This window comes from Ochotona princeps, chromosome 30 (genome assembly GCF_030435755.1).
Source record: "Ochotona princeps isolate mOchPri1 chromosome 30, mOchPri1.hap1, whole genome shotgun sequence".
Taxonomy (NCBI): domain Eukaryota; kingdom Metazoa; phylum Chordata; class Mammalia; order Lagomorpha; family Ochotonidae; genus Ochotona; species Ochotona princeps.
The window spans coordinates 544,513-601,615 of NC_080861.1; the positions used below are offsets into that span (position 1 = coordinate 544,513).

The following is a 57,103-nucleotide window of genomic DNA, read 5'->3' on the forward strand; positions in this document are numbered from 1 at the left end:
CCTTGTGCATGTACAACTTAGGGATGTTTAGAACTTAGGACAGAATTATAAGATCTCTTTCTTCAGCTCTCTCTTCCTTAATATTTCTTGCTCGTGACCATGGTGTTGTGCCCATGCTGCTCCCTCTGACCCTGATCCTAAGTCAGGTGACCGTGGTACTGTGCTCAGTGCTTCTCCTTCTGACCCTGATCCTAAGTCAGGTGACCATGGTGCTGTGCCCATGCTGCTCCCTCTGACCCTGATCCTAAGTCAGGTGACCATGGTGCTCCGCCCATGCTGCTCCTCAGACCCTGTTCCTAAGTCAGGTGACCATGGTGCTGTGCTCAGTGCTTCTCCTTCTGACCCTGATCCTAAGTCAGGTGACCGTGGTGCTGTGCCCATGCTGCTCCTCAGACCCTGATCCTAAGTCAGGTGACCGTGGTACTGTGCTCAGTGCTTCTCCTTCTGACCCTGATCCTAAGTCAGGTGACCGTGGTGCTGTGCCCATGCTGATCCTCAGACCCTGTTCCTAAGTCAGGTGACCATGGTGCTGTGCCCATGCTGATCCTCAGACCCTGATCCTAAGTCAGGTGACCATGGTGCTGTGCCCATGCTGCTCCCTCTGACCCTGTTCCTAAGTCAGGTGACCATGGTGCTGTGCCCATGCTGCTCCTCAGACCCTGTTCCTAAGTCAGGTGACCATGGTGCTGTGCCCATGCTGATCCTCAGACCCTGTTCCTAAGTCAGGTGACCATGGTGCTGTGCCCATGCTGCTCCCTCTGACCCTGTTCCTAAGTCAGGTGACCGTGGTTCCTGAGCTTGGAAGTGCCACTTCACATGCATACTGAGAGAATATCATTCCCACTCTGCAGTTGGATTAGCTTTGTGTAGCAATTCTTTCTATTTCTTCTTTTGATATGCAAGTTGTTTATCACAAAGGGAATTTGTATTTGGCTTTTACTGCAGACTCAATCTTTTTCTTTAGTTGTGAATATTTATTGTCCTGGCCTTTAATGTAATTTGTGAATTTAGATAAACACAGACATTATTAAAAATGTAATCAACAATTAGCTTGCAAAACAGTCCTTAAAGGAACATGATCGGCTCTCCTGAGCCAGGAAAGCTCCTACCCGCCTTTGTCTATACACCACCTGCCGACCACAGTGTTGGAACATCCTTCTTATGACATGGGCCAATGAACTGGACACCTGTATTTGAGCCAAAGTGAAAATCAACACCAAGCTGGATGAAAAGGGGGCCTGCATGGAACAGCAGGACTCAGGCTGGACATGGAGGACCCAGGGCTGGTGCAGGCACTAGAGGGGTGGTCCTAGGGATGCCCAGTGTGGCTGCACCTGATGTTTACATAGGGCGGGGTGGGGCCAGATGCCAACAGGCCCCCTAGGTGGGCCTAAATCGCGTGGTGATCAATGACTTCTCTTTCTGCCTGTCACAGTTGTGGCTATAGCTCATGCCACTAAAAATATTTTACAGAACAGATGTTAAGGTGTAGTAGGTTCGGCTGCTATCCATGGAGTCAGCATCCCACCAGGGTACCGCTTTGAATCCCAGCTACTCCAGTTGGGATCCAGCTTCCTGCGAATGACCTGGAAAGCAGCAGATGATGGCACAAGTTTAGGTCCCCGTAATCCACATGGGATGGACTTTCTGGCTCCTGGTTTGGGGCTGGCTCATCGCCAGCGTTTGTGGATATTAGAAGAGTGACCCAGATAACAGATCTTTCTCTTTCTGGTTCTCCTTCTCTCTGTGTAATGCTGACTTTCAAACAAAAACAAATAAGACCATCTCTCCTTCCTCTTCTAGATTTGTTAGTTTGTCCTTTATATAACTACATCAGGAGAACATCATTTATAAGCATTATTTTAGTGTGCTGAATGGCATAAACAAAACAAACAAGAACTTGGAAAGGTGAAAAAAGAAATGGAGAAATCAAGAAGTGTAGAAGAAAACCAAGGGCTCCCATGCTCACTGTGGTGGCTCCTGCTGGCATTCTGGAGACTTTCCCTTCACTCCTTTCCAAACTATGTAGCACTCCATACTCTACCTCTTACCTAGATACTGTTTCAATTCCTTTTTAGTTCAGTTATTCTGGAAACAATGTAACGAGGCCACACGTTGTGGCAGACACTCTAAGTCCTGTGGGGCTTGGCAAGGACAAAGCAGGTACCACCTCCTTCTGTTGACACACTGGTGGGAGGTGGGGACACAGCTGGGCTCTTTTCCAGTAACCACAATGCCACCAACCACATGGCTTGAATGGGGATGTTCAAAGCAGAAAAAGGTATGCTCAGTGTTTTGTGTGGGAGCCTGGTGGCATTGTGGGGTATGGGTGGACTGTTACAATATGCTGACATGCTTTGAATTACCAATCTGACAGCTTCCTGTAGGTGTGCTGGCCAGGTGAGCCATGCTGGCCACCTGCTCAGAGAGTGTGCCCTGCAGGAGGCTTCACACATTGTTTCAGTGATGTGCCTGCCGGGCCCAGTGTTATTCTGTCAACAGCTGTGGCATGCTTCGGTGTGGAGCATCCGAGGCCATTTAGACAGAAGTGGGGGAGGAAAGCCCTAAAGAATCTAATTAAGGAGGAAGCTCTACTTCTCATGCACATCTAAGGAGACCCATTTTCCAGTCAATGTCATTACCATCGCTCAGTGGGAGAGCATCATTCTCCGAACTAAGACCTTCCAATGATGGTAGGGTAAGGAAATATCCAGCAGACGAGCACGCCAGAGGATAACGAGAGCCTTGCACCGTGACATGTCCAATGAACTGTTTAATTGGAAAGGATTTGAGCGGAGACAGCAACTGCCCAACTGCCTCCCCAGCTAGGATGGGAAGTTATGCAGTGTCGATCACCTTCTAATCTGCCCGCAACCCAATGGCAGGATGAGATCATATACATGCAAATTATGGCATAATTAAAGAAGAAAGGCAAGAAGCAAAAAGCAGCTGGCCTGGCCTTCAGAGTCTGAGCTGCCTTTGAAAGTCCAGTAGGCTGCTAGGATCTGCTTTGAGTCCGTTCTTGCACTGCTGATGGGAGCCGGCCTTGCAAGGGTGCTTTGGAGGAGGCAGCACTGTGCTGTTTCACAGACCCTGGGAGCAGGGAGGACAACCCTGCGATGGGAGGGCAGCTCGTGCTGTCTGCTGCTGCTCCCCAGCCCTGTCTGCTATCATTCTTCAGGCACACGGCACTGGCGGAGGGAGATGGAAAAGAAACAAAGAACAGAGGGTGTTTTCATTGGCTGTAATCACGTCTAGGCTTTCACGGGAAGTTATTAAAATTTTTGTTTTTAAAATATTATTTATTTGAAAATCAGAGCTACAGAGAGAGGGAGGGAAGGAGGCACCAAGTCAGAAAGAGCGAGAGACCAAATGGCCACAATGGCCAGAGCTGGGCCAGTCTGAAGCCAGGGCCAGGAGCTCCCTCCAGGTCTCACATACATATCCAGGACTCAGGCATGGGGGCCGTCTTCCTCCAGGTCTCACATACATATCCAGGACTCAGGCATGGGGGCCGTCTTCCTCCAGGTCTCACATACATATCCAGGACTCAGGCATGGGGGCCGTCTTCCTCCAGGTCTCACATACATATCCAGGACTCAGGATTTGGGCCGTCTTCCTCCAGGTCTCACACACGGATGCAGGGCTCAGGCACTTGGGTTGTCTTCCTCCAGGTCTCACATACATATCCAGGACTCAGGATTTGGGCCGTCTTCCTCCAGGTCTCACACACGGGTGCAGGGCTCAGGCATGGGGGCCGTCTTCCACTTACATCTCAAGTGCATCAGCAGGCAGCTGGGTTGAGTGTGGAGCAGTCAGAACTCAAACCTGGCATTGCTACACCACAGCATCAGCCCCTCAAGCTGAGTTTAAGTAGTTCTCAGATTCAGTTCCAATATAAAGTGAAATAAATCAAAAAGTGGAAACTCTTAACCCCTCCCTGCTCAGGGCCCCCCACCCTCCAACTCCAACAATAGGCACCACAGTTATAATCAAACTTGGGGTCTTTTCTGTGTGTCTTTGTGCTCACACAACCAGACACCACACATACTCAAACTTGCCCTGTTTGCACATAGAAGGTAACATTCTAGATGTACCATGCCTTGCTTTTTTCCTTCATATAACCAGGAGCCCTTTTTATACCAGTAGAGCGACATATCCTTACCCTACCCACTGCTGCCTGGCTTCCATAGATGTACCAAACTTAAGCAAACCAATATGAAGAGAGGATTAGTCTAGTTCTAATATTTCACTACTACAAACAAGTGCTGCTAATCAGCTTGTCAGCTTCCCCTGCTGGATTCTGAGCTCTGTGTCCCAGGCCTTACTCATTTTAGCAGTCATGACACAGAAAACAGACAGTAGCATAGAGCTGAGAAGATTGGACCTGGAAGAATCTCACATGGGTTGACATGATGAACATGGCTGTCCACCTGCCTGCAAGTTGAGTAGATGGCTACTCAGGTAGGGCAGTCTCCCTAGGCCTCGTCAGACCTGCCTTCCCTCCCTCACCCAACTCCAACTCTTCCTTTCTGCCTCTCATCTGAAATTCCTCTCCTCCTTTCAGTCCTGTAGCTGTTTGGTCTCTACTTAGATAACAAATGTTGCTCCCCGAGGAGGGGTCTCAGACTGGCCGCTCCCTATACCACACTCTGACCACATCCCTCATTCTGTTTTCATTTCTGTGAGGCTCAGTCTTAGGGACTCGAGGGACACACACCCGCATCTTGCATTGTCAAGTGAGTTCTGCAGCCAGATGACCACTTGCCAGGTTGACTAGGGTTCCAGAGTGAGGTCAGACCCAGACAGCCTGGGCTCAGTTCCCAGCTCTGCAAGTCACTTAATCCCCGAGCCTTTGCTTCTTTATGTGGGAAGCAGAGGTGCCTACACGGACTGTCTTAGTCCTATTCCAGCTGACAGGGTGGGGGCTGCACGGGAAGGTGACAAGTCCAGAGTGTTTGTGGGGAGCCCTCTTCCTGGCCATGTCCTCACGACGGAAGGAGCAAGCCCGTGTTGTGCACTTGTCTTACTCAGAGGTTCTGTCTCCAGAGCATGCAGTGCTGTGAGGAACGCTCAGATTCACCTGCAGGCTTCAAAGCCAGTTCTCAGGATCCAAGAGTACACTTGTATTCAATACTACAGAGTTATACACGAACCTCTGGGGGGGGTGGGGTGGGCATCACCAGTGTTTACCAAGGTGGGAGTGGGCAGGCATCTATTAGGAAGGGATGGTTATGTATTGCATCCTGACAGGTATGCACCTGTCAGCTGGTGCATTTAAGATGTGCATGCTTCATTGTATGTGACTTTACCTCACAAGAAAATATGTGAACTCACACAAACTGCCCTGATACACAGGACTAAGTGTGCTGATGCCCAAGTCCACCTGCATTAAAATAAAGTGAACTGATGGCAGGGCCAATAGATCATCAATCAGTTACGACTGAGAGTCATTTTGGAGATTCCAGGTTGTGCATACACAGTGTAGAAGTTTTCCAGCTTCCTGTACGTTTGAAAGTTTTTATAATGCAACATTGGCTTTAAAAGGGAAGTGAAATAAAATGTTTTCAAAAAAGCAAAAGCTGAGAGAACGTGTTTCCAGGGGACCTGAAAAACTACCAGCGAAGAAGAAATGCTATAGGAAACTTTTCAGGTGGAAAGGAAATGATAGCAGCTAGAAATTTATACTTTAGATAGGAAGACCAACAGAGATGATAAACAGGGAATAATACTTTTCTTGGTATACAATGCTCCTTAAAGTTAACTGGCTAGTTGAAGCAAACCTGGTAATGTAGTTGGTATTTTACGCGCAGGAAGGACCAGGCCTTTAGTCTACTGTTGAGACATTGGTTAAGACATTGAGTGCTTGAATTCACCGCTAAGCTTCAGCTCTGGATTCCAGCTTGCTGTTCGTGTAGACCCTGGTGACGGCTTGTGTAACTCAGTTCTTGCGACTTTGTTGTGAAACATAAGTTGAGTCCTGGATTCTGCCCTCCTTTCATCTCCAATTTCTCTCTTGCCTGTTTAATATCATTCACCCTGATTTAAGAGAGAGTAATAAAATCCATTTCAAAGAACCTGGAGTTCCATCCTCCCACAGATCCATGTCTAACAACTTAGGATCTTGTCTCTCTCATCTGGTCCACACGCATATTGTTTCAGACATGAAGTTACAGTACTGGTACAATGTTGGGTTCCTGTAGCTCACCTTTACCAGCCAAAAAACCTTCTTTATGTTGTGTTTGTTTATGGCAAGTGTTCTCAGCCTGGACTCTGTGGACACTGGCTGCGCAAAGCTGTCCTGTGAATTGTGGAATGCTTAGTGGCGTCCTCAGCGTCTGCTCACCAGATAGCATTAGGCCGAGGCGCACACCAGCGCCCTCAAGGGATGACGATCAAATATGCCTTTAGACATTGCCAAAATCCCCTGAGAAGCAAAATATTTGCTACTTTAGAACCACTGAATTCTGAGAATCCTAAGTATTGGCTGTCTCACATGACACATCTATGTGGTTGGTGATTCATACATGGCTGAATTGTTTCCTGTTCCTGGACATCGTATTGTTTCCAGTATTTCACCGCTCTAAATTCCAGTATAGGAAGCTTGCTCATAGTCATCTCGTCCCGATTCCTGGAAGTGGGATGGGTAGACTAAAGGGTGTTGGATGATCACTTGGAGACCTTGGAGAAGCGTGATTTCAGCCTTAACCAGAAAGCTGGGGTCCCCATGTTCTCATGTGCTGGGTTAGTCTGGAACTCATCGGGGACTCACCTGTGTCACTGAGCAAACTCCTTGCTGACTCATAGATTTTGATGCTGGGTTAGTTGAACTATAAATTACTACAATAACCCATAAATTAGATCTGTATTATATAAATAAAGACACCCAGGAATGATGGGAATTTGATAAAAGTAATTTATAAAAGACATTAGCCTAGTCCGAGCCTTGTAATCAAGGAGAACTGTGGCGCCTTCATCAGCACCTCCTCTGCTGAGTCCTCGGGTGTCCAGGCTGGCAGGGAGGGTGCTGACACCTGCTGTGCAGAAGGGAGGGTACTGAGGCCATTGTGGGGACATGCCTGTGGCTCCTGCAGAGCAAGGACTTTGCTGATGCGTGTCCCAGGTTAGTAGGGTAGCAGGAGAAGGGACTCTGCCAGTCTCATGCTGGAGTGGGCCCCAAGGCCATAGGAACATCCCACACCAGGAAAACAGGGGTTGTTAGGCTAGGGACCTCTTGGACTTGGAAGAACGCTCTGCCTTTTGGGGGCTGACTGTCCACCTGAGCAGGAAGCCCCATCCCAAGATAAACAGAAGCAAATGTGGTGGAGAGTGTGTGATGCAGCTGGCTCTCCAGAGCCTGGCTTCTGTGTGCAATTGTACTCCTCCAGGCTATCTGGTGGCCAGCACCCCTTTCCTTGCTCAAGAGCTTTCTGTCACCTGTGGGAGAAAGAAAAGCCGGACTTCTGTGTCTTGCACATGAGGATGGGGTCTTTGGGGTTTGACCTCTGTGAACCACTTCAGTCCCACTTTCTGGCCCTTGGGTGTTTCCTGGGTCTCTTCTCCCATATGGAGCTGCTGAGAATCTAAATGCACTTATCCTCTTGGCTTGGTCACATCTCCTCTGATGTGGTCAGCTGGCAGCCTGACCGGATGTTCTCTGCCATTCTGGCTGCCTGTTCCTAAGCGTGGTGATGCCCTTGTGGTCAGGACACTTCCTCCAGGAGCCACTGCCCACCTCCCCTTAGGTGTAAGAGGAGCGAGGAGCAGCCCGGCTGGTAACGCAGGGGGCAGAGGCACACAGAAGCAGACAAAGGCAGCCTGGACAACCCAGCCTGGGTCTCAGAGTGGACAGCCTACATGAAGACTCATTGAGTCATTGTAGAGACCAAACTTTACATCGAGCGACAAACCATTACATGCTCTGCTGAGGTAGAAAATGGCATTTTTCTCTAAGCTCTGTTATGTTTGAAAGTTATTTGAATAATACTGTAGTGTATTTGGATTCACATGAATTCCTCATTAGCATCTCTCTATACTTCTGTAATTCAGCTTATGGGGAGCAATGCATTTTGTCTTGATGACAGATTAATCTGTTTGCTAACGGCACTCAGCTTGGCATACAATTGGACTTGAGGTCCACCTGAAGGAGCTCTAAGCTGTGTGTTGTGAATCAAAGTAGAAAAAATAGTTAAAAATTGATCTCAGGAGGAAAATGTATTTGATAGTTTATGCCTTCTGGGTCCCCTGGATGCAATGAGATTTATTTCATCAGCTGAGCAGGCACAGTCTTCGGTGCCAGCGCTCAGCACTAGTGACGGATGATTTTCCTCTCTGAGGAAAGTGGGTGATAGAGTATGGTCACCCCAGTGCTTGCACAGGAACCTTCCACCCCATCTCCCAGTGTGAAATTCATCCACTGTGCATGGAGACAGTGGAAGCTCACCAAGCCAGGTAGAGAGGAACTGCTTATTGGCGTGTTGTGGTGTTAACTTCCCCCCAGCGTGCTTTCTCGGCCTCTGATGTCAGGCGCTGGTGCGGGAGGCTGTTCCCAGCGTTTGTTACAGGTGGTCTGTGAGGACACCACCCCTACCAGGGAGACGGGCCTGAAAAATCATGTGGAAAAAGGAAGACTTGACTGCAAGAAGACATTGCTTCATCCAGAAACTACTGTGCCTTTTTTGGTGGGCAGATTCAATTTTGTAATTGATTGCTTTCCTTTGGTTGCTGGAGATCAATTCAACTTTTTACCAGTGCGATCTCACGGACTCCATGTTTATGTATCTGGCTCTTGATTCACCTTTCCGCTGCATTGCCGCATCTTGCTGATTTTAGAGGATTATTTTTATGCCTCTGGCTTCAGTGTCTTCTACCAAGCACGCAGTGAGAGGACTCTGGAAGGTGTTTGCAGCAGTGAGAGGACTCTGGAAGGTGTTTGCAGCAGTGAGAGGACTCTGGAAGGTGTTTGCAGCAGTGAGAGGACTCTGGAAGGTGTTTGCAGCAGTGAGAGGACTCTGGAAGGTGTTTGCAGCAGTGAGAGGACTCTGGAAGGTGTTTGCAGGAGACAAGTGCTTGAGTTTTTTTTCATGATTGTCCTATCAGACGTGCTCTTTGAGTCATTTCTCCTGGCACCATGGAGGAAATTTCTGTGAAGTTCTATTACCTGTCACTTTCAAGAAAAACATACTTTGTTTTCTTTTAATCTCAAGAACAGTCTCATGTTAAATTACATCCTTCACTGTCAAGCGGCAACAAAATTCAGCAGCATTTTGAAGATGGGAGCCTGGTTGGGAGGTGACCAAGGGCCGAGTCAGCACCTGCAGGCAGGCTCTCCCTCTCCAGGAATTGCTCTTCTGACTTCTCTCCCTTCTCCCCACACCATCTCTTGGTGCTGCTACATGGGCGAGTCCTTCCTCACTTGTTTATGTTGCCTCATCCACAGGCAGAAGCCAGTCCTGTTCTTTGCAAACTGATGAAGCCCTGGGCTTGGACTGTAGCAGGCCCTGCCATGGTGTGGGTGAGGACGCTGCAGCCAGGCCCACACCCTCCTGCAGCCCTGGCACTGCAGCTGTCTCTGTACCTATATACAGGTGCAGGTGAACTCCACTAAAGGGGCTAGCAATGAGTGCTCTTTGGGGTTTCCCTGACCTTGCAGTTTGGCTGTGGTCAAGGAAAGAGGAGCATGAGGGAGAAGGGCTCCATGGAGTTGCCATGAACAGAGGCATGGGCAGGACAGGGACAAGAGGTGCTGAGGCTCTCAGCACCGTGCCCTGAAAGGGAGGCAGAGGGAACAGTGTTCTGGAATTAGGCGAGATAAGCTGCTTGGGAGGTATGGTGGCCCCCAGAGGAAGCAGCCAAAGCCAGATATGTGCACAGGTAGGAGTGTGCTGTGGGTCCAGTTGTGTCTCTGAAAGATCTCCCGAAGTCCTAAGCCCTGGTGTCTGTGAATGTGACCTTAGTGGGCTTTGCAGAGGTAACTGGGTCAGGATGAGGTCAGATGTGTGCTCCATTGTCTGATATCACAGGTGTCTTGCCAAGAAGAGGAACCTGAGGAGGTGGGCAGGCCTAGAGATGGGAGCAGAGACTGGAGTGATGCATGTAGGAGCTGGGGCACACCAACGGTCGCAGGTGACTTTGAGAAAGAAGCTGGGAGAGCAGGTTTTTTCTCAGTCTTCAGGAGGAAGCAACTCTCCCGGCACCAGGATTTTGGACTTCTGTCTTTCTGAGCATTGATGATAAATTTGGTTTGGTTCAAGATATCCAACTGTGTGACATCTTGTAACATCTCTAGGGAAATGCTACTAGTTGGAAAGAGAAATGCCCTCATATCTGCCCTTCTACCATCTTCTCTCAAAATGGTGTCTATCACTGGCCAGACCAATGGGAAGCCAGAAAGAGGGAGCTTTAGGGGGTACAGTCCCTGGAGGACCTGGAATACTGGGCAGAGAATGGAGGGGCGGTGGTCGTCAGCAGAGAAGGAACCAGGCTTCCATTTGCCTGGAATCCAGGATCACCCCAAAGCATGGGGAAACTGTTGGTGCCACTCCTCTGTTCCTGCTGTGCCTGTGGTTTTGTTGTGAGCCCAGGCAGGCTGAGTGCACAGCTGGCTCCTCCAAGCCCAGGCTGGGTACACGGCTGGCTCCCACAAGCCCAGGCTGGCTGGGTGCACGGCTGGCTCCCACAAGCCCAGGCTGGGTGCACGGCTGGCTCCCACAAGCCCAGGCTGTCTGGGTGCACGGCTGGCTCCCACAAGCCCAGGCAGGCTGGGTGCACAGCTGGCTCCCACAAGCCCAGGCAGGCTGGGTGCACAGCTGGCTCCCACAAGCCCAGGCAGGCTGGGTGCACAGCTGGCTCCTCCAAGCCCAGGCTGGGTGCACGGCTGGCTCCCCCAAACCCAGGCAGGCTGGGTACACAGCTGGCTCCCACAAGCCCAGGCTGGGTGCACGGCTGGCTCCCACAAGCCCAGGCAGGCTGGGTGCACAGCTGGCTCCCACAAGCCCAGGCTGGGTGCACGGCTGGCTCCCACAAGCCCAGGCAGGCTGGGTGCACAGCTGGCTCCCACAAGCCCAGGCTGGGTGCACGGCTGGCTCCCATAAGCCCAGGCAGGCTGGGTGCATGGCTGGCTCCCACAAGCCCAGGCTGGGTGCACGGCTGGCTCCCACAAGCCCAGGCAGGCTGGGTGCATGGCTGGCTCCTACAAGTCACATCTTGGATCAGAAGTCAGCTTTCCCAGGAGAACAATGTTCTAAACAGGCGAGGGCTGGGATGAGCATGCTGGGAAAGAAGCTGATGTACAAGAGGCTGGGGAGCAATAATCTTGAACGGCTGTTCAACTTCGTTTGTGGGCAGCCTGACGCAAGTCAAAGTAACATGGAGATGAACGAATTGCCACCCTTCAGATTGGCACAGAAGAAGCAATGGCCGGGGCAGGGGGATGGGAGGGGCTGGCAGTAGACTTGGCCAGACGCCAGCACCCAGCAGGTGCACAGTCAACATGATTCCCTCTTTGTTCCTGCTTGGTCCCTGTCTTATCTCCTGCCATTGGCAGGCGACCTAAGGTGCAGCATGGGTGGGCCTATCAGTGCTGTGGGGTTTTCTCTGCAGACACTCACCTCCACTGAAGGAAATCCCTGGTGCTTTCAAGCTGAGCTGTCTCAGCAGGGCATGTACCTGGGGCAAAGCAAGCATTATCACAGGGAAATGAGCTGAATTTAGTCACACAGCTCTGAAAGGATAGGCAAAGTGATGGGGGTTGACAGTTAGCAACACTAAGCACAACACTTGACAGTTGCCTCTTGGTGATAACCTCACTGAGGAAGTGAATAAAGGTGGACCAGTGTAACTACAGTGGGTGCTCTGCTCCCGCCCTGCCACATGCCTTTGCCGTTGGTGTCTCTGCCAGCCTGCTGTGCATGGACCACCAACTTCATCAGGGTTTGACCTCTCAGGTCTCTGGAGTCACCTCTGTCCCCATGCATGGGCCACCAGAGTGTCTGAGAATTAACCTCCTCTGGGGCCAGTCCTCATCCCCTGGCTGAGAGGACTGTGGGCAGTAATCACTCAGAGCTGCATTTGGCTGCCACTTTCCAGGTTACCCATGGGACTAAGCTGTATTTGGTGAAAAATGACTTAAAAATGTGCTGCCCATCGGCTGAATCTCTTTCCAATCTGCAGGATACGTCTCCTGCCTCTGCCCCTTGCACTAACCTAGGCATGGCTTTCTCTCAAATGGTTGGATCAGGATCTGCCTTTGACGCAATCCAAATGATAGAGCATGGCAAGTGTGGCTTCCTTAGCCCATGTGTTCCAGATGTTACATCTTTAGGGAGCCAGAGACTGAGCTCCTCTAGGCCACCTCCTCCCCACTTCTCTGTGCAGACTCATCAGCAACCATTACAGAGCTCGCTCTGACTTCATCATGAAGACATGGGGATGGCACTAACTAGGTGCCAGGCACTCTTCTAAGCACCCACAGAAGCCAACTCAGCAAATCTAGAGACCTGAGTGAGCAGGCCTCATCATTCCCAGAGACCTGAGAGAGCAGGCCTTCTCCTCCCAGGAACTCAAAGAACCAGGCCTCAGCACTCCTGGAGACCGAGGCCGCAGGCCTCCCCACTGCCCGAGGTTGAAGACCTCCTCCTGGGGACCTGAGGCTGCAGGCCTCCCCACTGCCCGAGGTTGAAGACCTCTTCCTGGGGACCTGAGGCTGCAGGCCTCCCCACTGCCCGAGGTTGAAGACTCCTCCTGGGGACCTGAGGCTGCAGGCCTCCCCACTGCCCGAGGTTGAAGACCTCCTCCTGGGGACCTGAGGCTGCAGGCCTCCCCACTGCCCGAGGTTGAAGACCTCCTCCTGGGGACCTGAGGCTGCAGGCCTCCCCACTGCCCGAGGTTGAAGACCTCCTCCTGGGGACCTGAGGCTGCAGGCCTCCCCACTGCCCGAGGTTGAAGACCTCCTCCTGGGGACCTGAGGCCGCAGGCCTCCCCACTCCTGTGTCACAGTGAGGAAAGGGCTACAGGTCGAAGCAGTTTTCTTGTGACTCTCATTTCCTTCTTGCAACTTCAGATTATACAATCCCTGTTGTATGTTTTCTCTTTATGAGATGCACCTCTTGGGTTCACATATACAAAACACTTTTAGAAATATTTGTTTTTATTTGAAAGGCAGAATTACAGAGGAAGTAAGGGAGGGGAGAGGGAGAGAAAGAGAGAGTATCTTCCATGCACTGATTCACTCCCCAAATGGCAGCAATGACTGAAGTTGAGTCCATCTTGAAATCAGGAGTTAGAAAATTTCCCCAGGACCTGGTGCAGTAGCCTAGTGGCTAAAGTACTTGCATTGCATGTGCCAGGATTCCATGTGGGTGCTGGTTTGTGTTCCAGCTGCTCCACTTCTAGTCCAGCTCCCTGCTTGTGTCCTGGAGGAGCAGTGGAGGACAATCAGGGCCTTGAGACCCTGCACCTGCATGGGAGACCTGGAAGGAGCTCTTCACTGCTGGTTTCAGATCAGCTTTGCTCCGGCCAGTGTGGCCACTTAGGGGTAACCCAACAGACAGAAGATCTTTCTCTCTGTATCCGTTTCTCTGTAAATATGACTTTCCAATAAAAATGGACGAATCTTTTAAAAAGAAAACCTTTCCCTAGATCTCCCATGTGGGTGTGGGGTCTCAAGGATTTGGTCCATCTTCTGCTGCTTTCCAAAGCCATACGCAGGGAGCAGGATTGAAGTTGAGTGGCTGGGACATGAACCAGTGCCCACATGGTCAGCATGGCCGCTGGGGTCCAAGCGCTCTGTCAAAGTGCTGCAATGGGAATGGGGGCCTATAACCCCATGGCCTGTGAGTCCTTGGGGGCCCTGCAGGGCAGCTGGGGTCCAGGTGCTGCAATGGGAATGGGGGCCTATGAGCCCATGGCCTGTGAGTCCTTGGGGGCACTGAGCCTGCACTGGTGTGAGGTGTGTTCAAGGCAGAAGACAGAGTCAGACAGCGATAGGCATATGGAGAGCAAAGGCCTGGGAGCTGGACTGGGGCTGTATCTAGGGAGGGCCTATAGGCCATGGAAAAGAGGTGGTAAAAGAAACATTATGGCATGAGTCATGATGTAAAAAGCGTCCCTCTGTGAGGTTGTCCATGCAAGAGAGCATGACGGTCTGAACCAGGACGGGGTGGACCAGGGCAGCATGTGGCACAGTTTGGAGGCAGAAGTGAGAGGACTTGATGATGGACATCAGGGGAATTAAAAGAAGAGATGGACTCAGGAAAGATGCCCCAGTCCCCAGGGAGGCAGTTACCTGTCTCAGGTCAGTGGTGGGTCCGGCACCAGCAAAGGCAAAGCTGGGACAGAGAGGGGACATTTCCAAATGTCTGTCAGCTGGAGCCTGACCAGGACAAAGTCAGGAACCTGGCACCGATCCTGGGTCTCTCCAGGGGTGGTGGGAGCCAAGCACTGGGCATGTCACCTGCTACCTTCCCAGGAAGCTGGAATGACAAGTGGGTCAGGATTCACATTCAGGAACTCTGCTGCAAAGGGCTGTAGGCATCCTGGGCTGTGACTGAGCTGCTGTGTACACGCCTACCCCAGAGCTGTGGCCTGTCCCCACCCCTGGGCAGTTTCCTGTTTGTCCCACCAGGTGGGGTGGAGCTGCAAGTGCTCCTGATGACCAGGGAAGCAGAGGCTGCTATCTGTGCGTGTCCTCAGGCCTGCCAGCCAGTCAGGGCACTCCTCGCTGTCCTGGGCAGGGCTGCTCCTCTGCTCTTGGGCTGAGGGCCCTGCAGGCCACAGGCAGGTGGACACGTTCTCCGCCCCTCACCCTGCCGTGTGCCGCCACGTGCCAGGTTCCTTCCACCTCTGCCCCAGCAGCGCCTTTCTCCTGCCTGGAGAGTGGCTTCTCCCTTGAGGAGAGTCTCCCGCAGCACAGAGGCCTGTCCGGATGGCTCCGCCACTCTCCTCTCGTCATTCCTGGGTGGCAGAGACCACTGCATCCGCGATGCTCCCCGCCACCAGGGGCTCGAGGTTGGCTGCCGCGGGGGGAGCAGCAGAGAGCAGCTGGAGGCTTCTCCAGGGCGGCCTGACTTCTCCACGATGGTGCGCGCTCTCCAGCCATATCCACCGGGAGCTCAGGCGGCAAACGCAGTAGCAGTGCCTGTTTCTCAGGTAAAGGATCAAAATTTGCTTGAAGTTGGGCAATAGGTATTTTACAAGTTTGGCATTCTGTTCAGAGCAGAATTATTAGATCTTGTTCTTAGAACACAGGCTCTGTGCTGGGCTGAAATTCAAACGTGTATCCCTAACGGGGCAAAGTCAGGGGGCTTTAATCATGCCTGTGAGCTGGCCCGGTTTTGACGTTCCGTTTTTGAAAGCCCCCGCCATTCAAGTAGAAGCCATGGCTCTCTTTTTCATCTTCCTCCCATCAGAGGAAAGGCTCTCCTCGTGGAAGGAGATCCCTACAGGCAGGCCATTAAGCAGTCATCATGGAACGTGTCAGCTCGCAGGAGGGACAGCCCTGGTGGCCGGGGCAGTGGAGAAATCCCTGCGCGTGGAGGGAACGTGTTCATCGCCACCACCGTCGTCGCGCACTTAACCGCATTGCCCTTCCTTGCCTGTGGATGAACCCTTGTGTTCCTGCTTAGTTGGACTACTCCTGGGTGTTGGAGATTTCGCTCCGTCCGTGGACTTAGCTTGTGGGAAGAAGACAGGCAAGTTGCTGAATCCAGCCTGGGTGGGCAGACAGCAGCAGGCTCCCGGAGGCTGGAGGGCCCTCAGCCAGGGCGCCCTCCCTTCCGTGCTGTGGAGGAATTAGCTTGTTTTATCCATGGCTGTATTTCCAGCCCCAGCACATACATACTTTCAACCAGAGAGCATCGTGGTCACGGGGTGGCGCCATTGCTCCAGTCATGAGTCACAGAGCCTGTTTGAGGGGCAGTAAAATCCAGACTTGTAACCTGTAAAGCTCTGGTCTAAACGCAGGGGTACATTCTCATCCTCCAACAACGGGATTAACAAAAGCACTGGAGCCACTTCAGTGGAAGAGTATCTGTTTCAGAAAACACAGTTCCAAGATTATTCCTTTCGTTAAGTCGGCTGCGAGGGGCCTGGTGTGTCGGCTGTGAGGGGCCTGGTGTGTCGGTCTGGGCAGGTTCTCACAGACCATGACTTAGACTGGTTATGAAACTTTGTCCAGTTGGCTGCTCATTGAGCAGAACCGTGGAGCTCACCGGGCGCCCCTGCCCCGATGCAGCATCCTGACTGCTGTTGCAATCAAGGGCAGCTGGCGACAGAAGCCAAGGGGTCCCACCCACATACCCCGCAGGCTACCCAGGAGGTCTGGCAGCAAGCTGAAGGTGCAGGCTGCCTCTCTGCCTTTCCACATGTTCACAATCTACCCTGGCTTCGAGGTCCAGGTCCCTAAGACACCTCAGGGGAGCCTCTCGCCCCTAGCACCAAGGCCTTGTTTGAACTTGGAAAGTCACCCAAGCCCAGGGACCTGAGAAGGGTGTGCTGTCCACCTCCTGGGCACTGGTGGCCAGCTCTGTGTGGAGATGGTACTTCCCTTGGGGGCCAACTCCATTTCTTGAGCTCCTTGTGTTTCCTGAACACGGCAAGCATTCCGTATATTTATGGATTTTGAAGAGCGCAGTAAACCATCTTGCTCCATATTCAAAGGGCTGGGGGATGTTTAATAGCAACACATAAAAAAGGGAGAATCCATGGGCCATTATTCTGCCCTCAGACAGCTGCAGAAGAGAACTTCAGATCATAATTATAAACTAGCAGTGTGACTTGGTATTATTACCAGAAATAACATCAATAACAGGTGCATTTATTGAGTACCTGATGAATAGTACTCACTGTAGTATTCATTGTACATGTGATGTCTAGGTGCAGGAGACCAGGGCCTCCAGGCTGCAGAAGAAGGGGAGCAAGCACGCCTCTCCTCTCCTCTGCTGCCCCCATTTGGTCCCCAGCTGGCTGTACCGTGCGCATCCACATCGAAAGCCCGCTCTACGCCAGTCTCCCTCAGAGGCGCCTTCTCAAGGGCAAAGGCACCTGCTCTGTACCTGGGGCAGGAGCAGGGTGAGCTCAGCGCTTGCTGACAAACCCAGGATAAATAACACTTTCCTGGATGCGTCACTTTGCTGTGGGAAGTGAGGTGACCTTGGCATCCAGACAGTGCTGTGTGTCATGGCCTCCATCCTTCACGGGCAGTGCTGGGCAGTCCTGGGAAGCAGGGAGGTACAGGCGCCGAGAAACCTGGTCCACCCCCAGGACTCCACAGAGCAGCTGGCCAACCTTGAGCATGTCATCTGAACTCTCGGATTTCCTGGCCTCCCTGTAAAATGCAGGGAAGACCGCAGCCTGCTGTGCACATTAAATAAAACAAGGGCTGCAATAAAGTCGCAGCCAGCTTTTTGTAAGATTTGTTTTTTTTAAATTTTTTTAATTTTATTTTTTACATTGTATTTTTTTATTCATTAATTACATTGTATTAGTTTCATAGGTACTGGGATTTCCCCCACCCCTCCCCACACCCGCCCCCCATGGTGGATTGCTCCACTCTGTTACATGACCACAGGTTAAGTTCAGTTGAGATTCCCTCACTGCAAGCATATACCAAACAGAGTCCAGCATCTTACTGTCCAGCCTAGTTCAACGGTTTCTTAGGGAGACCCTTCCAATATACCATCAGCAAAAATTTGTATCGTTATGGAATTAATTGACATAGCAATGAGCAACCAATATGTTAAAAATAAATGCGGGTTCTCAACCACATTCTGTGGCCACCTCATTGAGGATTGGATAAGAAAGCTATGGTTCATCTACTCCATGGAATACTACTCAGCTATAAAAAAAAAATGCAGGTCTTTGTGGCTAAATGGGCCAAACTGGAAACCATAATGCTAAGGGAAATGAGCCAATCCCAGAAGGCTAGATACCACATGTAAGATTTATTTGTATATCTACCTTTCCAATAGAAATCAGAGAGGAGGAGAGAGAGAGGAAGATCTTCTGTCTCATTATGTATTCCCCAAGCGGCCACAATGGCCAGAGCTGCACCAATCCAAAGCCAGGAATCCAGAGCCTCTTCTGGGTCTCCCAAGCGGGTGCAGGGTCCCAAGGCCTTGAGCTGTCCTTGACTGCTTTCCCAGGCCACAAGCAGGGAGCTGGATGGGAAGTTGGAGCTACCGAGATTGGAACAAGGTGAGGACTTTAGTTGCTAGGCTACCGCGTTGGGCCCATCAACAGCGCTCTCTTATCACACCTTATGGCCAAAGAATTTCTTCTCTAGAAATCTAACCTTCAGCAGCAAGCACAAGCGTATTTCATGATTAATTGCTGTATGTATCTATCAGAGCTAAATCATCAGCCTACATGTTCTTCAACAGGAAACGATCCAGCCTTGTTACGGCATGTGATGAAACAGAAGTGAGACTTTCCTGAATCTCTAGGTATTGATCGGGAGCATTTCCAGAAAAGAAGCTGTGGATATGATTCCAGTTTTGTGGCGCACATGCAACACATACAATCTTGAGAGTGAAGAAACAGGGAAGGCGTGCAGCTCCCCTGGGGCCCGGGCAAGGGGACACTGGGACTCGGTGTTTGTTTGCTCCAAGAATATTGTGCTTGTTAAAGTTAAAAAAAAAAAGATGTGAAGGAGTAATAGGTATTTTCTTTACAGGGACAGTTCCAATTCAGTTTTGAAATACAATTATTGCAAAATTTTGTTCTTAAGGGACACAACTGGCTTTACGGAGACAGCACAGCCATCAAGTAAAAGCCTAAACGGGGTTATTCATTTATGGTTTCCTTGACTTATGACTTACGTAAAATATAGTTTTTAGCCCTGATCATTGAATATTGATTTTTCCATTTTCTATACTTTTAGATTAATCTCCCTATTTGTGCAAAAAGAGAATCAATGTTTGGGTGACTTATTCAAGTTTTATGTTCTCTTTTATTCCTGAATCTTCCATGATTTTTTTCTTTCCACATAAATAATGCTTGAATGCACTCCTGTTCATGCTTTGCTTTACACCCAGTGGGCCCAGCTGGGCGAGGATGCGGGAGAGCTCCAGCCTTCCAGGAGAGATGCACTGTAGGCGGTTCTAGGGGGCTCGGCTGTGCCGCATCTCCCCGGCTGTGCTGGAACACGCCAGCCAGCTGACTTCTGACCCCGCCGTGTTGGGAAGACACGCTCAGCTCTCAGGGACCCGTGTGGGAAGGCTCCAGATGGAAGCATCCTTGTTCCCTGTTGCAAAGGGGCCGGTGAGGGCAGGGCATTCCCATAGGGATTTTTCTCACAACTCTTCCTGAAAGAGTAGAAGGCTCGCTTGCTCTGGGTAGCTAGGAAGCAGGGAGCTCCGCAGACATGATCTCACCTGCTCCTGCTGACAGCACTGTGAGTCAGCCAAGGTGGTCCCGTTTCCACAGGAGGAGCCACAGTCCCAGAGGTGCCCAAGGTGACAGTGTCTGGGCAAGGGCTGAGCCTTGGGAGATTACAGCAGCTCCTGGGACTGCAGGCAGCAGAGAAGGAAGCCGCAAGAAAAGTTACAGATCATGCTGGCTGGAGCCCACCTGCTGGGACTGTGGATTAGCTCAATCCTGCATTATGTAGGTCAGCAAAGTGAGCTAGAGTAGCTTAATAGCAGCACGCGGCAAAGATGCTATGAGATGGGAAGGCGCTGGAGGAGGACTGGGGGAGGCTTCGGCTCTCAGGGCAGGGGGCAAAGGCATCCAGGCTGTATCTTGGGGGAAAACAGTCATGACTCCTGGAGCCAAGGCTGTGGGTGCATGCAGGAGAGGAGGGAGACCTTCCTGTGCATAGATACCTCCCCGTGGGGCCTGAGCACAAGCCCAGGGAGTAGGGGTCACTGTCCCCAGGCATCCCACTCTCCGTGTTTCCTTCCGGGTGCCACCTCAACAGTGGCAGGTTTTCACTGGCTCTGTGCAGACAGGACAGTTTCAGATCTGACCTCGCATTTCCGTCTCTGCCCTGGGGAGAAGCAGAGTGGGAACTTGGAAACCCACTGTCCATCTGCTTTAACTTTCCCCAGGATGTGGTCAAGTCACACCCAGCCAGGGGCAGATGCGCACACCACAGTGTAGGCACGCTTCCTCGTCATGTCCCTGAGCAGAGGCAGGGGGTCCCTCCCTTTGGGCTTGCTTCCTCAGAGTCAGCCCACTGAGTTCTGCACTCCTGGTGGTTACGTGGGTAACTGGATTTAGAGCCACTTGGCAGGACTTTGTTCATTCTGAAGTCAGAGGCATAAAAATAGGAGCTCAAGTGGAGATGAATACAATTTGCCCTTCCCTCCCAAACTGCCTGCTAGGTCGGGGTCGCCTGTCCTGTGAGATGAGCTGCTGTGTGCTTCAAGGTTTGCCCACCAGTTGTTCTGCGTCTATCGGCAGCCAGGGCTCTGAAGGATGTCGGAGCTGGCCCCTTGCTCTCCAGGTCTGCAGGCCTGCAGCGTCGGGCTCCCTTAGTTTTCATCCAAGCCTCTCCACGTCCTCTGAGGCCAGGCCACAGGTTTGGAACCAGTGGACAGGAGTCTGTGTGCTGCACACATTGGATTGGGCTGTGAATCTCTGGAATTCCAGACGAGTCAGGCTTAATGGCCCAGCTCTGGCTCATGTCTATGTAAGTAGAGGACCCTAACTAAGCCAGTCAGCAGAGCTGATGGGGAGAGCCAGGGAGAATGTCTGAACAGTGTCGGTGTGGGAGGGCAGCCTCCAGGGTTAGCTGCCCCTGCCCTGGTCCACGTGGGGGGAATGAGTTGACCAGGCAGTCTGGGATTATGCTCAGGCCTCAGTGTCCCCAAGGGCAGAGGAGGGAGCCAGAGGTATTTCCTTTCCAGTGCAGGTGCAGCTTGTCCAAAAGGAGGGAAGATGGGCTTGCCAGTGTGTAATGTGTATAGTTTCAGGAGGTAAAGACACCAGGACGAGGAATGGCTGTGTGGGTGCTCCTATGGCCAGGCATGGTCTGAGGGGCACCTCAGCCCAGGGTGTAACTTCTGGTGTGGCACATTGTGGCCTGGAGCCCCAGTGGCCTTGTCTTTGAAACGGGAATATAGGCAACCTCTGGGATCGCTGTGAGGATGGTGTGCAGTTTTTCATTTGTTTGTTTGCAAAGACGAGTTGTTTATTTGGAAGGTGGAGTGATAGAGACAGAGAACGTCTTCCACCTGTTGGTTCCCTCATCAAGTGGCTATAGCGGCCCAGCCTGCGGACACGCCAAAGCCAGGAGCCACGAATGATGGGCAGCGGCCCAATGTGCCTCCCAGGGTGCTCATTTGCAGGGAGCTGGATTGGATGCAGATCAGCCAGAACTTAAGTGTTTCATTCAAAGTGGGATGGCAGCACTGCAAACAGCAGCTTAACACACCGTACCAAACGCTGAACACCACCGAGGTGATGGTTCAGGGCAAGGACTTGGTAGATGGAGGTTTTTCCCTTTCCTTCCCTACTTGGCAGCATTTCTCCCAAAGCTGTCTCCAAGCACAGCCCTCAGCAAGCCCGGCCTCCTGACAACACATTCCTGTGCCTGGGCTGGCCAATGGCCAACAGACAGCTATGGGGAGACCTGGGTGACTTCCAAGGTGAAGTGACAAGGAGCTAAAACTTCATGCCTTCTCCAGAATACCTCAGAAAGCTTGTTCTCAGGATGCCCCTCCCCAAACCCAGCTAATCACCATGCCAGCAGGTCGTGGGTGAGTGCCACCCCTCTTAGAACCCAGCAGGTCACCATAGCAGCAGGTTGTGAGGTTGTGGGTGAGTACCACCCCTCTTAGAACCCAGTAGGTCACTATGCCAGCGGGTCATGGGTGAGTGCCACCCCTCTTAGAACCCAGCGGATCACTATGCCAGCAGGTCATGTGAGTGCCACCCCTCTTAGAACCCAGCAGGTCACTATGCCAGTGGGTCGTGGGTGAGTGCCACCCCTCTTAGAACCCAGCTGATCACCATGGGGAGTCTCCTACACAGCACTGCCAGATGAAAGATGCAGCCCAGAGAGGCTGAGGGCCATGCTGGACATCACATGGTCGTCTGGGCTGCCGGCCACCAAAAGTCCCAGCCTGCTGGCTCCGGGGTGCAGGCCTCCACCCTGCAGGTTCTGGGAGAGGAAGAGCCATCTTGCTCAAATGATTGCGATGTGTTTTTATTGCTTTGTTTCTTGATAATATGCTTTAAAACCAAGTGATAATTCCCATAGGGATATAAAACAAAAGGCTATAAAAATATCCCATTGCCAGAGGCTGTGCCTTTGAAGGGCAATGTGCGGAGGAATGAGCCATGTTGTTGGAATCGAGGGGGCTGTGGAGAGCAGAAGGCGCAGGCGTGGTCTTCCTGTTGGGTGTCCCCAGCCACGGAGCCCTGCCTCTGACTGCCCAGCTTTCTTCCACCCTCCTGCTGGAGAAAGATCTTCATGGGAGTGCTCAATATTTAATAATTCAGAATGCACATGCACACACAAGAACACCCCAAAAAGGAAAACAGAAAGAAAAGCTAAGCTTGGGGTGGGCGTTTGGCCTAGTGGTTAAGGTGCGGGTTAGGACGTGTGGTTCTGGCTGCTTGGATCAGGTTCCTGTAAGATGTCTTCCACCCAGTCAGGCACGAAGCAAGCGAATGTCAAGGTCAGACTCAGGTATGAATGCATCTCAGACTGTGTGTGAACAACAGCTGTTTCTCCAGAGGGTGTTTGGCCTAGCAGTGAAGACCTGCACACCACACTGGAGCACTTGGGTTTAGCCTGGTGTTATGCATCTTTCTGCACCTGTTTTATTTCTGAGGAACATGCTCCTGCAAGTGGGGTTGCTGGATTAGTAATCAACTCTCAAAGTTGTGTATTTTACATGGAGTTCAAACCCATCACAACATTTTCACACAACATTTTTTATAGCTGCTGCAGGAGGTGCGATAGCTCTGCTAACTTTCATGCACTGGCAATTCTGATGTCAAAATGGAAAACTCCAATGGCAGGTGTGATTTTAAGCTAAGGAGATAAAATTAAACGCCCTCTCCTTGATTTTGTGGTGTGCCTCTTGACCAACAGGGAAAGCCAGCGGGACTCTGGAAGCCCCAGGAGAGCAGTGCCTCGTTCTAGGATTCCCGTTCTTTGCAGCGATCGCCGTTGGAACCTGGCTTCTGAGACGACAGATGGCTGCCAACTGCCACTTACTGAGTGTGCAGGCTGCACCTGAGAACTGCATCATGGTTCCCCAATTTCTCATGTACAGCAGGGAACAAACACCCTTGTACTTCAAGATAATGAAAAACAATGTCGAAACATCTCTGTGGCTTCGTTATTTGAGTAATATTTCTATTTCTTTTCTGGTTGTCAGATATGTTCTTATTTGAAGCCATGAGGAAGGATAACCCTATCACTTAGAAGCTGCTAGAACAGCTTTTTTCTGCAATGCTGCCAATGATGGCTGTTGCCCCTGGTCTACAGGAATGCCACCCCCTGGTGGAACTCTTCTGAATTGCAGATCATTAGTTATTTACAGGGAAATGAAGAAAGGACCAATATGAACTTATTCATCATTATTTCTGGAAGCTTAAGAGGGGGCAGGGAGGGCCCGGCGGCGTGGCCTAGCGGCTAAAGTCCTCGCCTTGAAAGCCCTGGGATCCCATATGGGCGCCGGTTCTAATCCCGGCAGCTCCACTTCCCATCCAGCTCCCTGCTTGTGTCCTGGGAAAGCAGTTGAGGACGGCCCAATCACTGCACCCGCGTGGGAGACCTGGAAGAGGTTCCAGGTTCCCGGCTTCGGATCGGCGTGCACCGGCCCGTTGCGGCTCACTTGGGGAGTGAATCATCGGACGGAAGATCTTCCTCTCTGTCTCTCCTCCTCTGTGTATATCTGGCTGTAATAAAAATGAATAAATCTTTAAAAAAAAAAGAGGGGGCAGAAAGGGAAGGTAAGAAAGAAAGGCTTGGAGACAGAGAGTCCATTCATGTAAATGCAGCAGAGGGCTTGAAAAAGCTTCATTTAGCTCTCTGGCCTGAAGGCATCTATACTTGTCCCTTTTGCAATATTTGTTCATATGTTCACTGGCTAAGCCAGACTGAAAGCAGTTTAGAGTTGACCTTTTGACTGAGTAGCGTAATGGAAGAAAATAGAAACATGGGCTTCTCATATTTGAAAACCAGGCAAACTTCTTATTTTTTAAATCTAACTTTTCTGTAACTCAGCCTTTCAAATAAATAGATATTTTTTAAAACAAGGGCAGGAAACATTGTGGCTGCCACGTGTAATGCTGACCTGTCTACTTCTGATCCAGCTAGCTGCTCAGCTGCCCAGGAAAGCAGCCGACGGTCCGAGTGCTGGGGCTCCTGCACCCGGGCCAGGCCGGATGGAGGGCCAGGCTCCTAGCTTTGGCCTGGTCCATCTCAGCCTGGTGGACAGTTGTGGAGTGGGCCAGTAGACACAAGGCCTGTCTGTGTTAATCTTGGTGTAGCTTCCTTTCAAATATAGAAATAGAGGTTTTTTGTTTTGTTTTGAATCTAGCTGTGGTTTCTGTGACTTTGAGAACAAGATAAAGGAGGAAAGAGAAAGGGAGAAAGAAAGAAGAAACGCAGAGAGAGAAGTAAGTGGATCCAGAGCCTCTTTGTGAAGGCAAGTCCAGGTCTGCAGAACTGGCCGAGGGGCTGCGGGCAGAGACCACAGCCCAGGAGCCTGCATGGGCTTCACTGGCAGACGTGAAGTTCAAGGATCCCTGTGTGTGGCAGGGTTTTCTTCTGTGTAAACCATACAGTGAAAATTTCCACTGCAGTCACATCTAAGCATGCTGGAGGCCCAGGTCCAGGCACTGCCCTGGATGGGGCCAGCGAGAGGACGGGGTTTCTGATCCTGTCCTGTGCCAGGGAGGGGCTCCTTCAAGGTCGGCCACAGACTAATGCTAGGGTCTCCATTGACTGTGCCTTCTGTGTGTGTTCCTGGACAGGACTGTGCCACGTGGCCCACATGTTTATGGTAGAGATGGCGACAGCCTCTCCCAGGATGGCATAGCAGAGCTAAGAGGTCACCTCACTGGGATCTCAGTGGAGCCCCCACTGCAGTTCATGAGTTAGGCCTCTCCCTGTGATGCCAGCATTCTTTGTGGGCACAGGTTCGAGTAGCAACTGCTGCATTTCCAATCCAACTTCTTGCTAATGGCCTGGGAAAGGCAATGGAGGATGACCCAAGTCCTTGGTCACCTGCCATCCACCTGGGCAACCTGAATGAAGCTTCTGGTTCTTGCAGCCTGACCTTGGCACCAGTCACAAGGGCAGGGGTGACCTTGGCATCTTCTCCATTCCATGGAGGTCCTGGGCAGCAATTCTGCATGTGGGTTTTCCAGGACCTGTGGTTTTCCCTGTGTTCATGTGGATCCAGCATCCTGGAAATAGCTCAGAGCTCACCTGCCTTGAAAGAGACAGGCCCAGGAAGCCTCCTCCGGCTGAGATGACCCATGGCCCCCTGTCCATGCACCTGTAGGTGCTGGGCATTGTGTTGAAATCCAGCACTGTCTTCGATTCTCTATGCGTGTTGGCCTCTCTGTGGGTGTCAGTATTCCTATTACAGAGCTAAGTCCCAAAGAGGGGGATTGTGAAGACAGGGCCGACAGGGGAGTGACACAGATGGGGAAGCAGTCCCAGGGCTGGGTGCCCGAGCGTTTGTGTTCCCTCTGGGTGGCACCCCAGGAAACTGACCGTGGTCCTAGAGGGGTGATCTGCTTCCCCCAGATGCTACTTTCTGTGTGGAAGTCCTCAGAAACACCTGTTAGTCCCAGATGTGTGCCAAGGAGAGGCCCTTCACCTAGCAGGACAGCTCCTCCTAGAAACCTCCACCAGCCCTGGCTCGTGCCCTGGGATACGTTTCCAGCCCTCCAAGCTGCTACTGTCACCTCTGCTGGCACAGCATTGTGGCCTCCCTTGCCTTGGACCGTTCTGGTTAGAGACACTGCCCACACTGGGTGCCTCCATCTCTGTTCCTGGTGGGGGAACAGACACCGGTGTTGCAGGGGGAAGGTGGGGTGACCATGGGGGCCAAGGCAGGCTTTTGGTACAAGAGATGGGCGGGAAACCTGGTTTCACACCAAGGTTGTGGAGGTCAGGAGGGGTGTGTCCCCACCACAGCACACCAGGCCAGCACTTGCCAGTGCTCAGTGCCGCTTGGGAGGGGGCAGACTGGAGCTGGAGGGAGGGCGCGTGTCCTGTGTGTGGCACACAGCCTTGCTCCAGCCGATTCATGCTGCTATGGCTGACTCAGAGGCAGAGTTGTGGGGGTGAGGCACCCAGGAGTGTGACAGGTTCTTCCTTCTCTACCCTCTGCCTCTCCTGCCATTCAGCTTCGTTCTTCCAGATCAGCTCTGGGAAACACGCCAGAGTAAGGGCAGCAAGGAGACCTCAGTCTACCCAGCCTCCTGGGCTGGACTCTCTCCCATCCTCTCTGACACTTTCCCTGTGTGACCTTGGCCAGGTTGCTTGGCCTCTCTGTGTCTGGCTTCTTCCACACAGTGGCTGTACCGACAGGGCTTTCCGCAGAGGGTTGAGAGAATTCAGCGTGCTGCTATATGTGAAACTCTAGCTGCAGTTCCCGAAGTATTAGTGGATGCTGCGTCTGTGTGCTCTTTACGCTTGATATTGTCATTCACTTCCAGCTCAGCCATCTGTGTACGCACAGGGAAACCTGCTTCTTCGGGCTTCTGGCTCATCCACCTGACATACAAGGCCAACTCCTGCACTTTACTCGTGTCGTCCCCTATCTGGTGCCTTTTTGTTTATTCTCGGCTTCTCTCATTTCCCTGCACTGGCATGACCCCAAGGACGCCCTGCTCCTCCCACAAAGCTCAACAGGGACGGCAAAGCCCTCTGAGGGCAAAGTAGGACTTGCCCACGGTCTCAAGCGACTAGGTCTACAGAGGACGGGTCCTGCTTTATTTGTTTCCTGTGCTCAGAGTCCAGCTAGAGCAGGTCGCAGTTCATTTTTTATTGGGTGAATTTGTTGTCTGCTCTAAAGCTCAGAAGGCAATGTCCTACCTCTGGCTCTATGGAGATGAAAGATTTCCTTTATTATGGTTTCCTCGGAAGAAAAAAGATTCAAAGAAATAAACCTTAAAGCAGTTACAGTTTTATACAGGAAGTGTTACTTCTGAGATAAGTGATATTATTCCAGCAGAAAGATCTAGAAATTCCCAGTCCTGGTGGAAATAGAGGAAACAGAGCAATGGTCAGGCTCGGGGGTCTGGGAGTCTCTCCTTTGCACCTGTTTTGCCAACGTTTGCAACTTGGAGTGTGAGATTTCAGCTTCCAGACCTGCTCCGGTTTGCAATGACACATATGCCTTCCGTTTGCCAGACGTGGTGGATTCTCTGCCGGATTCAGTCAGTTATCTGCCTTGGACTGCATTAGCTTTTCTGAGAACTTTGTTTTTTTAAGGTGTATTTATTTAAAAGGCAGACTTATAAAGAGAGATCTTGCACCTACTGGTCCACTTCCCCAAATGGCTACAATACCCAGAGCTGGGTTGGTCCACGCCAGGATTCAGGGGCTACTTCTGAGTTTCCCATGTGGAGGCAGGGGCTCAAATGCTTGAGCTGTACTTTGTTTCTTTCCCAGGTCATCAGCAGGCAGCTGGATGGGAACTGGAGCAGCCAAGTCTTGAACCGGCAGTGATCTATATGGAATGCTGTGCCACAGATGGAAGCTTAACTAGCTATGCCACAATGCCGGCTCCTTCTAAGGACTTCTTAACCAGTATTTAGCCAGTATTTATTTGAAAGGCAGACTAATAGAGCTCCCCCATCATTGGTTTACCTCTAAATGCCTGCAAATGGATGGAGCTGGGCCAATACAAAGGCAGGAGCCTGGAAATTCTTAGCTGCGTTAGCAGGGAGCTGGTCGGGAAGTGGAGCCGCACTGGCACTCCAACATGCTGCCCCCTCCCTGTGCTGGTCTCACCCTGACCTTTACTGTGTTCAATCCAAATGGACTCTCATCCAACAGCCAGGAAGTATGTTCCCACATCTCCGGCCACTGGCCAGTGGCTGCCAAAGTTCATGGTTTGGGGAGAGGCTGGCTCAGGAGCGGATGGCAAGCCCCTGCCCTGCAGAATGGGCTGCAGGTCTGACGTGGGGCCTGGGCAGCTGCACTTTGACAAGTTCTGTAGGCAATGGCGATGCCAGTCCAGATCTAGCAGAGCCAGAATCACACGCACAAGCAGCCAGCTGCCTTTCAGGGGTCCTCTGATGGTTAGAGAGCTGTCTGGAGTCACTTCATGGCTATCTGGTCTACTGTGCAGGGCTAGCTAAGTTTGGAGCCCTTGGTGGTCCCGGTGTCCATGCCCTGCTGATCCAAGTGGGGGGGCCTCTCCCAGGCCTGTTTGCAGCTCTGGTGGGCTGATCCTGAAGCTGTGGCCTCTTTCCTCCAAACCTGTCTCAACTGACCCACTGTGGTGCCTGGGCTGGTGCTATGGCCTCAGCACTTTCTTTGCTGCCAGCTCTGCCAGGCAGTGCTGCCAGGGATACCTGGGGACACATGGAAGCTCGCAAGGAGGAACAGTGTTTCTGCCTGTTCACCTTTCTGGGCTGTCAAGTAGTCATTGCTCCGAGTCTGCAGCTTTCCCTGCGTTCTTAGACTCTGCTATCGTCTCTGGGAGGGGAGCACCAGCCAGCCAGTGGCACCACTGAAAGCTCTGGGTCCCTGCTCAGCTCCCTCCCTGCTCAGCCTGTGGCCTCACCACCTGCTACTCATCCCTTCTTTCCCCGCCCCAGAGTCTCTGCTGCCCTCGCTGCTCCAGCAACCGTTGAACCAACCTCCCATATTCAGTTCTCCTGGTTAGGCTTCTGCCTTCTTATTGAAGTTGATTGATATGATGCCCAGCTGCTGCTGTCCCCAAGAATCCTACATTGCGCTTGCCTGAGGCAGAACTCTCATTTCCTCCCTGCCCCCTGCCCCCAGGGCTCCAGCATCCCTGTCTCCTCTCTCCCTCACTTGTGTGCACCTGCTGATGGGAGGGGCCTGTTAGCAGCATGACCAGGCCAGGTGACCTTGGTTTTGCTAACAGTCCTGCCCTTTCATTTGGTCACTGCACTGCCATTTGAAGGATGGGAAGTTATCTTGCTTCACATCCTCTCCTGCTTCCTGAAGCCCAGCCCTCTGCAGTCAGACCCTTCATCCGTGCGTCTTGCGTCGGGGTTCCCTGCACTTGATCCTGTCACTGTGTTTGTTTCCTGAACATGCAAGCTCTTGGCGCCTCAGGACTTTGGCGCCTGCTGCTCCAGCTGAAATGCTGTGCAGGTTCTTGTTCCTGTAGAAGCAGCCTTGAGCTCACCTCTCTGGGCAGCCTCACTGCCGCCCTCCACAGCTGAGGACACCAGCTCTGAGTCTCCTGCCTTGCCTTGTCTCATCAGTCTTGGTCACCTGTCGCCGCCCAGCAGCGACACTAACGACGAGGCACACTCTGGAGGGTCTGGGAAAAGCCGGAACCACAACCAGACCCCTTAGTGCCCAAAGTGGCTGCGTTTATACCCTTCTCTCCGCTGCCTTTCTCTGTTGGTCTAGCTTTTCTCCCTGCTTCTCTAGCCCTCTCTCTGCCGCTTTTCCCCGTTCTTGTCCCTGTACTTTTCTCTCCGTCAGCCTTACTGCTTTATGTCCTGTTTTTGTACCCCCCTCTGCCGCTTTTCCTCCCCACACGCCTTAGCTTTTCCACTCGAAGATCTCAGCCCCTCTTCCCCTCTCTGCCGCCCCGTTCTTCCCGTTCCATCCGTTGTTCTTCTCCCCTTCTTTCTCCTCGTCGTCCCCATTCTCCTCGGCCCGTATGCCCTAGTTTTTCTTAGCTTTTCTACCCCTCTCTGCAGCCCCGTTCTTCCCGTTCTGTCGTACTCCTCTCCCTCTTTCTCCTCGTTGTCCCCCTCCTTAGCTTTCCGCAGCTGCTTTTATACCATGCTCCACCAATCACTTCTCCCCGTGGGTCCACTTGGCGCTATGATAGGCCAGTAATTGCGGGGGGCGGGACATCAGCCTATCCCTGCGACTTCCTGTTTACCTGCTGGCGAGACCAGCCCCGCCTCCTGGCCCTGGGCCAGCCGCCATCTTTCAACGGCTCCTCCCATTCCCAGGAGCGACTGTAGCACCCCGCTCCCCACAGCAGATGGTGCAGCAGTGACTGCAGCATTTACGTAGCAGCGAGAGCACACGTGTGGTCACTCACAAGGGTGGGCCACCCCACATGGAGGGAGGGATACCAGTTTGAGGTGGGGAGAATTGCCTGTGAGAGCAGAGCATGGGAGGCCGCCAAGACAGGACACCAAGGAACAGAAGGCGAAAAACAAACTAGACACGAGGGGTGTAGTGGTGCTTCACGGAGAAGGTGGCTGCCCTAAATGAACATGCAAACGGTAGAGTTTGGACAGGGCTTAGTGAGTGCGAGGCTTTGGGGAGTGTCGTGGTGTCTCCATGTGGAGTGTGGCTTCCACCTGGGCTCACAGGAGACACAGCTGCAGTGGGTTACTGGAAGGCAAGCAGCAGGGTTACAAGCAAGGGTGGGATAGATGCTGCCAAAGCCTCCCCACTTCCTCTTCCTCCCGTCGGCCTGCCCAGGTTGCTTCTTGTAGGAAGGATGGGAACAAACCGAGCCAGCATGGAGTGAATGCTTGACTGTGTCACCCTTAAATGCTTGGTTGGGAAGGACTTCAAGGAGCCATGCCACCTTGGTCCCCACTGACTCTGGGAGTGAGGGAAAAGGCAGGGTAGACGTTCACTCCTTATAGCCCGAGGTGGGCAGACCTCAGCACATACAGTGAAAGCTGTGGGAGGCAGGCTCACATGGGTGCAGTAATTCAGAGAAACCTTCTAACAGCAAAACGGCTGAATGCTGAACCGGAGTTCGCAGGGAGGGAGCGAATGCCCCATCTGTCAGGACCTGCTCAAACAACCACAGCTAAATTGGCCAGCATCAGAGCGGACATCCAGGGATGCCGACTGGGCAAAGTGCTCCAGCATCTAGCAGGAGCTGAATCGCCACTCTATCCAGAATCCCTCTGAATCCTGAGCCCAGGGCTTGCCTCGGCTGACAGGCACTCAGACCCGCTGACGTGCACACAACTGTCATATAAGGAACCAAAAGTAGCCCATGACGTCAAGTCTCTCCTTTAATGAGCTCTCAGGAGACTCCCTTGGGAAAGCCCAGCGGTCCCAGGAACTTTGGTCTGCAACCTCCGTGAAGAAAGTGGTGAGAAAAAAAAATACATCTTGGTGCATCTGTGTAAGTATAATGCGTAACCTGTGTTGCACCTCGGAGGGTGCTGGCTGCTCCGCAGTGCTCAGAAGCGCTTCTGGAGAGCGGATTGGATGTTCTTCAGCAGGCCCCACTTGGCTCGGTTCTTCCCACGCCCGTCTGGCGTTACCACCTGCGATCAGAGGCCAAAAACCGGGACATGAGCCACGCGGGAGATGGCAGTCCCCAGGAGCCCAGGCCAGCGCACCCCGGACACGCCACACCCTACCTCATTTACTCCTTGCCACAGCCACACTTAGCAGATGAGTCCTGTTTATGGGTGACAAAACCTAAGCGCCAAGGACCTGAGACTTTCCCTAGAAATGGCAGCCAGAGTGTGATGAAATTGTGAGTCCGGGAAGGGAGCTTCTGTGACTGAGTGCTGGTGGTGGGAGGAGGGCCAGTTCCCAGGAAGGCTTTACCAGACCCCCTATGGCTACCCCTGGCTCCTGGCACCTGCTCCAACTAGGATATTCAGCTAATGTGTTTGACTTTGTAACTGGGCTGTGAGCATCCTGATCAGGTTGTGGGGGTAGTGACAGTCACTCACTGCTGGCGGTGACTGCCTGGTTATGGTCAAGATTCTTAGGGGCTGCTGCCATGGTACAATAGGCTTATCTTTCATCCTGTACAGGTGTGGGTTTGTGTCCTAGCAGTTCCACTTTCGATCCAGCTCTCAGCTTAAGACCGGGAAAGCACGGAGCATAGTTCAAGTTCCTGGGCTCTGTACCTACATGGGAGACCCAGAAGTTCCTGACACCCAGCTTTGGATCAGCTCAGCTTTGACCACTGAAGCCATTTGGGGAAGGAACCAGCAGATGGAAGACCTTCTCTATCTATCCTTCTCTCTCTGTAAAAACTTCCTTTAAAAAAATGTTCAATGGGCCCGGCGGCGTGGCCTAGCGGCTAAAGTCCTCGCCTTGAAAGCCCCGGGATCCCATATGGGCACCGGTTCCAATCCCGGCAGCCCTGCTTCCCATCCAGCTCCCTGCTTGTGTCCTGGGAAAGCAGTCGAGGACAACCCAAAGCCTTGGGACTCTGCACCCGTGTGGGAGACCTGGAAGAAGTTCCTGACTCCTGGCTTTGGATCGACATAGCACCAGCCGTTGTGCTCACTTGGGGAGTGAATCATCGGATGGAAGATCACTGTCTCTCCTCCTCTCTGTATATCTGACTTTCCAATAAAAATAAAAAAAAATAAATCTTTAAAAAAAACAAATAAATAAAAATGTTCAAAAATGAAGAGTCTTAGAAAAATGCATGCAAGGTGAATAGAACTGTAGCATGTCAACCTGCCTGTTGTTTCTGTTTGCAGCAGGCAGGAAGAGAGCCAACCGCCTGTTCACAGGGAGTGGTCAGGACAGGAAGGGTAGGTGTACTCCATCTAGAAATGTCCTCAGCTCAGCTGTGGCTCCCCACACCCTACCTTGGAAGTGGTGGTTGTCTCAGGCTCCATAGTCTAGCATTCCCCTTCAGCCCTGGACATGTTCACTGTGCTTTAGGGAGGGAAGCTGAGCCCCAGGGCCCCGGAGCCCTGCCTGGCTGGACGTGGACTTGTGGGGTGGGCAGTGCAGAGGAGTGTTTGGACGTAGCACCGAGTCTCTGTGTACAAAGCCTTCCAGCTTTGTGTATTTGTACACACAGAGAAAGGGCAAAACATTTAGATATCTATTAGCATTATGCTCTCTCCCTTTATAAAATTTATCTTTGATTTTAGAGAAAACAGGGCTTCAAGTAAGGTAAAGGTCAAACTGTTCACGTGACTTCAGATGACCTGTAGCTTGGTGAAGGTCATGGGACTCTAGAGACAACGTAAAAATGGCGTAAGACCCACACACAGACCTTCTGGAAGGAACATGGAAGGGGAGCAGTGGAAGGAAGGGCCTAGGAATGACTTGTGAATAATAGAGTTTTGCCTTAAAGTGAAAGTTCTTCAAAGACAAAGCTGTGTGCGACGTGTGAAGCAGTAAGAATTGAGGTGTGCATGCGCGTGTATATGCATGTGCACGTGTGTGTGGACGAGGGTGGAGAGACCAGAGGGCAGAAGAAGCATAACAACCAGAATGTTACAATACTGAAGACTTTAGAACGACAGTTGACACCCCACCTGCGAGCTCAGGTGGCTTTCAATGAATCCTGTTGAGCTAGCAGATAGAAGAGCAAAACCTTCTCAACTCCTTTTATTAGCCTAGTGAAGCACTGATTCCAGAAGCAGATAAAAACACTATAAGGAAGAAACCATGAAGTTCAGTTTACTGATGATCAGATATGCAATTATCCAAACCAAGGAGAGCTGAGCCAAGCCACAATGTTAAAAAACAGCACACCACTGCAGGTTTATTCCATGAATGTAAGTAGGATTTGGCATCAGAAAAATCAATCAAGACAATTCATTTCATTAATAATAGCCTAAAGAAGAAAAAAATCTTACGACTCTCTTATATAGCACAATTAATGAAAGCTGAGCTGTTTATGTACAAGCTCTCAGACACCTGGAATTAGAAGGAACTTTGCCTTAAGAATGTTTATATCTCATTAAAATGGAACAAAAGTGTTACACTCTTCAAACTTGAAGATCAGGAGTGTGATACGTGGCAAAGGTCCCTACAGTTGTGGCTACCAGGTAATGAAGTATCAAGGCTCTGGCCAAATCTGAACGGAAAGAAAAGCGAAAAGAGTTCCAGAGCTTTTAAAGAAAGAGATAAAACCACCATTACTTAGGGAAAAATAAAAGGATTTTTTTTTCGCTAAAGAAGTAAACAGAATCAAGATAGACTGTTAAAAGAGAGCTTTTGAGGTTGGAAAGATTAAGATTAACCTATAGACAGCAATAATCTTTACTCCAAACCAGAAATTCATCACAAAAATAAGTGAAAATATCAAATGACATCTATAGCATCAGTATTGTAGGACATAATGTTTTGATACACATAGTGAAATGATTATTCTGGTCAATAAAATTAGCATAGTCATCATTTCACACCATCACTCTGTTTTGTGTGTGTGGAGAGTCCCTATGGCCCTAACAGGTTTATAATGTACACGCTGTATTAACTGTTGTCTTTACGCTGCATAGCAGATCTCTGAACTCCCTAGTTAAAGCAGGAACATAGGAACCTCTGTAGGACAGACTTAAAACACCCTACTGGAGCACATTGAGATCATTTGAATACTTAGATGTATTCCACAACTGTCAATGGTTTTCCAATTAAAGACTCCAGGCCTTCCTAATTAATTCAATCAGGCTTATCTTTTTAAGTATTTGATTTTCTTCAAATAAACTTCTAGAGAAATTTTAACTGGAGAAATGTTAAGAGAAGAATGGGCCTGCTCGGTTCACATGACACTTCATCAACGCTGAATGAGGCTAAGGCACAGTTGACACCAGTGTGGCACCGCCTCAAGAATAGGAGACCCGTCAGACGCAATAAAGCTTGGAAATGTACCCCAAATGTATGTTAATTTAAGATCCCCATGTGCCTTCACTGTGCAATAAAAGAGAAAAGCAGAGCTTGGGCAATGGCTCAGAGAAGAGTCTCATTAGGCAGTAAAAGAGTTCCTTTCTTCCAAGCACACGAAAGTTAGAGGCATGGATGAGAGACCTAATTTGCAAGGTGCGCCTGTAAATTTAATAAAGGAATTTATAAAAGATTATTTTTGTGGTCCAAACCTAGAGAAGCACTTTTTAAACAAAATTTCAGAAGGTCAGATAATGAAAATCAATTATTTAATACTCAAGAAAATTTCTGCTGTCTCATGAAGTCCACCATGAACAAAGTTAATAGACAAAATGTCAGGAGGCAGAAGATTAGCAAAGCCTCAAGGTATTATCTAGAACATACAAGGACAGCCTGAAAATCAACTAGGAAGAGAGAAATGTAATGGGAAAATGGGCGCTGAGTCTCGACAGGCTACTGACAGAGGGGGTAAGCGTAAAAGCCTCCAGGCATATGGAGCACAAGTGAACACGATGAGAAGAGATCAGTACCCGGCTTGGACAAGTAGCAGATGGCAGGATCCTGCCAAGTGGGGATGGGGCTTAGGATTGGCCCTTGTGAGGGTGCCATAGCTATTCCTTGTGGAATTGTACGTGGGTGCGGTCACATGAAGCCCTCATGGATTCACGAATGAGCAGTTTCACTGATGGTGTAGATGTGATACGGCTGACGAGTGTCCCTTCACCCTCAGATTCATGTGGTAAAGCCTTCACTCCTAAAATCTCAGAACGTCCATGAGGTGAGTTAAAGCAAGGTCACTAGATAGGGCCCGAGGCCAGCCAGACTTGGTCCTACAGAGACACTGGGGGTGCCTCAGCAGAGGAAAGACGCTGTGTGGAGGTGGCTGTGTCCAAGCCAAGAGGCTGGCCTCAGGCCTGTCCAGCAGCCAAGCCTTCCAGCACCTCCATCTCAGACCTCTAACCTCCAGAATCACAAGAACTCAAATCTCTATTGTTCACAACCTCCCAGTCTGTGATATTCTCACACTGCACAAACACCTGGAGAAAACAAGAATCTAGAGAAATTCTGACCCTACGCATGCGCAAGGTGTCCTTGCAAGGCCATTCACTGTGGCAGCAGTGAGGGTCACTTGGGTGTCCCTCCTGGTGGAGCATCTGGTGGTGAACAAATGCACCCAGCAAAGGACGAGGCCTCCTCAACAGTCACGGCTGCAGTGCCCATGAGCCCAGGGGTGAGTCTGAATAATGACACGGGACAAAGGTAAGAAACAAAGACAGACCTGGAGCACAGTGCTGCTCGTGTAAATTAGCGACACATTGAAAGTAACAATACACATCAACTAAGAACACGTAAAAGAAGAAGATGCACACACACTGGAAAAACGGCACAAGAGGGAACACATAAATAAGGCAGAGGTCTTGGACCCAGGCGCTCTTTGTCACACATGTTAAACATTCAGCTGTCTCTGCAGTGGCCTTTGATGTTGTTCTAGAGTGAGGCATCAGAACCCCAAGGCTGAGCCCACCCGGCTGAGACTTGGTGGTATGCGACACGGCACCAAAAAGGATGCTTCCCAGGTTCCCACTCGACTCCCGCCTTGAGTTACGTGGGACCAGACAGCCCCCTTCCCTGGACCTCAGCTTTCTCATCTGTGAAGTGGGGGCAGCAACTTGCCCCTTTCCAGGTGGTTGGATGAGCTAACCTTTAAAAAGTGTCAACAGTTTTCTTGCTACACAGACTGTACTCTGAATACAATCCTATAAAAAACCCAAGAAGTCTTAGGTGACGCAAATCAAATAGAAAGGATATTGTTTCACTTCTTTCACAAGAAGGTGTGTGATGGAAATACTGCATCTTGAATCAGAAATGCTTGTGCTGCCTCCTTGCAGTGTTCAAGTGAATGCTTCACAGTACTGATGCCACAGGAAGAAAAATGCCAATTTTATGGGAGAGAGTTGCATTCAATACTTCCATGAAGCTTTAGAAATGTCATTCAAACACACCATCTTATTTTCATTAGCTATTGAAGCCTTTACTTATGCAAATCATGACAAATGCTAAGGAAACCAATGTCTTGCCTGGCATGCTAATACTGCCACAAAGCAGAGGAAGAATTGAATCTGAAGGAAAAATCCATCCCGCAGCTCCTCAAGTCAGATAAAAATGAAGCTTCCAGAAAACCTCATTAATTAGGGCACTGCTCGTTTGGATGCTGTGTTAAAAAGCAGAGGGACAGGAATGCGCTCCCTGTGTTCCAGAGGGGACATTCATCGCAGAGGCACAATGCGAGGGGCAGGTTCCTGAGTGATGGCATAAAGCACACCACACCAGCAGCCTTCTCATAGTGTTTTGGAATCGCTAATCTTCTCTATCAATTTATTTCTTCCCTCCTTAGATATTCATCTCTTCATTTGTTTGCTCCCGTTCTCACTCATGCATTCATTCGACTAGAAGAGCCAGACTGTTGTGATAAGCATCGAAGGAAAGGAGAGGACACCATGTGAGCTGTGTTCTCAGAGAGCTCACGGTTTATGAGAGACAACAACGCATGTGCCCTAGAAAGGTCCCGGAGGGACTGAGGTGGCGGGCATCACACTCACTGGTCTTACCCACACGTTTCTGTCCCTGACATCTGAAAAATGACCTAAAAGATCATACCAGCATGAGGCATCTTTAATGGATAGGGTATTTCCGAGGTTAAATGGTGGCTGAGAAGATGGAATATGGAAGGAAAGCCAGTGTCAAGAGGAAGAGCCATGGGGCATTCCCTGCTCCCAAGAGAGGGATGAGGTCTCTGGGGGTCACTGACCCCCAGGCTGGGGTAGGGCAGAAGGAGTGGCTACTGGGATTTCTTATCCCACTTCCTTCTGATGGGGTGTACTGACGTGTGTGTGTGTGTGTGTGTGTGTGTGTGTGTGTGTGTGTTCATCCTGGGCTCTGGAGGAGAGCACGACCCTGCACCTGGACATCAGAATGCAGCTGCCCACACCAGGAGCCCCACTTCCAGAAATTGGTGCATAGCATGGTCGTTCCTCAGCCTGCCTCCCACTGGTCCCTTATGAGTGGAGGGAATGACCACTGCATTCTTTCAAACATTTGAGCAAGGGGCCATAGAGTGCCATTAGGGTCAGATACCCGAAGCTCACACGAGATTTGGCCATGGTGACCCAAGGGAGTGCATAGCACACTGAGCTTAGGAGAGCAGAAAGGAAGGGTTCCCTGAGAAGGGTGCAGATTCAGTGAGATGAAGGGATAGAAGAAGAGGGAGATGAAGAGTGACTGATGATGCTCCAACTCCTAGGGGCACTGTCCTGGAAAAGGTCTCAGGAGACCGCTCTCTCTCTGTCAAGTACATTTCCTCCTCTCAAAAGATGAAACGAATAATTGTCCTTTTTTCACTCCTAAAGTCCCTGATTAAGCCATGATCTACTGTGATTGCAAAGAGCGCCATCATGTTGGCAGCAGGGCAGCTCTGGGAAGTCTGGATCTCTTCTCTCTTATTTTAATACCAATAAAGTTACACTCATAAATGTGGGTCCCTTGGGAACATCTCAGGGCAACGGGAATCATGGGTTCTCCTTCTGTGGAGCCCACCCTGGCCCTGCCCCAACGTTGTTCTCTGCCTTTCCGATAAGCAGCAAACACATATGTAAGCAGGACTTCAATATCACAAGGAGGTACACTAAAAAATTACTCATTGCTTGCCAGAAACTCAAACGTACCTAGATACCACACATTTTAGCTGCCAAATCTGGCACCCTATCCTGTCCTTGCCTGGGGACAGAAGCACTTTTAATCTTTCTCACAGAAGTATTTCTTATTCTTCCCACCCTAGTGGGACCATGAAGGCAGGGCTTCAACTTTACTTTCCCCTCTGAAACTCTGCATCCCAACACAATGCCTGCAACAAATGGTCTCAGAATCTGTCAGAACTAGCAACTCTCAGGCATCGTTTAGAACACCTGGCCTCCTTGTCCTTACATGAGATTTTTTGACCTCAGAGGGATGAGTCCCACCAGAAGTTCTGCAATCATGTGGCCATACCAATGGAGCCTCATGCGGAAGCTGCAGGGAATGCTGGGTGGAGAGGCGGGCACACTGTACCTTGCATATGTCACTCCACTGCCCGGGGCCATTGTCGTTGATGGCTCTCACTTTGAACAGGTATTCGGTGTTTGGGGTCAAGTTGTGCAGCTCCAGGTTTTGCTGCATTATGTCTCGAATCTGTCCACAGAGCTCTGTGCATACATTGTTGGAAGGAGTCGTGACGAGTTCATAGAATTCCATCTCAAAAGAGTCCACGTCCTCCGTGGGGCATGTCCAGTAAACCTATGGAGGGAAGGGACACAGCAGGTGAAGCCAGTGGACATCACTTGGCTCCTCCCTCTGCAGATGGAGTTGACCCTTGTGTGGTGAGTTTGAGCTGAATCCTTGTCCAGGGGTGATGAGGACTTGGGATCAGGCAGACTTCGCAATGAGGGTTGGCATGATGCTTGGTGTGACTGTCAAGAGCAGCATGCTCCGCTGGGCTCTGTGGCTGCCCTTCACCTGTGCCACCAACGCAACCAGTATGCACCGGGTTCTGCCTCATGCCAGCCTCACCGTGACCTGGCAGATAGATTCTCATTATTCTGTTTGGTAGACTCAGAAAGAGTACACTTTGGTAAACTTCAACCGAACCACTGGACACTAGATGTTGACAAATTTGTCTATTCCACCCTTTTGTGTTACACAGAAGGAAATGGAATTCAGACACACTGAAGAAATGTGTCTCATGCTGGAGAATCTATGTTCACATTCAAAACGTAATCAGCTCCTGGGAAGAGATTTAACAACTGCCAATTAGTAGATGTAGCTGCTAAATCAGTTTGTAAAGCAGCAGAAATTAACTTGTCTTTTTCTGCCTATTAAAACAAACACACTTATTTATGATTTTTTACTTGGACAATATAGAAAAAAGTATAAGGGAAAAAAGTAAACATCTCACAATCTATTGGATTCATTATTATTTCCTTTGAGCTTTGGAATACAAACACAAAGTTCATATAATATGGATTATGTTGCTTTTATTTTTGCTTTTTCACTTATATTGTATTTATTTTCCATATCATTAAAAATCCAGTAAAGCAATATCTTTGAAAACTGCCCTCTAATAAGTTAATCTTTATATAGTTGAACATTTAGATTATTTCTAATTTTATGCTCTAATAAATAAATGCTGGAATGAACTCCTTTGGGCATGTATCTTCATCTGAATTTTTAATCATTTTCTTGGAATGGACTTGTAGAGTTAAAAAAATTTCCAGGACTTTCACAAAACAAGTTAACAAATTATAAAACTATAGGAACCTTAAAAAAAAACCTATAGCAACATTCTCAATGGCCGGTATCAACAAAGGCTTAGGGTTGTGCATGACTGAGCCCAGAGATACCTCGTGGCCCCTTTTCTGGAGCTTTCCAAGGGATGACGAACAGGTGACATGAAGTGACTTGTTCCCCAAGTCCAAATTTGGAGTAGAGACCACCAGTCCTTACACCACATACTAAGCTCTGGCTAACCTTCCAAGGGTCTGAGTTGATAGGTGACACCTGCTGCCAGCCCCGAGCCAATGGCACACACATTTGCATCTCCTAGAGATGAGTTCACCTGCCTGCTTCAGTGTATCGCGTATGTGAAGTGCAGGGACCCTGCTCCATCTCCAGCCCATGGGAGGTTCTTGGTGTCTGTGACACAGAGGTTTTCAAAGTTTTCAAGGGAAATGGACTTGTGGAAAAACAGGCCACCACCACCACCACCAGCAGCAGCAAAAAAACGCTGCATCAATTTCAAACCTTTTGGCACCAAAGTGAACTCAAATCTTGTAAATTTCATTTCTCTATGAACTTTCAAAGTTCCTTCATACTTCTCCATTTTCCTGACACATCATGTTCTAGGTGTCTAAATCTACCATGGTATTTCAACTGGAAAAATGGAGTGAAAAGATGTTTATTTTTGTTGTAAATTCGTTTGAAATCCATGCATGTTTTCGTGATCCATCTTTTTCATGAACATTTTGAAGATCCCTTTAAAACTTGATCTGTGTCAGGCCTTCAGTTAGACTGCTGCTACTACAGGTGTGGAGTCTGCAGACAGCAGCATTGTGCTCCATCATAGACATCCCCTCAGGAAATACTGCATTCATCAAGTAAAATCTTTGAGGTAGTTTGGTTTACAACCTGGGTTTTCTTTCAGTAGATAAACTGGCTTTGGAGTGGGGATAAGGCTACCTAGGCTTTAACTAGACACTGTTGGGTTTAAGCCAATCATGAGGGTTACTTTAAGTTTCAAAATTTACACCTTTTTAAAAGACTGACTCCAAAGAAACCAAAGGGGCAGGTCTGAGTGACCAGAACCTAGAGGCCCAAGAGGAGGTGCTAGCTGTCCTGACTACCACCTTTGTTCTGTGCACCAAAACCTCCCACCACCTGCATGGGCCCAGAGCCCTTTGGGTCTGTAACATCCTCACCTTAGCAGCTCTGGGGCACACCAGTGTCTGTGTGTACCAGAACCTCCCACCACCCACATGGGTCCGAGCCTTTGGGTCTGTAACCTCCTCACCTTAGCAGCTCTGGGGTACACCAGTGTCTGTGTGTACCAGAACCTCCCACCACCACATGGGCCCCAGCCTTTGGGTCTGTAACCTCCTCACCTTAGCAGCTCTGGGGTACACCAGTGTCTGGTAGATCACAATTGGGCCTGGGGTCTTGACGGAGGTATCGTTGCATGAGTACCAGTTGTGGAAGCTGTTGCTGGTCTCTACGGGCTGGCTTTCTGCTGCGGCACTCCAGTAGCTGTACAGGCCTTCTGGGGGCTTGGCAGGTGCAGCCGACTGGGCTCTCCCATAGGCCTCCAAGCCCACCTTAGGCTTCTCACCGGTGGCACTGAAGGACAGCAAGGAGGAGCTCCTCTGGTGTAACTGCTGGTCCCCGAAGCTGTGTGTGCTGAACGTGACCTTCCTGGCAATCATCATTTCCGAACGCATGCGGTATGGGGAGGGCAGCGAGTCCCCTGAGGAGCAGGCTTTCCTGGGTCCTGTGGGGAAGAGCTCGTGAATGGCGCTGGAGAGCTCAGCAAAGTCCAGGGGCATGCAGTGCAGCGAGTGCAGCCGCAGGTGAGGGTCAGGCCTGTAGGTGCTCTGGATGCCGTCCTCGATTTGGTCCACCAGGATCTTGGCCGACTGCAGGAATGCCACTTGGCCTGTCTCCTTCAGGGCTTCCTTGGAGTAAGCGATGAGGCCGTCCATTTCGTTGACCTTCAAGGTCGTGACGTGCACGTACTTTTCGATCTCCTTCTGCCTGGACACCTCCAGGTTCTCTATCTGCTCCATGATGGCTTTCTCCTTCTCCTGCAGGATGCTTCGCAGCTTGAGAAACCCGCTGCGGATCTCTTTTCGCTTCGCCTCCTTATCAGCTTTGAAGCTGTTTTTTAAAATATTGAATTCCATGAGGTCATTATCAATTTCATATCGGACTGCAAAACAACCAAGTTAGTTACTGTTAACATTTTCATCTCCCCAGATATCAAAGCCACGGCAAGCTCTAAAATTGCATTGACCTCCAGGGAGTGAGTGGAGAGAGAGGGGAGAGGCACTGCACCTAAGCTGAAACGGGCAAGATGGGTTACAACACGAACTTGGCCTCCCTGAGAATACCGCTCCTTCTTGGCTAGGACCAGCCATTCTTCCCTGTCACATTCCTAGCTGGTGAGAGCATCACCTCTCGCCCTGGTGCTGAAGTTGCAAGTTCAAGCTACACTTTGCTTCTCTGCAAGGTGGAATTCAGAGGAGGTGCAGTCACCTGGTGACTTGCAGAAAGCTGAGTGTCTGCAGCGGGAGGAGAAAGAAGTGGATTGCTGATGATCACTTCTAAATGCTGCCTTGCCTCATTGCCAAGAATCCTGCCACAGACAGCAATGTCCTTCACTGGGCAAGGTCCCTGGTCCTGCAAAGGAGCCTTGTCTGTGCCATGGCTTAGTGATGCTCCTTTCCTGTTCAAGACAGGTTTTGCTGTCCTACTTCAAGGAACTGACTCATCCTGCACCCTGTCATGCGGCGCTTGGTTCACCTGACCAGTCATTCGACTGATGTTTTCCGGACTGCTGTTGTGTCCGGACCACAGGCCTTTCTGGGCACTAGGAATACAGAAATGAAGGAAGGAATGAGCATGGGTGGAGCCTGGGCTGTGATGTGGGCACCAGGTCTTGTCCCAGCTGCTCCACTTGCCCTCTGGCTGCCTCTGGCTTTACAGCCAGGAAGGCAGTGGAGGATGACTCCAGCACTGGTACTCAGACTGGACACCTGGAGGAACCTCCTAGCTCCTGGCTCCATCTATTGAGGAGTGAACCAGCTGATAAAAATCTTCCCCTCTGTTTTTGTTTCTCACTGTGAATCTACTTTCCAAATAAAATAAATAAATCTTTGAAAATCAAGGGCAGGGTCACTGCCTTTTTATATTTAGTTTGAAATATCATCCTGGTCCCACGGGAGCCTGGGCTTCCATGAGTGGTGGTCATAAGCAAAACAAACTCTATAACCAGGCCATGAGGGCAGGCCCCCTGAGGCCCTGGGCTGCCGTCATGACCAAGTGTCTAGAGGTGAGCCAGGAGTGTTCACTGAGAGAGTGATGTTCTTTGCTTGTTTTCTGAGCTCTCTGGGGTGAATGCCCACCTCCCTGAAGCCCCCTTCCCTCTGCCCGTGTCTCCCTCACCTGACTCACAAACGAAGAGGCAAAGAGGTAAAGGCAGAGGGGAAATGTCTGTCTAGGCGGTGATCAGAGGTGCCGAGAAGCGCTGCCTGCCTTTTAAATGCAAGCCCGACTGTGGCTGACGGCAGCAGAAAGTGCACGTTGGCATCAACTTTTCATCCCGCACGTCTCCTCCCACAAAGGTGCTGGGGTGGGAAACTCCTGATTCTGCCTGCGGTTGCTGAGCTTGCATTGGTTAAGGCCTGAACGGCGGGATGAAACTTCTTAAAGGAAGCCAGGAGCAGGCCAGAGGCACCTGCATGCCCAGGCCGGACACAGAGGACAGTTTGGTAAGAGCTGGTCTTACAGAAAAATCTCACCAGGGCCTCTTTCAGGCAGCGTGAGGGTGCTTCAAAGCACTCACGGAAAAGTGAAATTAAAAGATAAATTTATTTTGGTGGCAAAAATTAAAAATCATGCTTCACTTTAAAAAATATGCACTTACATGAGCTTTTGGAAAACTTGCCTCAAATTAGAAATAATCTAGTAAACACATACCAGGGACAAGATCCACATATGAATATTTAAGTCTTATCCTATGCTGCATAGAGCTTCCTAAGCAGAAAGGAAACAGGCTCAGCCAGCCACACAGCTAATTGACAGAAGTAAGACCCTGTTTCCAACCCTAACACCAAGCCTGTGCTCCTGGCCTTCGTGCTACGCTTGCGTTCGAGCAAGACAAGCCTGCCGGAACAAGACACACCTGGCGGAGCAAGACACACCTGGCGGAGCAAGACACACCTGCTGGAACAAGACATACCTGCCGGAACATGACACACCTGCCAGAGCAAGACACACCTGCCGGAGCAAGGTGCGCAGAGGCCAAGCAGCTGCAGGGTGGCGCGGCATCACCAGACGGTGCTGGGGCTCGCACTAAACTGACTCCCCGACCCCCTCCCAGGCCAAGCAGCACAAGAGGCCAGCACCTGCTTTGAACTTGGCGATGGCGCTGAAGAGCGCGGCAGCCCTCTCGGAGCAGGCGTCAATGAGGCCGATGGTGTCGTGGCCACTGTGGAACGCGATCTTGCAGAAGGTGCAGAGCAGCTCGTTGTCGTTGCGGCAGTACTCGCTGATGCGGCTGGAAGGGTGGTGGATGCAGACCTTTTCGTCCTGATCCTCGGGACTGGTGTCCACGAAGACGTGGTCCTGCATGGTCACGTCCGAGTGGAAGGCCTTGAGGCAGTCGTTGCACAGGTTGAGGCGGCAGGTGATGCAGCGTTTATAGGCAATGCGCCGCTTGCGGCACACCTGGCAGAGGACCGGCCCGGAGGAGCGATCGAAGCGCCACTTGAGGTAGCCGTGCTCCTGCATGTAGCGCTTGGTGAGGCGGCCGCGCAGGTAGTTCTCGGGCAGCTGCATCCTGTGGCTGTAGGGCATGCAGTGTGAGCGGTTGCACACGGGACAGATGAGAATGAAGAAGTTCTCGGTGACCTCAGCGCGCTTCTGCAGGTGCCGCAGGCACTTCTCGCACAGGCTGTGGTTGCAGGGCAGCATGAAGGAGTGCAGGCGCAGCCGGTTGCACATGGGGCAGGTGAGGTGATCCACCAGGTTGCTGTTGGCTGGCACGGACTTCAGCTCATCCACCTGGGTGTCGCTGCTCCCAATGCGCAGCGCGGCCTTGGAGCTGAAGGGGAAAGCCAACAGCGGGCATCAGAGGACAGGCTGAGAGCTGGCAACTCAGAGAGGGTTCTTGGGTCCTCACCACGGCAGCACGGACTCTACACCTGCCGCCACCTCCTCCGAGCTGGGTGGCATTAGCTAGAGTTGGTACCCTCTCTCTGCCAGGTTCCGCTACACCTTGAAGTCTGTTGAGGGAATCCTTGTGCCCGAACATAGCAGGCACATGGAGTGCCTGTCAGGCTGGCCTGATGCTGTCTCCTAGACTTGGGGGCTCTGCTGGACATGGGTAACGTGACAGCACCAACATCTGGGTGGGGATGGTCAGAGCAGATGACCAAGCCACCTGCTGGTGACACTGAGAACTTAGAGACACCATCCAAACGTGGTGTGCCACACACCTGTCTGGCCTGGCAAGTGGGTGGGGCTGTTGCCTTTTACAGTTTTATTTTATTTTAGTTTAGTTTAATTTTAATTTATTTTACTTTATTTTTATTTTTAATTTATTTCCCAATTGCAGTTTAGGCCTGCAGTCTAGAGTGGATTACTTTAAATACCCAATAGATTTACCTTTACCCCATCTCCTCACCTAACAACCCAAATCCTGTAGTAATCACTGTTCTCATTTGTTTCAGGGGATAAATAAAGCCACTCTCGTCCAGCTACAGGTGTGTTCTCAGCAGCATTTGCCTGGGAGGCATTGCACTGCCTTATTGTGCTGTGTAGAATGGGATGCAGAGAGGTGGGGTGTGTCCGCTCAACAGGCCAGGAGGGCCACTGGCAAGCCATGCCCAGAGGCCGAGTGAGGACCGCCAGACCCTGTAGGGATGTGCCGATGAGGGAAGGTATGGCTTTAGACTCAAGCTTTGCGATGCTTCTCACCGTATCTCCCCCAGCCTTCCTGCTTGTAAATCAAGCATCCATGCAACTTTCCTAGAAGTCTCTCGTAGTATGAATGAGCGACTGCAAATGCTTGGCTGATAGCACAGTCTGTCTCAGATAAACACAGCCACGGCTAAAGTACTGGCCAGCTCATGCCCACAGCAGAAGGCACAGTCACAGTGCAACAAAGTAGTGGTCACGTCCACGAAAAGTGTGTTTCCACCAGTGTGTGTGTGTGTGTGTGTGTGTGTGTGTGACATCATCATCATCTCTCATGCCTGAGACTGATTTCAAATATTTCATTACGGGGTCAGTGACGTGGCATAGTGGGTAAGGCTGCCACCTTCAATGCCAGCATTCTTTATGGGTGCTGGTTCGAGACCCAGCTGCTCCACTTTCAACAAAGTGCCCTACTCATGCAGTGGGAAAGCAGGATGACCCAAGTAGAGGATGGCCCAAGTGTTTGGGCGCCTGCGCCTACATGGGAGACCAGGAAGAAGCTCCTGGCTCGCCTCTGGATACTGTTGCCATTGGGAGAGTGAACCAACGAATGAAAGATCTCTCTCTCTCTCTCTAACTCTGTTTTTCGAATAATGGTAGTGATAACAACAACAATTATAAATATTTTAAAAACCAGAAAACTCATGTATTTCATTGTAAGACATGTGGATGAAATCAAAGCGTGCCTGTCAAAATCAAGTGTGTGATCTGAGACACTACAATCGGGGTTAAAGCAGTTTCTGAAAATAAGTAACTCGCCTCTGGGCAGGGAGCTGTTAGCAGATACACCATGCCTGGCTGTTTCATTAGGAATGTCTGGACACGGCTCCTGCCTTATGGCTGTGTGTTCCATCTGCTTTGGCCTTTCTGCTTTCCTTCTAGGACTGTCCCTGTCTCCTTCTCCACCCTCGGTCAGCGGCCTGGGTCTCAGAGCCAGGCCTTCTGGGCTTGCGTCTGTAATCCCTGGGCTCCTCGAGCACGAAGGGCCTTGGATGGAAAGGCCCCGGTATTCTTCCAGGACCAAGTCACCAAGCACTTCATGGATGTTACAGGGTTCTTCCCTGGTTCCCACTAGACCTTTGCTCACACAATTGCTGCTCCAGGCTTGCTGGCCTTCAGACTTGCTTCTCATGGTTCTGCTTTTCCTCTTGGAAGCTGAATAAGTCTGCCGTTACTAGCCCAGGTTCCTCTCTTGGGTGACAAAGTTTGGCTGCTTGATGGAGATGTTCAATTACTGCCCCAAATGAGTCCTGGGGACCTGAAGGGTCACGACCTCTCTATGGGAAAGATGGCAAAGGTCATGGGCTTGCATGGTGTGGATATAGGTCAGGGTCAATGGTGGTCCCTGGACAGTCTTACCTTTCCAGTCAATACTGCTTATATCAAGAATTCATAGTAAAAAGAGGAAGCACAATTTATATTTTCATACTACCCATCAGGTTACAGAGCACATAAAAAAGGGTCTTCAACAAACTCAGGGAAAATGCAGACCATGAAAACTTTGCATGGTGTTTGCACCCAAATAAACTCCTGTTGGAATGTGTCATCCACGAACTTCTTGGAGGGCCTGCATGTTATCAGCCGCCACAGGACTTCTCTGTCTCGCAGTCCAACACTTCGGAGCTGAAAGCATGGCTTGTGGGTTCGGATCCTAGCTTTGCCTCTTATTTGCTGAGTGATTCTGTTTGGCTCAACCTCACAAAAGCTCCATTGCCTCAGGAGTACAGTGGGCTTAGGGGACAGTGGGCTTAGGGGACAGGGGCCCCGGGCAGGCAACACCTGTTGAGTGGCTTCTGCACGAATTAGCTATTCATGCTTTGCACACATGAGAGAGTTGGGCTTAAGTCCCATATTTAGTAGATTTTCAGTTTGGAAGTTAGGGTCTATACATGTTTAGTACACAAGGATCCTCTGAACAACTCCATGTGGTAAACAGCCATATGGTAAAATATGGTTACCATATTTTACATGGATAAATGAACCCAGGGTTTGCTGTCTACCTGAGGGCCACGGCCCCTCCCCTCTTCCCTTTGCCGGTGAGGAGTTCCCACTCCTCCCAACCAGTGTGGCCCCGTGTCAGACGCCCGCTGCCCCCTCACACCCCTTCCCCATTGCCAGTGAGGAGTTCAGTGTGGCCCCGTGTCAGACGCCCGCTGCCCCCTCACACCCCTTCCCCATTGCCGGTGAGGAGTTCAGTGTGGCCCCGTGTCAGACGCCGGTCACTTACGAGGTGCGGATGCTCTTGAGTCGGCCCTTACGGAATGTGATGGTGGCATTGCGGCAGCAGCGGCTCTCGTAGTAGTAGCACTGGAGGTTGCTGCTGGTCGTGCAGCAGCACTTGCAGTTGGGGTCGTTGGCCCAGGAGCAGCAGCACCAGTGGCAGTTGGGGTTGTCAGAGCAGGTGCAGTGACAGCACTGGCAGTTGCGCTCGTCCTTGTAGGGGCAAGGGAAGCAGGTGCAGTTGCGCTCCGAGGTGAAGATGAACTTGCAGCAGAGACAGGAGCATAACTGAGGACAACACCTCTGCCACGTGCAGCATGGGGAGCAGACACACATAGCCGTCTCCATGGCCCCTACATGATTGTCGCCCCCCCGGATAGCAATGTCTCCTCTACCAGGTCCCTGCTTCGGGGGCCCTCCTCCCCCACCCAGCCCCTGTGAGGGTGCACAAAGTTGACTGTTAAGGTGGGGTCCTTGCCAGGGAGCTCAGTCTGAGGACATTTGCTTATGTCACAATCCCTGTCTGCCTGCCATGCCTCACCAGGGAGGAGGCAGGCCAGATCTCTGGAGTGGCAGCAGGTGGCAGCAGGTGAGAGGCTGATACTCTGTACTTCCAAGGGGAGCTGTCCCTTGTCGCTTTTGTGGGCATGAGGCAGGTTTCAGAAGCTGTTTCTTCTGCTGTGGTTCTTGCTGCAGCCTGGGCAGGCTGCCGTCAGGGAATGTCTTCACAGGCTCAGAAGGCTGGCTGTGACTACCTGGAGAGGCAGCTTGAGCCAATGTCTCTCTCACCTTTTTAAGCACGGACAGTACTCCTTACTTGGAGGATGAAGTGCAGTGTTTACGAATAACAGCAAGGCCACGTTTAAGGAGGTGCCACCATTGGTGGAGAGAAGTAAGTAGGAGATGTACATTCACTTAAACACTTCTTCTGCAGTCATGGATTTTGTCAATCATGGCAAAGTTATTGCTCTTTCATGAGGTTTTGTGGGACATTCTGGATGCTTTTCGGCTTTTCTGCAGCCACAGGCTTTCTCTGAGCCCAAGCTTCGCTTCCTTTCTCCATCCCACGCTCAGTCCTCCATGTCCAACCTTTGTCAAGCGATTAGAATACCACAAGAGCGTCTTTCACTGCCCTGCTAACAATATCCTCAGGTTACCTAAGATGAGAACCTAACAGGTGAATCTTACTTTTCACTTCCTGTAGCTTGCAAGGATTAAAAGAGTGAAAGTTTTCATGCCCATACCCAACTACGGTATGAATGCTGTCTTATTTAATTTTTTCCTTAACAAAGCAAAAGTTAGAGTTAGGTTTGGTTGCAGGAGTCAACTGCATAATTTATGGTCCCTTTGTAGGATGAACGCCTTTTTAATAGGCAGGAACATTCACAGAGTGCCAACTGTGTCAGCCACACATAGGTGTCTGTTGGTGTAGTTACTCTGTACATTGGCTACTCTGTGTACGCGTGTTGCACAATGAAGAAAAATGAGGAATTACGTTGCTGTTCATGAGAACCAGAATTTTGGGCGTTGAGGTGAAGACATAGATGAGAATGCTGCTAAAGGAGGAAAAGCTTGAAGTCCTGAACTGGAATTGCAAAAATAAGTGTCCACTCATGCTCTATTTTACCTGAAAACAAAACAAAATGATTTAATTCTGGTTATCAAAAATGCATGGAAACCATGAACTGCCCGGGAATTCTAAACCCGCTCACCTCCCAGGCTGTGATCCAGAGAACATTGGCAGGAGTAGGGCTCTTGGGAGAAGTGGGGACCCCAGGTCTGGGCAGGAAGAGTGGGTGTTGCTCTGCGCGGCACCACAGTGTGCAGGGTCAGCTTCAGCAGAGGTTTAGGCAGATGACAGGCCAGGGCAGGTCGACAAGTGATGAGGAGAGAGAGGTCCGGCAACGCTGTGACACGCTGCCCAGTGCAGGGTCGGTTGGCGGCACGGACACACCATCTGTTGCTGCCAGCAGTATTTTCTCTTCCCACTTCACAGCCCAATCTCCAGGAATTGCTTTCATCAGAGGGAAATGCCTGGGTTTATGCCCCAGTGCTGGGGACAAGGCTGCTTAAATGTGGACCTCTGTTTTGTAGGTAACTGTTCCGGCCAGCAGAGCCAGTAACGTGGCACGGCGAAGGTCTGGGGAACGAAGCATCCACACGGAGCCCAGAGATGGTGAAGTCTCTCTCAAGCCTCTCGCGAGGCCTGCTTTTATTGCCTCCTCTCTTGACCTTTCACCTAGTTCTTGGTTCCTGTTTCCCCCACACCCTCTTTAGCAGAATAGTGGATATAGCTGAGTTCCATCACACCCTCTTTAGCAGAATAGTGGCTACAGCTGAGTTCCATTAGACCAGGTGCTTTCAGCCCCAAGCCCATTCCCTGTAATGCTAACCAAGTGCTAACCAACTCCTTAGCCCACAACAGGTAACTGTATGTTATTATTTTCCACAAACAGTTGCATATCCTCAGGGATTCTCCCCTCGCTCCCTGTCCTCCAGATGCTTCCCCGTATTAGTATCATAACACAGTTCTTCAACGAGAGCTTCAATCCCAACATTCTTCTGTTTAATGTGTCATGACACTGTCGGTATAGATAATGGTAGATTGTCTAACATTCTGTTGTCAAGGTATATTTAACAGTTTTCATTAGGAGTCTCTTTTAATTGGGAGTAGAGATGCATAGTGCCCTGTACTTCACTTCTCCATATGGTAGTCTCCATTATACAGTTCATCTTTGAGATTATATATATATTTACATATGCATGTTTACCTGTGTATCTATTTATCTTGCATTTTGCATAGAGGTTGTCTTACAGCAGGAAAACTATATGATATTTGTCCTTTTATGAATGGATTATTTAATTGAGCATCATGGTCTCTAGTGGTGGCCTAGCAACTAAAGTCCTCGCCTTGAACGCGCCGGGATCCCATATGGGAACTGGCTCTAATCCCTGCAGCCCCGCTTCCCATCCAGCTCCCTGCTTGTGGCCTAGGAAAGCAGTCGAGGATGCCCCAAAGCCTTGGGACCCTGCACTCATATGGGAGACCTGGAGGAGGTTCCTGGCTCCTGGCTTTGGATAGGCTCCGTTTCAGCCATTGCGGTCACTTGAGGAGTGAATCATCGGATGGAAGATCTTCCTCTATGTCTCTTCTCTCTGTAAATCTGAATTTCCAATAAAAAATAGATAAATCTTACAAAAAAGACTTGGGTAGACGTGAAAAGCAGCTGGGACAGGACTCATGTTGTCTAGGCACAGTGGGCTGGATGGCAAGAGCTCAGGTTGTGTCTTGGTCCAGTTCTGCTCGTTGCTGGTGGTGGCACAGAGACAGATTCAGCAGTGTTCATGGAGCACCTGCTGCGTGCCTCTCCTGGCATGGGAGCTCACAAAATACAGCAAAGATGCCTTCGCTCCGCCCCTAGAACGCTGCCATTCATGTACAGGCTGAGCTGTACAAGTTTTGCTTTCCTATTGCACTCAATGCTGTTCCATGTCTGCTTCACAGGGAAACGCTGAGGATGAAATATGTTCTACTTGGATGGAACTGCGCTCTCTCGGGTCACAGTCTTCTTGCTGTTAGGACCAAACTCACCTGCCATCTTCAGGAACTGGGAGAAGGTTAGTGGGGGTGGGTGAGGCAGCCCAGGGCAGGGGCAGTGCCAGGTGAAAGTCAGTCTGCAAGCTAAGGTGTAAAAGAACAAGACAGAATTTTGTGGTGTTTCTTGAGAACACAGAGGAAGGGAAAGCAAGCCTTCATTGACTTACTCATTGGAAAGCATTCATTTATTGCTTCCCATGACAGACATCAGGGGATGAAATAGACCTAAGGAAAAAACAATGCATGTGAGATGGAAAACAAAATCAATACGCATTGTGCTGGAGGGTTCCAATGAGGAAAGGAAAAGCGGTGTGGAGGCAGCGTATCATTTCCCTGAGGCTGCTGAGGCAGAGCAGTAGAGCAGGTGGCTCAGGCAACATGGGTTGTTGTTAGTCTTCAGCGCTGGAGGCCAGAGGCAGGAAGCCAAGGCCTCAGGACCGGATTCCCTCCACAGCCCTGGGGAAGACCCTGCTGCAGCTCCCCTCCTTGCTTCTGCAGGTTCTGGGCTTGTGGCAGCACTAGTCCAATCTTTCCATGTTGTGGGTGTCCAGGCTCAAAGCTCCCCTGTGTGTAAGCACACTGCCCACATGGGAGACAGGGCCACTCCATTTCAATAGCATCTCATCTTAACTAATTATGTTGGGAATGATCCTAGTTCCACAAGAGATCTCCTTCTGAGATGTGAAGAGCTAGAACTTCAATGTGTTAATTTACACAAAAGGCAAAGACATGGATGTGCCTAAGTGAGTGGATGGGCTTCAAGATTTCAGAAGGAATCTAGGCTGAGCTTCAATGAGGAGCAATCTAGCCACCTGGGCGCCAGCCAGAACCAAGGAATGGGAATCTGGTCAGCCTCACTCAGGCCTCGTGCCCGTTACTTAATAGGGTGATGAAGGGTGGTGGTGGAAGGGGAGGCAGTCACTTTCTCTCCAGAACAAGGAGCAACCATGCCCCATGCTGGTCAATCATGTCCCGTGCTGGTCAAGCATGCCCCGTGCTGGTCAAGTGTGCTCCGTGTTGGTGGAGCATGCCCTGTGCTGGTGGAGCATGCCCCATGCTAGTCAAGCATGCCCTCTGCTGGTCAAGCATGCCCTGTGCTGGTCAACCATGCCCCGTGCTGGTCAAGCATGCCCTCTGCTGGTCAAGCATGCCCTGTGCTGGTCAACCATGCCCCGTGCTGGTCAAGCATGCCCTCTGATGGTCAAGCATGCCCTGTGCTGGTCAAGCATGCCCCATGTTGGTGGAGCATGCCCTGTGCTGGTCAAGTGTGCCCCGTGCTGGTCAAGTGTGCTCCGTGTTGGTGGAGCATGCCCTGTGCTGGTCAAGCATGCTCTGTGCTGGTCAAGCGTGCCCTGTGCTGGTCAAGCGTGCCCTGTGCTGGTCAAGCATGCCCTGTGCTGGTCAACCGTGCCCTGTGCTGGTCAACCATGTCCTGTGCGGTGGTCAGTGCACAGAAGAGCCAAGGAATAAAGCGTATGTGTTTCAGCAATGCAGATCCAGAGGCACAGCTGGCGTGGGAATGCGATTGTAATGGAAATGCCTTGTGATACAAATGCCGTCATGCTTTTCCAGATCACCAAATTGCTTTATAAAAATAGTACTGGAAATTCACATTAAATAGTTGACTCAAATGTCAGAAAGCATTGTTTATAAATATGTTACTGAAGGCAAGATGTTTATTTGAAATGTTTTATCTGAGTACTTAAAGCTAATAACAGATATTTAATACAAAAATGAAGCACTTACAGAGATAGCGTGTTCTTTCTTGTTTTTCCCACAGAAATAGACCATTTGCAGCAAAGACCAGGATCAGAATTACACTTCCTGGCATTCCCATAGCTCTGACAGAAGTAGATGAGCTCAGAATGTGTAGGGACAGCTAGCTGGACGACAAAGATAGTCACAGATGGGTCAGGGCAGTCGGTGCGGTTTCCCTAGTGACCTTGGCAAATCTGGGCTTCACGCTCCTCCCCGAGTGGGGCCCAAGGAGCGGACCTGGTTAGTCATCCTTCTAGTGCAGACTGCAGTGTCTGTGTGTAAGTGACCTAAAAAGCCACCCATTTCCCTGGCTCTTTCTGCCTGTCCAAGGGTTGACTCAAGGAGACTAGTTGCAGCACCCCTGGGAGGAGAGCGAGCACAGCTTCCTCCTGAGTGGGTGGACAGACAGCCTGGAGATGCTCCTGTAGGTGCAAGTGCAACCTTCCTGCTTCTGAGGGAATCCAAAGGAGAGCACTTTGCTGGTTGGATTTTTTTTTTTTTTTTGAAATGCGGGTTTATAGAGAAGAGGAGAGACAGGGAGAAAGATCTTCCATATGCTGCTTCATTCCTCAAATGGCCTCAACAACCACAACTGAACTGTCTAAAGCCAGGAGCCAGGAGCCTGGAGCCTCTTCCTGGCCTCCCACATGGGTGCCGGGGCCCAAGGCCATGGGCCTTCCTTCACTGCTTTCCAAGACCACCAGCACGGAGCTGGGAAACCAGGCATCCAGGACTCCAATCAGTGCCCATACGCAAGATGGAGGATTCACCGACTGAGCTGTCACGCCAGCCACTGGTTGAATTTCTGAAGTCCCTTTGGTCCAGTGGTCACAACTTTGGGATATGATTATCAGCAGCAGAGAGGAAGTGGCATCCAGAGTCAGGACCTGCGGAGAGACTGGCGACTGTGTCTGACTCGGGGCTGTGGCTGCTTTAGAATCTTCTCTGGGGGCACCTGGGCCTCCTAGTGTCTCCCTCTCAGGGATCAACATCCCATTTCAACCACAAACTTCAAGGGTTTTTTCCTTTTTTCTGAGGTTTATTTGGCCACATGATTCTTTGCTGCAACCATTCTCTTCCGTTTATTTCAACTATTCTCCTTCATTTCAAAAGCCCCCTCCTGTTACCTGAGTCCACAGAGGCTCATTCTAGAACATTTTATGGACAGCCAGTCCCCTGCTTGCAGGCTGACTCAGATGAAGTCTATTCTTAAAAATATGTAATGCAGTATATGTTCTAATTTACATAATAGCTCTGTGCTACAGACCTCATTGTTTACTTTTTCTGCTCAATATGTTTTATAGATTTATCCATGTTGCTGCATAAAAACCGAATCCATTTTCATTCTTCCTCCAGGATATCATTCCATCACAGGTAAATGCCACAATTATTTATCTAGTCGGAGGCTGCGAGGCTGCTCTCTGCTCCTGCTGTCACCAACGGCTCAGAGATAACTTGCAGATTTCTCCTTGTCCTTGGGCTGTGTCCGAGCTCTTTCGGAGCCACAGAGCCCGACTGACTGCTTCCTGTCACTCAGAGCTTCCAGGAGGGCCTCAAACCCTCCTCTCCCAGCCGTGGGCTGGGTAGCCACTGCTTCCTCGCTCTCCGTGATTTCCTGTTTCACTCCACCATCAGCTCTTCTGTGGCTTGGTAGAGGCTGGTGCAGCCAAGTAAACAGCAGTTAGTCACTGTCAAGACCTCTGGGGCAGCAATAGGGTAAGAATTTCTTGAGATATTCACTGGATATTTGGAACCCCTTTCCTGCAATCTTTCTGTATCATTTGTCTATTAGAGTTGTTTGCCCTTTTCTGGTTGAGATCCTGAAAACATAAAGGAGAAAGGTTTGTATGCACTACAATAAAAATCCACTCATCTCAATGTATTCAGTAAGTTATGTGACAAAATTCAACATTTTATGATGAAAACTCTCACAAAAATAGAAATCAAATACAATTTTCTTGATAGAAGATTCGTGAAAAACTAACCATCAGCATCATAGTTAGTGGAGAGAGTGAATGATTTACGCTTGATTTGGAAGACACGGTAAATGCTACTTCATTACCTGTATTTAACATTGGACCAGAGGTTGTAGTGAGTGCAATAAGGCAGCAAAAAGAATCAACAGACACATAAAGTGCAAAACAAGTAAAACTTTATCTACAGATGACATAATTAGCTCTACAGAAATTAAACAACAATCTACAGAGCCCTATTAAAGGGGCGGGCGTTTGGTGCCACGGTTACAATTCCACGTGCTGCACGTCCATCTCCTCTCTGAGTCTTGGCCCAGTCTCCACTGCAGCTCAATATACAAAATAAATTGTATTTCTACACATGATAATATTACAAAACATGTAAAATAAAATGAAAAGATAATTTTGGTTCAAAAATATTTCGAAATTTATGTATACAAGAAACTCTCCAAAAATTCATGGAATATGCCTGACAAAGCTAGGCATGTGCTTACTTTTTAAAGGTATTTTTTACTAGCAATAAAAACTTTAAAATTTAAAATGCCACTGAAATCCACATAAAAATAAAACATTATTTAGAAAATTTAAAATGTGGAGGAGAAAAATTTCAATAATACAGAAAAAAATCTACATATACTAAATGCATTTGTAATATACAGTTGTCACTGTAGGGGCCAGTATGTGGGTATAGCAGGCTAATGCTCTGTCTGCAGCTTCAGCATGCCTTATGAGTTCATGTCCCGGCTGCTCCACTTCCCATCCAGCTCCCTGCTTATGGCCTGGAAAGGCAGTGGATGGCCCAAGGCCTTGGGCCCCCATGTCCAAGGGAAGAAACTGGAAGACAGGAGCCTCTTCCGGGTCTCCCAGCTCTAGGTCAGCTCAGCTCTGGCCATTGCAAACGTTACATTGAGGGGTGAATCAGCAGATGGAAGATCTCTCTCTGTATATCTCTTCTTCTCTCTCTGTAAAATATGCTCCCAAAAAGAAATAAACAAATCATCTAAAAAAGTTATTACAGGAAATTTTCCAAAAGGTTTTAAAATAGACTAATATACTATGTTTATGAATTTGAAGACTCGATGCTATTAAGACATCTATTTTGAAATTGATTTCTAGAGCCAACACAATCCTGATCCAAGTGTAAGCAAGCTTTCTCTAGAAATTCAGAAGCTGATTCTATACTTTATAAAGAAATGCAGAGTATCTAGAAAGGCAAGGGCCTTTATTGGGAAGAATCAAAGTGCAGAAGTCACAGCATCTAGTTTCCAGATTCTCTAGTTACAAGGACACACCTGTTGTGGAGGAGACAGATGCAGCAGGCGCTGGCTGAGCAGTTCTGGGCTCAGCGCTCTACCGTCCGCCAGCACGTCAGCAGCAACTTCAATCTGCTCCGAATATCAAAGGTCTCACAGCCCAGGAAGAAAGACAAAGGCACAGGTGATCACCACAGAGGGTTTGGCAAGTGCAGCATTTTCCTGAACTCTACGAGACCCTGGTTGGTTGTAAGGCCCATTTTTCCCAAGTGCAGCATGGCTTCTGTCTGAATAAACTCATCACAATAATTGCTAG

At 50.3% G+C, this 57,103-nt stretch overlaps 1 protein-coding gene across 1 annotated transcript; it reads right to left on the reverse strand.

Moving 5' to 3' along the window:
• Positions 1–31,239: 31,239 nt before the first annotated feature.
• TRIM42 (tripartite motif containing 42) lies at positions 31,240–48,664 on the reverse strand. The gene is made up of 5 exons (XM_004588348.4): positions 48,213–48,664; positions 44,413–45,110; positions 41,395–42,215; positions 38,810–39,034; positions 31,240–31,380 (listed from the first exon to the last, which is right to left on the reverse strand). The coding sequence occupies exons 1-5, from the start codon at positions 48,551–48,553 to the stop codon at positions 31,294–31,296; spliced, it is 2,172 nt and encodes a 723-aa protein (XP_004588405.2). The 5' UTR covers positions 48,554–48,664; the 3' UTR covers positions 31,240–31,293.
• Positions 48,665–57,103: the final 8,439 nt, after the last annotated feature.

Coding starts and splice junctions, on each gene's coding strand:
- TRIM42 (XM_004588348.4), bottom strand. CDS start 48,553: ATGGAGACGGCTATGTGTGTCTGCTCCCCATGCTGCACGTGGCAGAGG. Junction 45,111..48,212: donor CTCAAGAGCATCCGCACCTC/GTAAGTGACCGG, acceptor TTTCCCCTTCAG/CTCCAAGGCCGCGCTGCGCA. Junction 39,035..41,394: donor TGTACCCCAGAGCTGCTAAG/GTGAGGAGGTTA, acceptor TTCCCTCCATAG/GTTTACTGGACATGCCCCAC.